At 31.2% G+C, this 72,089-nt stretch overlaps 3 protein-coding genes across 5 annotated transcripts; 1 reads left to right on the forward strand and 2 right to left on the reverse strand.

Annotated features, from left to right (window-relative positions):
- The first annotated feature begins 22,380 nt into the window (after nt 1-22,380).
- On the forward strand, nt 22,381-24,398 carry LOC112291723 (uncharacterized). Of its 3 annotated transcripts, none has more exons than XM_024539544.3 (4): nt 22,381-22,552; nt 22,840-23,009; nt 23,295-23,394; nt 23,989-24,398. In XM_024539544.3, exons 1-4 carry the CDS (start codon nt 22,425-22,427, stop codon nt 23,990-23,992), a joined length of 402 nt encoding a protein of 133 aa, XP_024395312.1. In that variant the 5' UTR covers nt 22,381-22,424; the 3' UTR covers nt 23,993-24,398. The 3 variants fall into 3 exon arrangements, with proteins under 3 accessions (XP_024395312.1, XP_024395309.1, XP_024395310.1); XM_024539541.3 differs by lacking the exon at nt 23,989-24,398 and adding an exon at nt 23,520-23,952 and having other exon boundaries at nt 22,384-22,552; XM_024539542.3 differs by lacking the exon at nt 22,381-22,552 and having other exon boundaries at nt 22,609-23,009.
- LOC112291722 (large ribosomal subunit protein eL13z) lies at nt 24,050-26,256 on the reverse strand. Its single transcript, XM_024539540.3, has 5 exons — nt 26,215-26,256; nt 25,773-25,890; nt 25,388-25,521; nt 24,872-25,030; nt 24,050-24,399 (listed from the first exon to the last, which is right to left on the reverse strand). The coding sequence occupies exons 2-5, from the start codon at nt 25,879-25,881 to the stop codon at nt 24,178-24,180; spliced, it is 624 nt and encodes a 207-aa protein (XP_024395308.1). The 5' UTR covers nt 25,882-25,890; nt 26,215-26,256; the 3' UTR covers nt 24,050-24,177.
- Nucleotides 26,257-26,698: 442 nt separating this feature from the next.
- Nucleotides 26,699-29,204, reverse strand: LOC112291431 (galactoside 2-alpha-L-fucosyltransferase). The gene is made up of 3 exons (XM_073538664.2): nt 29,132-29,204; nt 28,105-29,009; nt 26,699-27,827 (listed from the first exon to the last, which is right to left on the reverse strand). Exons 1-3 carry the CDS (start codon nt 29,202-29,204, stop codon nt 27,213-27,215), a joined length of 1,593 nt encoding a protein of 530 aa, XP_073394765.1. The 3' UTR covers nt 26,699-27,212.
- Nucleotides 29,205-72,089: the final 42,885 nt, after the last annotated feature.

Genomic DNA, 72,089 nt, shown 5'->3' on the forward strand with positions numbered 1-72,089 from the left:
TCCAACAACTAATCACTGAGTCTAATATTGCATATAAGGTAGGCACTTAATTTGCTTGACAATTGAAGGAGATTGATGCAACCATTTTTTTAGATTGCAAACAAATTTGATAGACAGATAAATTAGAAAGAAAAATGACTAGTTTTGCTACAAGATACATATGGGTGATGATATTGAGATTGTAATTGGTCACTATAAAAAACTTTGATTAAATTCATAATGAATAAACCACTCCGACTAAATAAGTGTACAAAAGAAAAAACTAAGCATTTATGTCAAGATTTTATAATCTATTGTTATGAAGTTTTAGGCAATAATATTGAATTATAGTATAAGTTTGTGTGTTTTTAATTAGTTTTGAGCTTGTAGTTTAACCAAGGCACTTCTACTCTTTGCAAGACTAAGAACATGTCAATATCACATTCACAAGCTTAATATACATGACACATTGTCGAGTAGCCTTTTGATAATGGTGATATATTTATAAATATTTTAATAAAATTTAATATTAGACACTACTTAATTTTACATAATCGATTCACATATCCTCCAAATGACATGTTCATAAACTAGACAAGTATATGCTTGATGGAATCTTGGATACTTGCTATTAAAAATAGTCACAAAAAATAATCAAAATATAATGAGCAAAGTGATTGAAATATCACACCTTATGAAAGAGGTGTGATCTAATTAGCCAGATTTTTTCAATAGAATAAAACCATATTTATATATTTTATAAATTAATTAGAAAAAAACTACATTTCTATCTAAAGTTTTCTATTTATTTATTTCTAATATAATATCAAAGTAAAGTTTTGAAAAAATTTTATGATAAAAATTTAAAAAAACTTAGTAAAAATCAAAGACAAAAAGAGGCTTTGTAAAAGATGTTCTTTACACAAAGTTGGAATACCAATATGTGAGTGTAAATTTCACTCTTCACCCCAATTACAAGATGGCTTCAATTAAGAGTTGCTTGTAATTGGTGGTATGAAGTGAAGTAAGCAATTGGCAAAAGACCAAGGAAGAACAACCACAATACAAGTAAAAGAGATGAAATCAAGTAATCACAACATCCAAAACGAAGTCACAGTCCGTTCACTAGATTTTTATCCAGTAAAAAGTAAAAGTAAAAATAAAAATATTTTTAGATAGATAATTTTTTTATCTTTCCAATGACATAAAAATCATATAATTCCAAGTTACTATGAATAAGTTATGATAGATTAAAGATAGAATATAAATAATAGAAAAGTTTAGTGAATAATTTTTACCTCAAGGATAACTTGTTTAAGAAATCAGGAGTTCGAGCCTCACCAAGGCTCACAAGTAGTGTATATCCCCCCCCCTCAAGAGGCCTTGAGGCCTTAGTCTTATCTTCCTACCTATACCCAAGGTGCTACAACCCGTATGGGAATTGTGCACCTCTCTTCCTACAAGGACTACACTAGTTACTGGTCCTCTTATTTTCTACTAGTAAAACTACTTTTTTTGCATTTTTGACTACACCATGGTATTCAAAAATACCCAATTAGCCCGGAAACCTTGCATAGTCTTCAAATCTTGCTTCATTTCTTCATAATGGCTCTCAAGGTGATAAAACTCAATTTTACCAAAGTCTTGAAATTTTCTCTAAAAATTCATAAAAAATTCTAAATAAATTATAAATAAAATTTAAAAAACCCTATAATATTTCTATAATAAAAAATCCATATGAGGCTATATTTTTCTAACTTGGTGATTTTTTATAGTAATAAAATCAATTTAAATCTACTAAAAATTCTATTTTTTATATAATTAACTAAAAAGACATGAAGCTCTTTTTCATGCTTCTTCTAACTACTAACTAATCATTGATAGGATTTTATAAGTAATACATGTAGATAAGAGCCAATGAAGATATTGGTTTCAATAACTAATTCTTAATACTTAACAATAAGAAAAATACTAAACTAACTAAGATAATTACCTCCAAGACTTACTAAGATTCCATTTTTATAACTTTTCTTCTAATAAAACTTTTGTAACTTATAAATACTTCTAAATTATAATAAATAATTAAATAATCAAAAAAAAAACTATCTATTCTTAACATTTGTATAATTGAATGATTTAAAACTATGTTTTTAACTAATCCACTAATTAAGATCAATTTTTGGGACTCACACAATAGATCTTTCTTTTGTCTTCAAAGAAACATGGCTTCAAGCAGCCTTGCTACAAAAATAAAGCCTAAGTTTAATGGCTTATGGTATTCCATCCGGAAGAAAAAGATTTAGATGAAGTTTGAAATAAAAAACTTGTGGGATATAGTTTCAAGAAAAAAAACACAAAAAAAACCAATTCAAGATGTGAATGCAATATCAATTTCACCACCAACCAATCAAATTGAATTCCTTACTTGAAAAAAGAAGGATCATGTTGCTTTACCAATAAATCGAGATTGTATATTTTTTTATTTTTTTATTTTTTATTTTTTATATCTCAGAGCATTTAACATAGCTAATGAAGCATGGTTGGCCCTTAAAATATATATTCTACTAGTGACATAGTTACTCAAGTCCACTTACGAGAAAAATTCATCATACAAAAGATAAAATCCAAAGAATCAATAACTCAACATATACACAATTTTAGAAATCTACTTCAATAATTCAATTATGTAGAAATTATCATCTTTTTACAAATAGAACTCCTCACTCTCATGAGGTTTATGCCATCCCAATATAACATTGTGATCCAAATACTTTACACAATATGGATTACAACTTTTCTTTAATTTATTTTAATTCTTTTATAAGAAGACATAACCATGAAAGACTCTTCTTTTGATTTATATGCTCTCTTTGTAGGATGTAAAAGAAAGATTAAATGGCAACTTCACAAATCCACTTCAAAAAACCATAAACTTTCAAAACCTCAAAACAAATCTATAATTCCTTGTGCACATTGCAAAAAAATTGAGCATTGGAATTTTGAGTGTTTCAAAAACAAAACAAGAATTGTTGCAAATTTAACAGTAATAAATCATAACAACAACAAAAAAAAAAGAATATGGAAGTAAAAACAAATAGAAGAATTACTTCTCACTTTCTATACCATTTTTTATATCACACAAGCTTTTTTCTTAGAAAAATTACCTAAGCCTAGAACTTCTAAAGACATATAATTACTAATTAATACTACTGTTATCCACTGCTTGGTACATGATAAACAACTGATCATCAACTTCAAACTATTTCTACAAGGTGACCATAAGATCTACCTTGATAATGATACAATCTTATCCATCTATGACAAAAGAAAAGTAGAAATTTCAATGATAAATAAAAAGATACTTTGTTTCTTTAATATCTTGTATATACCAATTTTACAAAAAAATCATTGTGGCATTGAAGACTTAGTTATCCTACCAATATTTGCCTCAAGCAATTATTAAACAACTCCCATGTCATTAGAATTTATCTCAAAATAATTTCCAACTAAGTATATTTTATATACATCTATACCAAATATGTGGCTATAACATTTCTTAAACAAGCCACTACACAAGTCATTCAACCTCTCAAATTAATCTACTCTAAGTTAAGTGGCTATATAGCTTTTGTCACATTTTTTGGTTATGAATATTATATTATATTTATAGAAAATTTCTCTAAATATACCATTATTAGACTCCTACAATACAAAAGTAAATATCTACATATATTCAAAATCTTCTATAACTGGTTTGAAAATCAAACTAGCTACAAAATTAAAAAAAAAAAATATATTATTAAAGAAGAAAGTACTTATCTTCAAATTTACTCAATATTTGAAAACATATAGAATTCAATGCCAACTCATGAGAGCTTATATCTCACATCAAAATGATATGGCTAAATAAAAGAATTATACTTTTTTTGACATAACAAGATACATGCTCTATGAAGCTCAACTTTTTAGAATGTACTAGGATCAAGTAGTCACCATGGTTTTCATATTCCATTTCTTGAGAATATTTTGAATAATTTGAATTGACATAAGATTATTGATAATATTTTTAAGATTTTTAGCAACCTCAATAGCATTTTCAGCCTTCCTAGTGTTGATTTGGTAAATGATTGCTCTTTCATCTACTACAATGAACTTCTTTGATATGCCTAATTTAAGATTTTCTTTATTAAAAGTGATATTTTTTACTAGCTTAGAAATAGTAGCTTTAATATAGCCAAGTTTAGAAGTAATTTGGCTATAAGATTTTTGAGAATATAAAAAACAAAGGTGATATTGTATTGGAGATAGTAAGAAATGGATCTCATAATTGTTCAAGAAATTTTCAAGGACATAAGAATTTGACAAAGAAATTTTTAAAGATTAAAGACAAAAAATGAAATTGATAGCAAAAGTGGTTCCAAAGACTCTTATTTACATTATAATAAAATTTACAAAAATGTATGGTACTTTCTATAGAAGTTTTTAGAAGTCTAAAGAAGCTTTTAAAAGTCTATGGAATTTTCTAAAAGATTATAAAAGATTTTATAAGTATCTAAAAGGTTTTAGAAATTTGTAGAAGATTCTAGAAGGTCTTAGAATGTGTCAATTTGGAATATATCTATACCAAAATTTGTGATTTAGAATGGTACTTTTATAGCTACTAATGAGCATTAATAATTTTATTAAATTAGTAATAATATTATCTTAGTAAATTTGATGATGATAAAATACTGTAATATTGAATAATTGATAGAATCCAAAAATCAGATATCACATTTAAATTTTTTTTTCAATACTATTCCAAATTAGATTGGTCATAGCTCCACAATTATTTAATAGATTCTTTTCAACCTTGGCTCATTTGATAGCCATAAAGGAGGTCTTTATTTGCTATATAAATCACGTGTCAATATTCACTACACTTTATCTATAATATACCATTCTTTCTAAAATATTTCAACATTGAAATAATTTTTTGAGTCACTTTATGTTAAGTCTATACAACGTCCATAAAGCTTCTAGGGAGCTTCTTTAAAAAATATTATAAAATAAATTTAATTTTATTTACTTCTACTTAATTATAAAAGAAAATATTAAAATAAATATGTATATTTGTGACATTATTCTTTTTTCTAAGAATGATTTCTATAAAGAGTGATCATCATATATTGAAGAAATCTAAGATGCGGCAAATTATATTTGTTACATACTCTAATCTTTGTTTTCTTCAAAGATAGTTGATAGGTCTTTTTAACTATTAATAATATTTTATATTATGATAGAAAGATTACTTTATTATTATTTAATTATTATTGAATCTTTCATAACTTCCTTCAAATAAAACATTTAAAATATCATCAAAAGTCATTTCTACCTCTAATATAATCACCAAACATTAGAAATATCTTCAAAGATTATAATACCTAATTCATTATATCTTGCCATCTATTCAATGAAGGAAAAGTCATTCTTGAGGATCTTCATCTCAATGACATCTTCTTGAAAGTTGTGCCAATCACAATGTCTCATCTAATAAGTAAATAAGTAATAACTCTTGAATTGAATCTATTGATTATTGGTATTCTATCTCTTCAGCATCATAAATACACAAAAGTTACAAACAAGAATAGAAAGTAGAATGCTATCTTTTTTAGATCTTGTTTCTTTTATAGAAAAGATTTATTATTCTTTATCTTAGTTTTGATGGATGTCATTGATAAAAAGTTTCAATCTTCTTTGTTGCATTGGCAAGATTCTTTGCTTACTCCCATGTGCATTTACTACTATCATATCCATGCCAATGAATAAGATATTTTAGCACCACCTTGAATCTAAAACTTCTACTTCAAACTCTTAATTATTATCCACTACTATAGGAGGAAGTGGCATTTGTCTTCTTCCTAAGATATTTATTGTCTTATATGACTAAAAAAAAACATGTAAAATATGGAATAGATCTTCATAGATTTTGATAGATATAATTGATAATAATAGGATTGACTTGTTCTTAAGTAGAAAAAGATCCAAGCCTAAATAGCTCAACTCATGATAAGGATAAGTAGTCTCAATATTGTAATGGAGTAGCCATAACTTATAAGTTATGATGAATTGTGGTTGTTCCTTACGATAGGTATTTGCATTGATTTTTAGCTATTTTTGAGCTTCCTTTAAGTTCACCTTCATTATTGTATGTAGCTTTGACAAATGATTTACCAAATATTTTGCCTTAAGATTATTAATTTTAAAAAGTCAAAAATATCAAGTCATGGATGATAATCATATTTGACAAAGAAAGGTGTTTCTTGAGTAGAAAAATATATTAAATTGTTATACATAAACTTTACCAATCGCAAAAAAATTATTCAATCATCTTAATAATAATTGATGGTACACTTCAAATACTACTTCAAAAGTTGATTCATCCATTTTATTTGTCGATCAATTTAAGGATGAAAAGTCAAAAAAAGTTTTATATCCATCTATAGAATCTTAGAAAAGATTCTTCAAAATATTGATACAAATTGAGTCCTTTTATCCAATATAATATCTTTAGACATTCCATGATAGTAATAGATGATGTTAAGAAAAATCTTAGACATTTTTTTACCTATAATAGATTTTATACATAGTACAAAATGTACCATCTTGATAAAATGATCTACTATCACAAATATAGAATCATACAAGCTTGAGACTAAAAGATCTATGATAAAATATATAGAAATAAAAGACCTTGATTGTTTTAGAATAAGTTATGGCTGGAAAAGTTCATAAGATTGATGACAAGGGATTTTTGATCTTCAAAAAATATTACATGATTATACAAAGTGTTTAATGGCCTTTCATACTTGAGGCTATAAAAAATCTTTTGATATTCAAAATGTCCAATTACTGGAAAGTCATAATAAACTTAAAGAACATATAACCATGTTTTGTCTTCTAGAATATATAATCATCCTTTGCAGTAGAGTAGATTATTCTTGAACTCAAACTTAGAAGTATCATGAGACTTAAAATAATTATTCTTAATATCATAAAGAAGAGGATTAAAGGACATACTTGATTGAATTTTCTTGATAAAGGTTCAATCAACAATTAATGTTGATTTTATTGGTCAAAGATGAAATGATTTGGCTTCAAAAAATTCATTTTTTTTTTTTTTTTTTTTTTTTTTTTTAATCAAAAGCTACATTTCTTTCTTTTGATATAAGATAAAATATCTAAAAAAGAAATTTGACAAACCTTCTTATTTTTTAAATCAAGAAGTATTTTTGAAATCAAATCTTGATAAAAACATGATCCAACAAACTTGGTAATAATTCAAAATATGTATTAACATGAAGTACTTAAGGTTCTTGTAATCTATATACATGGTGACTAAACTAGAAGCTCTTTTTAGATAATGATGTCATTCTTAAAATGAATCTATCATTACAAGAAGCTCTTTGTCATGGATATCATAGATAAACTTGATTCCTGAAAATTTCTCTAAATGAAAAGCTTTCAAGTGGAGCATGTCATCTACTCCTATATGTGACAAAATAACATCCATAGTAAAGTCTAATGCATCTATTTTGAGGAAGAACACCTTCAAAAAATTGATGCAATATAAGATTGATGTAAAAATAAATGTTGTCTTCAAAGCTTCAAAAGATGTTTTAATTTCTTTATTCCATTTGAGTTTGTTTTTATATGTCAAGCATGTAAGAAGAGCCAAAACTTGAAAAAAGTTCTTAATGAAGATTTGATAATAATTGGAAAATTTCAAAAAAAATTATACATCTCTAATTATTTTGGAGATCTTCTAATTTATGATAGTTGGGACCTTCTTAGGATCCATCATAAGACTATTGTTTGAAATGATGCATCTTAGGAAGTCAACTTGAGTAGTATAAAATATACACTTTTATATTTTAGCATATAATCTTACATCTTTTAATTTTTATAATATATAATAAATATGAATTTTATATTCTTTTGTGTTCTTAGAATAGATCAAAATATCATGTAAATTACAAATTATAAAACCATCAAGAAATTCATGAAAGACATCTTTTATTAAATATTGAAAAGTAGCTGATATATTTGCAAGGCTAAAAGGCATGATATTATACTTGAAATGTCCATATCTGATTTAAAATACAATTTTTTTATTTGTCTCTTTTTTTAATAGATACAACATTCTATGCTCTTTATAGATTTATTTTTGTATAGATCTTTGCTTGATGGAGTTGATCAAGAAGTCTTTAAATCAAGGATAGAGAGTATCTATTCTTGATGGTGATTTTTTTGAATCTTCAATAGTCTACATATATCCATAGAGATTTGTCTTTTTTCTTTACAAATAAAATAGGAGCCCTAGCTAGAGATTTAGAATAGTGTATGAAGTTCTTAGATAAATTTTCATCAATATATTTCTACAATGCAGCCAATTTGTTTTGTGATAGGCTATAGATTGGTCCAAATGGTGGTTGAGTTCTTTTTTGATAATTAATGGAATAATGACAAAGATAATTTTCTGAAAAAATATTTGTATTTTTTTTTCAAAGATGTTTTGATTATATTGGATTAGCTTAGAATACTACTTGAATTTTTTCTATTAATAGTAGATGTGGCATATATAAAAAAAGTTGATTTCTTTTTTATACTATATATGAAAGTTCTTGTACCTATCAATTATAATTTGGATGTATTAGTCTTATGGGTTTTTACTTGCCAAGCAAAATCTTGGACTAAATTATGTAAGAAATCAAGATTGTAAGGAATCTATTCTATTTGAAGATTATATTTTTTTAACCCCAATAATATTAAAATAATTGAATTAAAAAAATATCTAATTACATTAAATATTATTAAACTATTAGAACTACTAATTATTACCTCTACATGAATGGTTTTATGTATAAAAATCACATAAAACATACAAATTTGATTTTTTTAACTAAGAATATATCTTGTTTTTTTAACAAAGTCTTTGCCTATAAAAACAAGCTAAGGATCTTAAATCCAACAAGGCTAAGATTTTGTGATTTTTTGGTCCTAAATAAACTTCTATTATAAAATAAAATGAGGGATCTAAAAAAAAATAAGACCTTTATTAGAAGTTATATAAGATTCTAAGTGTACAATCTCTATTATAGTTAGAGAGACTTGTTTTTTGATACATTATCTTTTTTAGAAATGATGCTCTTTATTTTGTAGCTATGTTATTTCTTTGGATAATTTTGAAGAATGTACTTGCATTCTTCATAATATAGGTATAACCTTCTTGATGACAATAAGTCTTTTCTTGTTCAATAAGAGGTTTAAAATATACCATATCAATTTACATTGGTTCTGGCTTTGATGAATAAGTTTCAAAAAACTTAAGAATTGCCGTCATTACTTGACTTGTTCTTCTTCAACTAAATCTTTGTTCTTGATGCCTTTCAAATAAACAATTGTCACATGCAATAACTTAAGCAATAAATTTTTGCAAAGATTTTACTTTTCATATTATCAATAATAAATCTTTAATGTTGTCCTTCTATCTATATCAAAATTGATTAAAAAGGGCTTTTTCATTCCAATGCACATTACAAATAAGGTTTTGAATATATACAAATTACCACATTTAGTAGATCAATATTGGATTAAAAATAGAATTGTTTGCTCCAATTGTAGAATATTTTACCTTATAGATCATTGTAGAAGATTCAATTAAGTTATTTCTTCAACTTCTTTTTCAAGAGATTATAATAAACAAATTAAAGGAAATACGTAAGAAATTAGATTTTTGGATCTTATTATTACAAAGAATCCATTAAATATATATTATGACCTTTTAAATAATGGTCAAAATCATTATCCTTCAATGATTGTTCAAATCAAATAATCTAAGAATCTTTAGCATATAACCAAAACCGTTTCCAAGTCTAAAATCAAAACCAACAATCAAAAAAAATTTAAGATATTAAACATATGATGGCTTAATCTGATGTATCTTCTATATCAAATTTACCACCTCTTCAATTCAACTTGATATAATTAGATAGAAAAAAAATCTCTTTAGAAAATGCCTATTTGTCTTCTTTGGTTATAACCAAAAGTATGAGTGTTGAAAGATCAATAGACTTAGCACAATCTGAAAAAGATGAAATATCAATAAATACTTCAAAAGAGTCACCTAAGTTTATAGAATTGTAAAAACTACTCAAAGAGTAGCTAAAGAATTAAAAGACAAACAAGCTTTTTTTTAGTTGAATGTAATTTAGAAGAGTACCAATTTGTAGACAAAGAAGGGCCTTGAATTTTTAGTATTTTTTTAAAATAACAAATAATTAATAGACCTTCAACCTTGTAGAATCTTATGATTTATGGTAAGTTTTTTGTAAACTTAGAGTCAATATTTCTTTTAGTCAATTGATTCAAGTAGCACCAACTATGAAAAAGGATCTCAAAGAAAGAGTAATATTACAAAAAAAAAAAAAAAAAAAAAAAAAAACCAAGAATATAGAAAGAATAGCTAAAGTTAAAATTAATGATTTAGAAGGAAATATCACCTTAGAAGGACAGTTAAAAATATAGACGTGTTGAAATAGATGTAGAAATAGTGGATATAATAATTCCTAAGGTCATAATAAATGATAGAAGTAGCATCAATATTATGCATAACTCCCTCATAAATAAATAAGTTTAAAAATCACTAACAAGGAAATTATGAAAATAAGCTTAGCTAATCAAAGGTATTTTTAAATTTTACATCAAATTTGTGATCTTTTTATGTAAGCAAGAGGTGTAGTTTATATAGTATTATTTTATATGCTCCATTTCTATGAAGAAGTAAATAGTTATCTTCTTTATTAAAAAGATGATGGTTGAGGTAATTAAAAAGAGTAATTAATTGAGGAGCTATTAAGTCTTACTTTACTTTTGGACTTATTGATAATTATACAAAAATTATAGTAATTGATTACTTTAGACTCCAACCTTTGGAAAGAACACCAACAACTATAGAACCTAATCAAATTAGTTTTTTTCAATATACTACAACTCCAAATATTGCTCCAATTAAATATATTAGTCTTGGATTATATAAATATGAAGATGGAGGTGATTTTTCTAAATTATTAGCAAAAACTTTCTATGAGGAAGAAGACATTCATATATGATTTGTAGAATTTGAAACCTCAACTTTATCCATTGTCATTGATAAAAGATTGTATAATTTTTAATCTTTGAAACAATAATTAGAGCATTTAAAAGGATTTAGTATGACTCAAAGATTTGTATCTTAATACATAAAAATTATTCACATAAAAAAATTAAAAAAAAAAAAAAAAACTTTTTTTTACTCTAAGGATGTAAATAATGATTTAAGATGCTAAAAAACTAGAATTTTTAGCCATGTTTGATATAATTTAGATAAGACCTTGTATTATCAAAGAAGTCTTTGATAATAATTTAATTCAACTTAAGACATTAAATGGAGAAGACTTTCCAACAAGAATTAATAGAAGTCATTGTAAAAAATATAAGATAAAAATATTAGTTCCAACACCAATTTACCTTGTCATTTTTATAATAGTTTTAAGTCTAATCTATTGATTGCTTATAACCTTAATATATTGTGATACTAGGCTGAAGGCATAGGTGGCAAGTATTGTTAACTATTTTTTTCTTTGAGTTGAGATCATTTCCTATATGGTTATTAGGACTAGATTAAGTTCTTATGGATTTAGAATCATTTAATCTCTAATTCAAATCTAGATAGATTTTTAAGTACTATCTATATTTAATTAGTAACAAAGAAAAAAAATATTATATATGGAGACATGTTGAGTCCAATATATATAGTTGTTCTTAATTTTTGTTCTTAGGTCAAAGTCTAATTATTTTTTTATATATTTTTCTTTTTTAATAGATAATAATATCTTTTTTAATAAATTATTTTATTTTTATTTTTATTTTTTATAAACCTTGATAAAAATAAGAGTTGGAATTTTTCTATTCTCAAAAATATTGCTTATTGAAAAATCTATAAATATTATTTAGTATTTAGAAGAAGTACAAAAAAGAACTTTATGTCTTTTTAATTCTTTATGTTAATAATATAATTTTTAATTGATTTAAATTAGTTTTATTACTATAAAAATTTAATAAAGTAGAAATTTATGTATTTAATTTTATACTAATATTATAAAAATATTATAAAAGTTTTTAGAATTTATCTAGAATTTATTTAGGATTTTTAAGGAATTTTTAGAGAAAATTTTAAGACTTTGATAAAATTGAGTTTTATCACCTTAGAAGCTATTATAAAGAAGTAGAGTAAGATTTGAAGGTTATAAAAGTTTCTTATGCTAATTGAATATTTTTAGACACCATGAAAATTTTAAGAGAAGTTAAAATTTATTGAAGATATTTTATTTTTAATATTTTAAATGATTTCTTTATTATTATTATTATTATTATTATTATTATTATTATTATTATTATTATTATTTTTTGAAATATTTTTTTAATTTTTTTAAAGATTTATTTATAATTTGTTTATATTTCTTTTATAATTTCTTTAAAGCTTTTTTTGGATTTGATTAAGGTTTGATTAAGATTATTAAAGTTTAATTAGAATCTTTGACTATATCTTAGAACACAATCATAGTTTGCAACTTTTGTACATATTATTTGATTACAAACTAAGCTAAAGTGGACAAGCACTACTCTACCTTGAGCTACATTTTTTTGTTTTACAATGTGCCATTAGTTGGTGTTTTACATAGCAAAGTTTGACTATCCTTTCTAATATGGAGGCAAAGTTTATGGCCATGGCCACCGCCACCTCCAAAATAATCTAGCTGCGCCATCTTTGGATGATACAACCAAGTTCTACTAACAAACAAAATACATTGCTATTTTTTATCATTTTATTTGGCAACTTGCTACACAACAAAAAAAAATCAAGGTTGATAAACCAAAGTGTAAACATAAAATAATAATAATAATAATTATTATTATTATTATTCACAAACTAAACTTATCTTTATCTCAAACCTAATTAATAAGTTCCAATAAAAAGAGCAGAGACAATCTTGTCAAACTCACAGATAATCTCGTTCGAGATACATGCGTCTGTGGGTCCGAGATTGATTCCTCCTGTCCAATGCTTGGCAACGCGGTGCTCTAATCTCCTGCCAAGGTTTCGCGGACAAATCCGATCAGCTGGTCGAGTCCTTTTGACTTTTGTTATGTCCATTTTGACTTCATCGAGAATCTTGATACCGAACCTCGAGTATTCTGCCCCTTCGCTTGCTTTGACCAACTTCGGCACCTTTGAATGTTACCTGCATGTTGCTACAGCAGCTAATGACTGCATATAAGGTAGGCGCATGATCGGCTCGACAGTCGGTGGAGATCGATGTAACCATTCGTCCTGATCGCGAACAAGTTTGATAGCCGGGTCAATTGGAGAGAAAGATGACCAGCTTTGCTACAAGATGCACATGGGTGATGATGCTGGGATTGTTACTGCTTGCTGCAGACAGCTTCGGCTCAGTTCATGGTGAGCAAAACGCTCCGCCTGAATAAGTGCACAGAAGGCGAAACTAAGCGTTTCCTTCGAGGTTTTACAGTCCATCGTTTAAAAGTTTAAGGCGATGATGTGGAGAAGTGCAAGTTTGCGCGTTTCTAGATGGCACTGAGCTTGTAGTTTAACCAAGGCACTTCCACTCTTCGCAGGACTCAGAACGCGTCAGTACCACATTCACAAGCTTCATGCAGACGACACGTTGCTGAGTAGCCTCGTGGTAACGGTGAGTCATCGGCAAACACTCCGATGAAAAGATACTGCTTAGTTCCACTTAGTCGATTCACGTATCCTCCAAATGCCGTGTTCGTAGACCTTGCTAGTATAAGCTTAATGGAATCTTGGACAATCGCTTGGTTAACCTTTCAAAGAGTATCGTCATGTGGCAGGGTGATATGCACGGCGAGTCACGAGGTCACACCGAAATGGAATGGAAATTGAATTCAGGTCGAAAACTGGTACAGCGGCCGACACCACCGAGTGACCCTGGAGATAATGACATCCAGCGAGGTTAGGCATTTACAACGATCACGCAGATTTGGATAGGATATCTAGTTCGTTGTAGGCATGCCATAAACATAAGAGTCCTGAGTTGTCATTTCTTCGGTGCAACAGAGAGTTAGTTCCCACATCTATTTTACTTAGTGAACTTGAGAAAATTCCTGTCTTCAGAAGAGTGTTTTTTTGAATACGAAACAAAAAAATATCGGTTTCTGTCAGCCTTGCTTGACTTCTGCTTCTTCATTCTCCCACAAGTACCGCAACGATCTCGGAAACGGAGCGCCGCTGCTCAAGTTGTGGATAAGCGCCGCAGCGCATCACACGTGTGCTGGTATGACGGCTTCTGTGGAATCAGCGATTCCCACATCGATCCTTTTCTTTCAGGTGTACAGTTGTGTGCCCAGAATTGGTCACGAACGCTCCAAAACCAGTCGGTACCATTAGTTTCAAGAATGACACCCGAAGTGTGGCTCTTGCCGATTCATCTTCTCTGAATAGAAAAAGAATAAGTTAAATGTTTCTACACATGTCGAAAACAGAAAACATGGCATTTGACCAGAAGCATCTATACCATACATATTTCGACATAATATTTTTCCATTGCTTTTCAGTATTATATAGGTATATTCTCGGTGCATTTTTCAAATTTACAGATAGATTTAATTTGTGTTTTTCCCCTCTCTTCTATCGTGTAACCATTCCACAAGATGTGATTGATATGCACAATGTTTTATTTTCATTTTGTTCCTTCAATTACCATTATCATAGAACTGAAAGATGAACAATAGATATAGCGCTACTTGATGCAAAGAACACATCTACTGTAGTATCTTTCTGCATGAAAATCCACATTTATCTGCTTACAAAGCAATTCCTGAGTCAAACACTCAGAGTGACTTCCTCAATTGTAAATGCTGCTGCAGAAAGTGATGAAGCTAGCTATTGAAGTTTTTAAAATGATCACTGCTGCAGATGATTTGAGCTTGGCTTAGCGCTCACAAACGGCCATTCGGTAACACCTAATTCACCATGACAGATTTGCCAGCACCATTGCAATTGAAAACTGTTTAGATGCAGGTATTTAATAAGAGTGAGTGATGTGGAGTAACAGTTTTTCAGATCTGGCTGCTTTTCATTTGCTCCGTCAGTGGATGATTCCATTCTTCAGATACTGAAAGGACCAGTAATTGCCGAACATAAGCAGATGGCGCTTATTGCAGACGGAAATATGTTCTCAATCAACAATCGGCTCTTTGAATGAAGTGACCTGCAGCCATATCTAGTAGCCTACGTCGAGAAACGCACACCCGCTCTGATGTAAAACTGAAACAAGATTTATCATACTTTGTAGCTAATCAAACGGCACACCAACAGAATACTCGATCAACTGTGGAGTGCTAATCTGCTCAAGCGGCAGCTCCTTAAGTATTCCTTGACCTTCTAGCTTTCGGCGACTTTTCTTGATGTTGGTTCAGTAGCACTAGCTTTCAAGTTTGTTTTAGCAGTAATTCGCACTCAGGTACGATCTCCGTTGCCGGATATCTGTGTGAAACCGCTCAAATTTAATATCTTCGCGAGTACAGGATCCTAAAGCTGGCAAATGCAACTCTGTGTTTCAGCAGAGAGTACCAAGTTTATTTTGCCCTCAACATCATTCTGCCTCCGCTAGTGCTGATAAATGAGTGCAACGGACAGGATCACACAGACGATGGCGAGAGCCCCATCCCTAGTGATGACATCGGCGTCGCTGGTTTCCGTGGGGACATCGTTCACCCTCTTCAGCGTGGCCTTGGCCTTGTTGATGCTGGGGGTCAGAGCTGAGGCAGTCCCGTTGTATACTAGCGTCTTGGTAGCATCTACCAAGACGCTACCAAGACGCTAGTATTGAATTGAGTATTCTCTTCCTTGATTGGAATGGAGAATTCTGATTTTGTAGCCACTTAGATTTTCAACCCATGTATGAAAAAATTTGAAAACATGTAGATATTTACTTTTTTGTCATAGGAATTTGAGCATTATATATCTTTAGAAATTTTCTATAAATATAACATAGTATTCATAGCCAAAAAATTAGAGTGGATTAATTTGAGAGGTTGAATTGCTCTTGTAGTAGCTTGCTAGGAAAATTTTGTAGCCTTATGCTTGCCATGGAGGTATGTTGAGCAAACTTGATTGGATATAGTCTTGAGATAGAGTCAAGTAATTGAAGGGATCTTGATTAATTAATTGAGGTGGTCAATGCTAGCATGAGCAACCCATCGATGCCATAAAGTTTGTTGCAAGTTGAGCAGAGAGGCAACAATTGCAAAATGGATTTGTGGAAGAGACATCATGGCACATGAAATACAAGGTGTCGCTATTTGGGCGAGAAAATCTAAAGCAACAAACTACAGATTTGGCTAAAAAAGGATATCATGTGGATCATGGTGCTTGTGCAAAGAGAGATGGTGGAAATATAAGGCCATGTTGGAAGAGATCACAAGCGTCAATACAGTATGACAATCTAGAGTTAGTTTATCATCAAGGTAAGGTAGTCAAGAACTATAGTTGATCAATATAAAAGAGAGATCCATAGCTATTGTCTAGACAATATTTTTTCTTACAATGGTAGGAAGCGCTTCTTATATATTCATAGTAGAAAGAGGCATTGTAAATGTCTTTACATCGATAGAAGGCATAATTGGAGAGAACTATAGAAGCCATCATATATTATCATAGATAGGGAACATTATTGAAGGAGGTGCCAATAACTAGTAGATATGATCAAAAATGGAAAATGCCTCTAAAAAAGGCTCTTCTAAGAAGTCATTTTAATCAACACTAATGGTTAAGAATTGATAAGAAGTAGACTACTGCATTGTTGAGGATCAAAATGAGGTTGTTGTGTCTTAGGAAGAAAAGTCAATAGCAATAGGTGGAATTTTCTTAATAATAAAATGTGAAGTTGACTAGTGAAGTACTCATGGCAAAGATGATTTTCTTAACCAAGCAAGGTTGTTTACCTCTACATATTGGTTGTGTAGTTTTGTTGAGCCTAGTGGATATAGATTATCATGAAGAAGGTAAATAATAAATATAGTGTTGTCTCTTGCTAAGAAATGATATATATGATTTTTAATTAAAATGCCACCACCTTCAAGATTATAATCATATATTGAGAATAAATTTTTGTGTAAATCTTATATATATATATATATATATATATTGGAGAGACAAAGTGTCTTGCCATTGGTCATTGAAATCTCTACTTTTCATTGGCTATATATGGATAAGGTTGTATCATTGCTAAAGTAGACTTTGTTGTGACCATTTAGAAATGGTTTGTATTTCATAAATTGTCATTTTTCATGTGCTAAGTGGTAGATGGTACCAATATCAATGAGCCATTATATGCCTTTGGTGGTTCCAAGCTTAGACAATTTCTTTGAAAAAAAAGCTCGTGTGATATAAACATGGGCATAGAAAGCAAGAGGTAATTCCTCCATTTATTCTTACTTCCATGGTTGTTTATTTTTGTTGTTGTTATGATTTATTGCTCCTAAATTTGCAACAACTCTTGTTTTGTTTTTGAATAATCAAAATTCTAATGTCCAATTTTCTTGCAATATAAATAAGGAATTGTAGGTTTGTTTTGAGGTTCTGAAAGTTTGTGGTTTTGAAGTGGGTTTGTAAAGTTGCTATTTAGTCTTTCCTTTGCATTCTATAATGAGAGTATGTGAATTAAAAGATGAGCCTTTCATGGTTGTTTCTTCTTGTAAGAGAATTGAAATAAGTTTAGAGAGTCTTACAGTCCGTATTGTACAAAGCATTTGAATCGTAGTGTTATATTGGGATGGCATTGACCTCATGAAAGTGATGAGTTCTATTTAAAGAGAGATGATAACTCCTACAAAATTATATTATTAAAGTAGATTTTTGAAGTTACGTACATGATTACCAATGCTTTGAATTTTATCTTTTGTGTGATGAATTTTTCTTGTAGATGGACTTAAGTGACTATATGACTAGTAGGGTATATATTTAAAAAGGCCAACCGTGCTTTATTAGTTGTTTTGAATCCTTCGATGAGAAAAAATTAGATTTTATGTACAATCCCAAATTGTTTTGGATGCTCCAAAAAGAAAAAATTAGATTTTCTATACAATTCCAAATTCCTACTAAAGCAACATGATTCTTCCAAGTAAGGATTTTAGTTTGATTGATTGATAAGTACTAGCCGCAACGTCAATGAAGCTGCAATAGAAAACCCCGAACTGCGCCTCGCCAGCATTGATCTTCTTCATGCAATGATCATGGCTTGCTCCCACTATGCTGTAGTAGAAAATTCACAGAAGAAAGCTCAAATTTTTAAAAAAATGCACATCTATTTCGCAGTATTAATTGCAGACCCTATAACGCTACATGAATAATACGGAAAGCCTGGTCTGTTGAAATCTATCGGCTCGCACAGGACCTGATGGGAGTATGCGCAAGCTACACCCCTAATCTATCTAGTATTTCAATACAACATACTCTTCTATGGCCTACCAGAGATAGTCAGGCCGAGCTGGTAATTTGAAACACTATTTGCACAAACCACTTTAGGAGCAAGCTTGCACCAAACAATGCAGATTTTACGAAGAAATTAAACGAGATTTGACTGGCATATTCAGATAATGGCATTGGGTTCCATCGTGCATCCCACAGTTGAAAGTGGATGACAGTAGTTATTAATTCAGCCTGGAGACTATATTTCAGAGGACGCATGACAGATCGCGGGGGAAAAAGCTCTACCAAGAATGCTTCTGGGCTCCTGACGTCTCAATTTCAGCCAGAAGCGTTATCATTTGATCGCAGATTCGTTTGTTGTCCTCGTCCACACTCCATGTCCAGCCTGACGAAGGCAAGTTTGCAGGATATCACATGAAAAATCATAAAGAGTTTAAACACGGCCAGAGCAATCAAATTCCAACATGATTTACAATTGTGTCATTCAAAGTGCACTAAGAACGACAGCGCTGCAAGATCAGATGTAGAGACTGGAACAGTGGCGCTTACTTGATGCTGCTGGCGGCGCGGATCCAGGCCCCTGTGCCCAAGCAGTAGACACATCAGGACACCACCAGGAAGAAACCGACCCTGACCTTCGAAATTTCCATGGTTCCAGTTACAAGGAAGACTTAACAAGGGAAGGAAAGATGCGCTCGAACGTCAGTGTTGCTCCAATGCCAAAGTCTGGAGTGATATAATCCAGAACCAGAACAGATTTTTCTTTTATACTGTACTCTACAACACGATTTTAGTATCCCCAACCGAAACACACAGTTCTGCCCCAAGTCCGATTTTGATGCTGCGCAAAGGAGCTTTTATAGGAAAGAGGGCCATTTGCTAGGTCCAACCGCGACATCAATCATCCGTCGAATTCGTCCGAGTCCGCGGAATCAGTGCACATCCACTGTTGTTCAACATAAGACAGGACATTAATCCTTCGTTAATGGATGTTTCGGAACAATCACATCCCATTCTCAATATCCAGTTGACATGCTGGATCAGCTGGCAAAGATATAGCTGGAGTCTAGTTGCTGCAGTATCGCCGATGACGGCGGCAGCAACAATCCAAATGCCAAACCCATCGAGCCCGCTTGAGTTGGTAGCAAGAGCTGTCATTAGCAGAGTAGGTCGGGAGTCCAGCCAGCGTGAGCATGCGAAGGAGGTCAGCATGGCGGGCAACTTGTCGGCACAAGCCCATGGGGTAGATGACCTCCATGTTCGACGCAATCACATCTAATCGTCTGCTTTCGCTTGTGCATTGGGGCTATGAAGCACACGACTCCTACTCTGCTGCATCGATCGCTCGTACCCGAAGACACATAATCTTGTGTGACGAAACTAATCGCATTTCGTAAGCTCTCGCTGGCACGAGGCCTTTCGTTCGTTGTTAACGGCACATGCTCGCAGTCAACGGTTCATATCTTATATTAGGAAGTTGCTGGCCCAGTATTCGCAGCTACTTGCCCATTTTGAAGTCTACACGGTCCGGCAAAGTTATCTGCATCATTACTTGCAATGGATAAAAATCTGAACCGTCGGCTTTCGGTGCAGTGGTGGAGGATCACAGATTACCAGAATAGATTCTTTTGAGCAGAATGGTAGAGTAGGATACAATGAGCAAATCATTGGGGACGTGACCAGTTACATGATCGTGAGATTTATGTAGCAGCTTGTCGAATAAAAGCAGGCGAAGTCTATGAGGACGTTGGAATTTCGAGTCATCTAGCTCTCAGTGGGAGCAATCATTATTGACTCTCGTACAGAAAGGGGGCGGGGTAGGATGGAGGGTGCCGGGGATTAAGAGGTGAGCACTAAATTTATGACCATCTTCAGCTTGAAGTTAGTGGATTCTTCAATATCTAAAATCGTAGACTGACTCGGTAGAGGCTTGATTAGCTGAATGAGTCTCATTCCAACCTTGCTATCAGAAAAGCACAGTGGGGTGATCTGGTCCCAGCAGTTGAGATGAGCCTTACTTGCAGAAATAGGTGTGAGACACTGTCGCAGTTTGCAATGACGCAAGCATCCATAGTCCGAATCGAGGTTCTCACACCCTCGACGGTTTGCAAGCTGGGAATGGAGCGTGTAAGGAGCGGATTCTGAATAGGATACTCCACCGCAGCGTATCCAAACGTTATTAACACTGATGTACGAATCATCACTCCTCTGATGACTTGTAACTCGCAGCCTGGTTCAATTCTCGGTCGGCCGAGCCTCAATTCAGTCGACCTTGAATCAAAGAACGTCAAGACAAGGCTATCGTACGAATGGCCTCAATTGAAGAGGCAAATCATGCACACCCTTTCACAAACAGGCAATCTCCTCTAGAATCAGTTAACTTGAACTCTGTTACGAAAGCCTATCACATCGATGCAGCAAATCTAGACGAGATCGTCTTCCTCCGTCGGTGCTCAAGATGCCGACTCTCTGTCTGAGATCAGTTGATTCCCTGCGTTGACGTGTCAACTGAAAATGAACCATACAACACACTTTTCATTTCACTTGTTTCAATTTTTCTATCACAATCAATATTAATAGTGGATATTTTGCATAAACCCCGACATTGGGTGTGTGTATTATCAACATGGTTTTGTTGTTTTGTTATTATTTCTTTATTTTTTTGAAAACGTCCTATCATTCATCAAACAAGGTTAGGAATTATCAGCTCAAAGTTTCACCATGAATCTTAGTACCAACATTTTACTAATTAAAAGAATAATACCATATAGGTTGCATATTATGAAGCATTTCATATGTTGTTTAAAGAAGAAAAACATTTCTTAATATAGAATAATGTAATGGCTAAAGAATATGAATATTTTTGTGGTAGTTATAGAATTTGAACCTGCACTCTCTAAAATTGTAATCAAAAATCACTTTAAGACATTTAAAATCTCTTTAAAATCTCAAAATCAATTAGATAGATCATAACAATAAACACAGAAACTTGTGCTATTAAACATGTATTTGTGTCTGTATATAGTAAAAATTTAATTAGTTTTCTTTTTATTTGTAATTAGATTTTTATAGCATAACAAATCTATTTTAATTTTTTGTACCTTGGATTTTAAATTTTATTATAAATATCATTAAATTATTTTCAAAACATATACAAACTTAATTAATTAAATAAATCATACAATTTTGAACATTTTATGATTTTTCTACTTAAGTGAAACAATGAAACTATCTACATTTGTACACAACATAATTTAACAAACCAACATGTCATAAAATTAATGATTTAATTTATTTTATTAAAAATTCCTAATTCAAGATTCTGTTTTATTTTAAGAATTTTGATTAATTTAATGTGTTCAATAAAATAAAATAAATAAAATAGAAAAAAATTATCTCAAAAACAACAATTAAAAAATCTATGAAATAAGCATTTTTTGTTGACGTAAATTTCTCAATATAATGTGTTTTGTGAAAAACAAAATACGTTTTACATTCTACCCACCAATTTTTTTATTCTTTATTTTATGCACTTCTATAATTAATCAAATAATTTTAAATTACTTATTAAGTACATTATCAATTGAAAACAACACTTGAGGATGTATTTAAAACAAGCCAATAATAATAATAATAATAATAATAACAGTAAATTGATTCACTAATGAAGGGTAAACCAATATTCTAGCATTTCTAATGTTTGTTTAATCATCAAAACTTACCTTACTCGTTGAGTGCCTCCTGTAGAATATTCCACCCAAGTATTGGAAAGATTCCTTACAAGTGAAGCCACCGTGGGAACAGAGTGTAATGAACGTAACATCCAGTCTACACTATCAGTAGATGTTTATCAAGTTCGAATGTTTCGTGTAATATGTAGCAAATCGAGTACATGCCCCGTGCGATTCATGCTTCGACGAAGCTGCAACTGAAGTCCAATCCTGAAGCAAGCTATGTCGGCCGATCGAATCAGGTGGAGCTTGTCTCCAAATCCCACCAACCCGCACCGCGCCTTCTGTTGTAAGTCTTCTCGCAAATTTAACGCTGCATCTGAGCCGACACAGAGCAAATCATAAACCCAATTGGGTAAAGAACGGGATCGCGTGGCTTCTCCGCTAGATGCTTAAATTCTGAGGATTGTTGCGCTGGACGTGTGAAAATCGCGGTGGCGATTTGTAGGATTTAGAGTGGGAGACGGGAAAGTGGAGTACAATCTTTGCAAGGCTTGGTGTAGAGTGCGATTCGGTGTTGGGTCCGAAGGAAATTAAATTTTGCGCGATTTGAGTGTGTGGGGGTTTTGGAATTAGGGTTCGATGGGAGGAGTGTGTTCAAGCTGCTTTAAAAGTAAAGATCAGCAGGAAAAGGCTTTCTATCAGGCAGCACCGCAGCTTGATCAATCGCAACAGAGGAGTTCGGATGGAGATCGTGCTCGCTCTGATGAAGCCCGAGCTAACGCTGCTATTGCTGCTCAGAAACGGTAGTTCGTTTTGTCCTTTTTTTTGTTACTAGAGAGAATTGTGGTATGTTGGTAACCTATCCTGCTAGAGAATGACTTATGATTCGGGAACCTGAATTGCCTCAAACTTGAAAGAGGGTACGGACAGATTTTTTTTAATATATGCGCAGGGCACAGAGAACTAGCACACAAGCTATTTCGGAGTCTTGAGTTCGTTGAATAGTTGGTCTTCTAGTACGTGTTGTTTGTTATTTTCATGGCTTGGATTTGACTGTGGATCGTTTTGTTTGCGGGGTTGATTGACAGAGCGGAAGCATTTGAGAAATCAGCAGGAGGACGAGCTGCTAGATCAGCCATTGCTGCAGCGAAAGCCCCACCGCCCAGCAGAAATGAACCCGACCTCAAGGTATGTTACTGTTCTGATATTACTTTGCTAGTTTTCACTGTCAGTATTGCGTCATCTGCGTCAATGTTTCCATGTCTAGACTGGAGAATCATGTCGCCCTGAGTTTGTCGTATGCTGCTTCGCAGTGGACAATGGGATGATGTGGATAGAAATTCAATTCGGAGTTTTCATGCCGGCAAAATGGGATGATGTAGAAGCATGACAGGACCACGAAGTAGTGGATCAATCAGTTTGGCTGGTTCTATTGTAGCATAAGATCGCATTAATTCCTTTCTTTTGAGCTGTCATACTAGCTTAGAAATTATTATGGCAGATTGACTGATTGTGTGGATAATTTATGAAATGTCTAGTCCTTTCTTGAAGCAGTGCAATCGCTTGAAGAACATGCATCACTGATCAGTACGTGACCGAATTGTACATAATTGATTGTAAGCTCTGTTAGAACTAACAATGTAAGTTAATTAGAGTACTGAGACATGAGGGGGCGCAGCTCAGATATGAGCGATGTTGCATGACTAAAGTTGTAACGATGTGGAAACGTTGATGTTATACTGAAAAGTTATCATCTGCATGGGTGGCTTATCCCGGCTGCAGATAACACACCAAAACACACCAAAACACATAAAAGCACTCATCGGGAACACAGCACATGAGATTATCCACATAGCCATAAGAAGTGGCACTCCTCGAACTTTACTACAGAAAGATGATCCAAGTACAGAAAACAGTAGACAGTTAAAGGTAGTTGGAAAACCATTAAAAACGCCTCCTGCCATTTAAAATTTACTTCTTCTCATCTTTCTCGGCCTGCTCGGCCTTTTTCTTCCGAACACCAACTAGCCTCTCGTTCATCCTCTCCTGGCGGAGTTTGTAATATCCCTTCTGAGATTTCATCTCGTCGGTAATAGATACGATATCAACAGTGGGTCGAGGCTTGACGATAGGTAATACTGGTCCGATCACCTGGGTGAAGCTCGATAACTCCTCAGCACTCGAGTCCCCGGCCTTAGAAAACCAAGTATTATGTCAGAAACAAGTCAGATAGTAGGTACCAACAAAGATCAGTAAGCTCTAAGGCCGACACAACACAAGCACTTGAAGGCGTGAAAATCCTTTCATATGGACAGGGCTTTAGGTAAAGAGAACGACGCTGCTCCTAAACCATTACGGATATTTCAGTTCATGGATTGAACCGAGCACTAAATTCTCAAGACAATCACGCGACTAAAACCAAAACACTCGCAGATGAGCACTTCAATCCGACAAGTTGGATAATTAAAAATACAGTGCATCCGGTAATGTGCTGAAAACAATTATCATAGAAAACAAAGACATTTAGTAGGATAATGGGAAGATAGTAGACCCGGCATTCTGTGAGTATATTTCATTTTAACAAAACTTATGTTTCACGATCTTCACTTCGACGATGTTTCATAGCAGATAAAAATCAAAACTAGAAGAGAGATGTCACGCATACCTTGGTCTTCTTTGAGCGTCTAGGGAACACAACCAACTTAGCCCTGTAGGTGTTAAGACGGTTAACGTTCTCTTGAAGGCTCTCCAAGCACCGATTCTTACGGCGATGATCAACGGCGATGCCGATGGTGGGTGCAAGCTTCTTTGGGATGCCAGCAGCCTGGTGGAACGCAATTCAATTTATCATCAGGAAACTCATGAAGAGTCGAGAGCGGCTTCGCCCAAAGGATGCATATCCCTTCAATTGTAACGCAGATCACTTAAGCCAAGGTCAGGCTACCACATAGAAATAGATAACCCAAGGTAATCCTAAACCCGTAAAAGTTCCATTTTCTCTTCTTGAAAAGAGTCATTAACTATAGAAATCAATACTATTTACGTTTATTAGTAGATTAGGCAGCGTCAATCCATAAGGTTACATAAGTTATTCTATTAAACAGGTGAAATCAGTGCTAATTAGGGCTGACGTTAGGTTTCATAAGCTTTTATAAAAGATCCAGTGACGGGAAAAAAACACCTTTAACTCCTCCAAGGTGAACCCCCTTCCAGAACGGATCTTAGAATTGTACTTCAAGGTCTGAGAATGCACAACTGGTCGGAGTGGTCCAGCAGTAGGGCGTGGGAACACAGCCACGGCCTTCTTTTGACGCGCTGCAAAACCGATCCATCGCTAGAAACTCAATGTAGGATGCACATCCGACGCAATAGCGCCAAACTCCTAACGCCGCTTCAATGCTTTGCAGAGTCAAGCACTTCCAAAAGCTGAAAAAATGACGACCTCTTCTTCTAACTTTACTAAACCCACCAAAGGTCCTAGGGTTACCGCTGTCACACATATCATAGAGTCTCAAATAACGGACAGTTTGTAACCAAATTCACCAATACAGCGGTGGGATGCTAACCCGTTCTTCTTCTTTTCTTGCGGGCGGGCTGGTTAAACCAGGTCCTCACATAGTTTTGCCAGTCCTTCTTGAAGTGGCCATTGGGGATAACATTGTTATGCTTCACCATGTTTCAACTCTTCACATACACATCACAAAAATTGCGACATCAACAATCCGACCCTAATTATTGCTTCACGAATTACAACAACAACACAAAAATACGCCACTCCATCACAATCATACACTGAAACAGATGCAGCAGTTGGATCCTCCCAACACCCTTAGGGATTCTGAGCTCAATAGGGTGACACAACCGAGTGCAGTTTCCATGACAACACTAATCCTATAATCAAGTCAAGCATGTAGAGGGGAAAAAAGAAAATTTTGAAAAAGCCCGTGGACAACATTAATCAGCACTAAAAGCAATCTTCCTGAGGGAGCTTCACAGCAGAAGAGGTACCTTCAGGAGCATGCAAAGCAGCGGCACGAAGGGTGAGGAAACCTGGAGAGTAAGAAGCGATGACGCGCCCGTCGTTCCTCTATGAGCAACCTCAGCCCTAACGGTGACGGCCAGGATGAACCCGGATCCAACGGTAATGAATGAACAGTAAGCTTTAGGGTATATTTGGAGGAAAATAGATGAACGTTGAAAATTTTGATGAATCCATCCAGAATTTTCGTTCATTTAGTGTATTGATTTTCTCTGTTGCTAGGTGAAGTGGGTCTATTGGTTTTCCTTTACATGTTTTGACAAGCAAAAAAATTATGAGATTTATTAGTATTTCAAAATGATTTAATTCTTCAAAAAAATTAAAAATAATCACTTCAGAAATATTCAAAAAAAACCTAAACCTAAACCTAAACCTGGTCAGTCTTTACTCTGAAGAAAAAATGAGAGTTGAAGCGCACGAGTGTGCGATTCGGAATAATTTGGATTCCACAACAGTTAAAACTGAAAAATATGAGGGAATCCTGCACGTACTTCCATGGTTTATAAATGGTACAAAGTGAGGATTAATTGTAACTCTAGGCTCTAGGTGTGTTGTTGAACTGCTCTGTAAGAGTGTTGTGGGAAGAATCCTAAGCCTGTCGAGGACAATATGATCCTCTCACATCCGCCACAGTCGAGCGCGAGCATGGAAACTCTAGAAAAGTAATCTCAAATCAACTCTCCGCTTGTGTTGGGTTTCGAGCCGTCCAAGCACTAAAGTTTAAAACAGGAAACAAAAATATTCAGGCGTGGACGAGTGTGTTGAAGTTAACTCAAGATTTAGGCTTTCAATGATCTTGTGGGGAAGAGAATGGCTCGAATGGAATGGGCTGGTGGCGAGGATTTCTTGTCAGTACCGCAATCCACTTTCACAGCCATGTCCAGTGAGGATCGATGCCGACAGACCGGCGGAATCGCCCAAGAAAACATGGAAAAGATTATGGTGATTAGGGTTCAGTGCTGGCAAGCTAGGTCTTTCTCTCAGACCGCGATTCTGTCTTTCCTTCAGCAGTAATGTCGTTTGCATAACTCGGCATGATTTTGATGCCACCGATGACATCCTCGCATGGTTTGATGAAGGAGAAAATATTGCTGGAATTAAGGCCGTTGCCGTAGCCCTCACAGTCCAACGCTGGAGGGGCATGGAAACAGGGTTCTAAGGAAACGCCCCGATTGCACGGTCCATGGGCTTGGAACGTTTCGTTGGCTGTTTCCAAGGAATCTATCTTGGTCAAAAACCAGGGAATGACTCCAGCAAGGGCTTGTGCAACATAGCCGAAAGTGGACCGAGGGCTCGTCACTAGAGTGTTGCTCAGAGACAGGAGGTACATGTCTGCCCATGCTTTCTTATCATGGTCGGATCCATATTGCTGATACAGTTCTTCGCTAGGGCTGTAAACCCCGATGTAGTCCGTTCCCTCGACAGGATGTTCCAAATAATAATTTCGCAGAGTTTCGTAGTAAGCCGAGTCCAGCGATGTTACTAGTACGGACGTAGAGCGTGTTTTTGAGCTCAGGAGCATGTCTTCTGCACTGGATGATCCTTTCGGCAGAATCTCCTTCTCCAAGACGCAGGCTAGGAGCTGAAAGTCACGGAACGAAGGAATTAGGGTTTCATACGAACTCGATCTGTGTTTGAGCAAATCCGGAGGCCGTGCTCTCTGCAATCATCTTTCGCATCGTTTGTTCATTTTCTACAAACTAGAACAAAATAAGGAGTCCACATTATGCTTTCTTCCGATCAGAAGATAGTCGGATTTTTCCTAGTCAAAAAGAATCAAGAAATTCAATTGAATTTTGGATATTTGATTTCCAGCGACAGATATTTAAAACTGAGGAAGGGATGAATTGAGTGTATACCTGATCTGCAACGATAGGGATGGTTACATTCGATTCGAGAATGCGAACCTGAAGCCCGACTTGTCGACGTGCCCCATCAAGGTACGGCTGCCGGAATCTCAAAATCATCCCCCACATGGAATTCGACGGCCGGAATAAATACCGTGCCATATGATGAAAAGCAGTAGCTCTCTCTGGAAACATGAGGTCCAGCTTACAGTGAAAGGAATGATCGAAGTGGAGGCCCGGCACAACATAGTTGTTGGACCTCCAGTAAAGAAGTGAAACCTTTTTCAGCTGCTTTTGTATCCTGCTGCAGAAGAACCGTCTGTCGTGTTCGTCATAATCGTGCATGAGGTTCAGGAAGATGTAATCGTTTGGCACAGGAGACGGTATTGTGATATTTCCGAAACCACTCATTTGAAGAAGGCGTCCAAGCCGGTTGGTATTCTCCCATGTCACTGTATTCATCCAGTTGTAGTCATAATTCTCAGGCAAGAGCCATGAGGTTCCAGGGAATGGCTCACAAAACAAACCATCAATATCTGTTGAGGTGTTGTCCAGCAGAAGCACGCGATCTGTAAGAAGTGCATACACGAAAGCAGAGAGGATAGTAATCATTCGGTTGCCAAGCCCACTATTACCAATCCATATCACAAACTGGCAATCTCCAAGCTCCTTACGTGAATTGGTGCCGTTCTTGCTCAGTTTCACAGCCTTCGGTGCGCACTTCCTGTGTCTATTCTCGTACAGCCGAAGCTTGGCGACTAAGTAAGGCGATGGGGTGAACCGACTTGGAATCCGGATCGGACCTTCTTCAGTTCTGCTGATGCATTGTCCAGGCTCATACTCCTTCAGTGCTGGCAGCAAGCCACCTAGGGTTGGATCTTGAAGACTCAAAGCAACAAGTTTGGAAATTTTGGCATCTGCACACAGCTAAGCACCAGTAATTTTAAGTCAGCAGCTCACGTGGCAGCATCTCAGCATATTCTTGGTGCTTTCAACGTATTGTACCTCTTTTTACACCTCCTGGTCGAGAGATTAGGACCTGTCAAAGGGCCCATCAGGCAGCTCGAACTATTACCCATTATTGTAGCGGAGTAATGGTTCAGTGCACTCATGAGTACTTTGAAAGCTACTGCTTCACCAGAAAGCTAGAATTTCACAATAATCAGGAGTGATATGGCATCTATAATTCCTAATATATATATATATATATATATATATATATTTCCAGTAACACTATTTTCTACAGAAATCTCTGCTTACGTTAACAGTAAAAGAATCGGCCTCAATCTCCGTTAATTCGACGTAAAGGTGGAGACCAGGTTCATGTTACGAGATTTCATTCACAGATTCTAGCTTCCTAGTATCTGAGGGTCTCTAGATCGACAACCAAATTCCTATAAGTTCGCGCCGAAATTCAGCACGAAAACTCAGCCCAAGTTGGGAAACTGCACAAGAGGAACGCGTTCTCAGGAACAGCTCAAAATAGCTACATCCTGCGTACTACAAGCCTCAAAGACAGAGAGTTGCAAACGCTTGTGTACCTTGGCAATTCTGTAGGCCTACACAAGTGGTGATGAAAACACAAAGAAGGTTTCACAAACTGTTAGGGAAGTGGGGCGTGGAATACCTGAAGTGAAATCAAGGGGCTCTTCCACTGAAAGATGCCGCGCTCGCACGATAGAATAGAGCGTCAACCAGAGGGAAGAAACAAGACAAAATCCCAAGAAAATGGTCATGATTCCCACCGCTCGGGGCTTACGCGTGAGTCCGTGCCTTCCACCCATCACCATGTTGATTACTGCAGGTTCCAGGTGATGGATCCAATGTAAAACCGACTTGATCTCGTCCGACGATCGCCACCAGATTAACCTGACGACAAACTGCAGGTATTTCCCCCTGAAGTCGACAATCTTTGTATGACTTCACAGGCAAATTCGACTACCAAACTACAAACCCAACCCTCCCACAGTAACTTAGCTGATTTCTATCGCTATGACGTCTTCGCTAGAGCATTGACCTTCAAATCTCGGAAGGTAAAGCATCTCCTCGGGCAGGAGGCGGAGTCTTTGGAGTTTCAAGACAAGATGAAAGATCTGCAGGCAACGACGCAGACCTAAAGAGGAGCTCCGAGCGTGGTGTCGGTGTCATATAAGCACTGCAGGAATTCTGTATACCAAACAACCACACGTGGGTCTAAATCTCATCAAACCCTGGATGGAGGGTACTCGAAATCTAATGGCAGGATCTCAAACCCTCTGCTCTACTAACGTAAAAGCACGTGATAATTTAAACCACATTGCGCATACATTGTAATCTGAAAGTTTCACGAAAGTGTTCGAACACGGATCCCCGCACGCGCTGAGCAACAAAACAATCCGCAATGCAGTAGCTGCAGTCGCGATCTAAATGTCTGGTTCTTAGCAGCAAGAGTTCCACAAAAAAACGGCTCTCGCAGGCTTTGGAGTGAGTGCACTCACGTCGAAAGCGCAGCCGCGTGAGAGAGAGACCCAGACCACCTCGTTCCATTGTCTCAAGCAAGCGAGAGAGCGTCACCTGCGCACAGAAGCCAGCCCCCGCAGGGGGAAGCCTTATGGCCGTGGGGCGGTAGTGGGCAACTGGCACCGACGCAGCCCTATTGCCGCTTCTTGCCGACGGCGACCATCCCACACGGTTGCGACCGCCGGTTCCGTCGAGGTCGACTACTACTGCGACACCAACACGTGGTTGCTAGTAACGAAGGATTCTTTACTCGACTCATGAATCCCTTCAGGTGCCCGAATCGCGGGCGGACATTACTTGCTCCGTTGTGGGATCCTGGTCTTCTTCTACGATTGGCCGCAGCCAGACATTGCTCGAATCCACCCCATTCTAGTTTACTTTATCCTGTTGTACAAAATCCCTCTTCTGTTCAAGTGGGATTAGAAAAATCCGAATGGGAATGGGACGTTGCAAACGGCTCTCCGGTCGAGACTAGGGTGAGAGAGGTGATTCTCTGTAAGTGAGAGACGAAGGTCAGAGTTCGAAACCTGCAATCTTCGACCTGTGAGGGACTGCGATTTATTAAGGCAAGTTTTAAAAGCCTCACAAATCATCCTGATCCATGTGAAGAAAAAGCGAGTATTCAAAATTATGCAATCAAATGAGATTCTGTTTTCTTCAGAATTAGGAACCTATTTTAGAAATATATTACTTTTCCCGTAGTTTATGTAAATAAGTTAATGTTTGTCTTCTTTGTAGGCTGCTTGAGATCATGGATATATGTTCCAATCTTTAACTAATCCAAAACTTAAATCTATATTTGTAATTTTTTTGTTAGAATATATATATATATATATATATATATATATATTTAAATAATGATTAATTTTTTACATGATTTTATTATCAAATCATCCAACAAAGTATCTGTTGGAGATTGCTTTGGCAGTTCCACAGTCTAATTTTATCCTCAGACCAAGTGGCTATGTAGTTTGTGGGCCATACATGTCTCTGTCTCCGCCTACACTATATATACATGCGTATGTTAAATAGTCATTATATATACAAGAATTACAACAAGTTTGGCCCATTGCAATATATAAAAAACACTATATTTGTTTATACTTTCTACCATTTGGACCATTGCAAACTACTTAGCTCTTGTTACTAAGTCAAGACAATTTTTAGGCCTTTGCCTTGAAAAGAGGATACTTGAAATCTCTAGCTATTTGAATTTGCAATAATTGTTTGAAATATATTTAGATGTTTTAAGTATTAAATAATGATTATAGAATCTTAAAAGATCTCAAAAAAATTACTTATATTGATAATATAAAGCAAAAAAAGAATTATCTTTTACTTTAGATTTTACATGTTAATAGCTTGATTTTTCACATCTCCAAAAATATATGTTAGTCTTTGATATACATCTACATGTAACCTATCTTGATTCATACTAAAGTATTTCAATCAATTCTATTCTATTGCTTGATAAGCATCTATAACAAATATTTGTAGCAACTTTCTACTTTGTAAGATAATTAAATTTTTATTATATTATAGAAATAATTAATACAAATAATGCTCTATTTGAGTAACATAAGTAATTCTTGTATTTTTGTTTCTATCTTTCTTAACATTCATAATTCTATATCTCATTTGGTTATACCATTTAAGTTTTTTGAATGGAAAAAAAATATCATAATAGAGTAAGAAGTATGTAAAATGTCTTTTATTAATTTATTGCAATACACCTCTTTTCTATCAAACAATCATATCTTTCACCTCTTTTGCCTTTGTTCTATTATTACACATTATAATAACAACTTCATTAGAAATTACAAGATTATAATATCTTTTATTGGAATATTTTTAAAAAATAAAGGTTTATATATATATATATATATATATATATATATATTTTCATATTTTTTTTAATTTTAGATAATATTTCATGAGCTTATTAACAAAGTGGAAAAAACAAATGATGTTCTTTTAGACATTCATAAAACTTCCACATTATTTAGAGTAATAAATTGGCATTACATGCCATACTCGCTTTATATGCACTATCGGAATCATTAACATAAAGTTGCATATTACTTGCTTCTATACCTTATTTTGATAAAGGAGTATTTATTTAATTCCAAAACTCTCCAAACACACAAAGGCTATATGGACTATATTCTTGCAAGAAAGTATTATAGACTTTTACATCCAAAGATCTAAATGTATGTGTTGTATTATATTATTAAATAGTCTTTTCAAACTCCTTGCATTGTTCATCTTGTCTATCAATTAGTTTTTTTAATTAATAACACAAAATCTTCAAGAAGTCGAAGCTTAACCTTACTATAAAGACAATATGTACTAAATCATAGATTTAATTTGTTGATGGCATGGTTTTTTCATCCATCTAATAGAATACCAAATAATATGGGATTTAAATATCCATATTTTTGACATTATGACAACCTCCAAATATTTTTCCTTTATTACAATATACATGAAAAAATCGCTCTACTTGTTTATCAAAATTTCCAACTCTATTATGTTTCCTTTTTTTTTCTTCCCTCTATGTACATAGAATTGCTTCTTTTTGTGCCTTTTGTCTTTATTGTCCATTTTTTTAAGGATTCATAGATTAAATAATTTTTCTACTGAAAACATCATTTCTATTAATTATAATATTATATCCTTCTACTTCATATTTATTCCATTATTTATATTCTTTAATACATAATATTTATATTCTTTAATATCTTAAAATATAAGATTAATCATAACTCATCTTTTAATAATATCTTTTGATAAAAATAACTTTTGGTAATAATAATAACTTTTATTTATAAATATTTTATATAATAATAATAAATAATATATATTTTTATTTATTTTTTAATTTATTTTTAATACCTGCATAATTGTAATTATTTTTTAAAATTAATACAATAATAAATACATAAATTCCTCTACTAAATCTCTTAAATTTTTGTTTACATTTGTATTTTCTAAAAGAATATTTTTATGATCTCTTCAATCAAAATTATATCAATAAAATAAATTTTTATTATAAAAAACATCTTTTTGAATCCTCTTATATTATAGATGAAAAAGATGAATGTAAGAAGATATGGCTTAAAATTATTTATGGAAAAAACACCAATTCAAGAATAATGTCTCAAATGTTATATATACTTGCTTAGGATAGATATATTCATATAATTTATTTTTTAATTATAAAATATAGGTTTTTTAATTGAACATAATATAAAATTAAGAAGTTTTAAAAACCACACTTTAATTTTGTTAAAACCACATCATATCTTGCCATCTCATCACCTATTTTACACCCATCTATTATTTCTAACTTTTATTTTTATCCTTGTTTCTCTCATCTCCTTTCTCTATGTTCTTCTTAAATATAGATTTCATATATTTTTTTAATTTTAATATAATTTAAAATTTTAATTATAAAAATAAAATTCTTTGTATTATTTTTATTTAATAAAGATGACATGCTATAAGTAATAGTATTATTTTTATAATGTTAAATATTATATAATATTATTAAATTTCTACATTATGATAAATATTATTAAATTTCTACATTAAAGTTAATAAAGTAAATAAGTAAATTAAAATAGAAGTAGAATAAGCTATCTTTTAGAAGAAATTATCTTAGGTAAGTTATTAATGGTCAAAAGATTTTTTCTTGATATATAAGAAGGCTAAGAAATAAAATAGATGAAGGGACAAAGGATCTTAAGGATATAGAGGATATGCTAAAGGCATATCTTTATAGTACATAAGATATCAATGAATAGTCTTAGTAGAATGTTTGATGGATGTATTTATTATAGGATAAAAATTGTCCATTTGGATAGCAACCACTACTTACAAGTAATGGATAATAGAAGTAAAAATAATCTTACTCCATATTCTCTTTATGTAAAACTTTGTTAATGCTATATATTATAACTTCAAAGTTCTATTTCTTTAATAAGTTATGAGCTCACTCACCTTTAGTTGTGAGTTTTGAAGTTCTTTGAAGTCTTTTTTACTATAAAAAATAAATCTTATGATTGTTTCTGATATTAGGATATGATATCTTCTAAATCTCTTTTTTCATCTAGTTGTTGATATAGCTTTGCTCTTATTTTTTGTCATGTGCATTCATGGTCTTGGAAGTTATGAAACACCTTTGATATTTTATAATACCAGTGTTATATTTCTTTATTGCATTATTGTTATAGACATAAACATTTATTCCAATAGTTACTTATATGATAAGGTAGAAGTAGATAAATATAGATTAATTTCATAATATCTTCTAGAAAAATTTCCTAGAAGCTTCATAGACGTTGTTTTAACTTTATACATGTTTGTAGTTGATTGATAGATTAAAAACTTGGTCAACAAGTTAACAACATACCATAAATATTGGTAGCTTATAGAACGAGCTAATTATGTGGTGTACATATAGATAACTTACTTTGTAAGTTAAGACATGTGTCTAACAAAGTCAACATATGTTGGAGGTTTTATAGAAGATCACTACGTAGCTTCTAGTTAGAGAGTATATATGGAGGCAAGAGAGAATTTTTCTTCACTCTTATCAATGCCTTTCTAGTTCTTAGTCTTATTTTAAGACTTTCTAATCTTCTTGTCTTTAATAATAGACATTCTACTTCAACATATTACCATCTTTGAGTGATTTTTTAGTCTTTTTGAATAATACAAGAGCATATTGAGAATTTTTTATTTATTTTTAAATTCATATCTTTGAAAATTTAATAAGAGTGTTAATTCATTATTTTTATCTTATCTTAGAAATGAGTGAATTATCTCACTTCTATTGTTGTATTTTGCAGGTTATAGATAATCTACCTTTAAAAAAATTATTTAATATTCTAATATTGTTTTTTTATTTTTTCTTTTAAGAGAGCAGATTACTCTTTTTTGTAGAAATTTTCATTTGATATTAAAGATTACAAATTACTCTCATTTAATTTAACTTTAGAAATTTGTTTGAATTGTTTATGGAAAAAAAGATTATGGATGCTACTCTCAACAAAATTGAGAATAGATTTGCAAATATTGTAAATCTTTATGAGCTTATCAATATTCTAAGAATAAAAATCTTATACATTTTTAGCATGAATCATAGAGGTACTATTTCTATACATATAAAAGAAGTTTACAGTCTATGTCAAAAAATTATACAATTGAAGGAAGTAAGTAGATTAGCCTTACAATAAATTTAAGAAGTCTTACTTTTATAAGTAGAAGAAAGGCAAGGATTACTATGCCCAATAAGTTTGATGGAACAAGATCAAATTTTCAAAGATTTTTACAAAAAATTAAGCTCTATTTAAGATGGTTTTTTTTTTCAATATCTCAATGGATTATTTTAAGTAAGATTTATAGGCACATTTCTATCAAAAAGTGTTTTTTTTTGGTTTGCATCTTTGATGAAAAAAGATTCACGACTATTCAATAATTTAAATTTATTCTTTAAATTATTTATAGTATATTTGGAAAAAATAATTGAAAAAAAGTAATAGAGCAAATTTATATTATTATGACAAGGATCACGTTCTGTCACAATATATATTGCTAAATTCCAAAATCTTGCTTACAACATAGATTGAAATGACAAAGCTTTTATCAATCAATTTTGATATAGATTAAAAGATAATATCAAAGATTTATTGTTGAGAATGTCTAGAGTAGGTTTATTACAATAATTTATTGCTCAAGCCATTGCATGTGACAATCGATTCTTCAAAAGACACGAAGAATGAAGATTTGGTTGAAAAAATACAAATTAAGCCATAGCAACACTTTTTAAGTTTTTAAAAGCTTACTTATTTAAGTCGAAGCTTATGCAAATTGACACAATACATTTTAAATTTCTTATTAAACAAAAAAGAATTTATTGTTGTTAAGAAGGTTTATGTCTATATTATAGAAAATCCAAGCACATTGCTGAATATTGTCTAAAGAAGCAACACAATCACAAAACAAAGAACATGGTTACTAAAAAGAATGATATGTCAAAAAATAAGTTTTTCCAACTACAAAAAAGATTGTGCAACTGAAATCTTACATAATACCTAGTAAAGGTCCTATTCTCTTCTCAGATCCCTCACCTTGTTTCACAATAGAAGTTTATCAAGGACCAAAAAATCACAAAGTCTTAGCCTTATTAGATTTAGGAGCCTCAGCTTCTTTTATAGATAAAGACTTTATTTAAAAACAAGATATATTGTTAGTCAAGAAAACTAAATCCATACATTAGAAGTCATAGACAATTGTTTGTTGACTTTTGTAGATGCTATTGATGAGATTGTTCTTTTAGATGTATTAATTAAAGATCATAATAGCATAGTAATATTTAATGTGATAAGATCTTCCTTCAATTCAATTATTTTAAAATTATTATAGTTAAAAAAGTATAATCTTCAAATAGATTAGATTTTTCTTAATCTTAATTTTTCTTGTAGTTTGATTTAAAATTCTATTAGTCAAGTAAAAATATATAAATTTAGTAATTCCAAATTTTTATTAGTAGGTACAAAAGCTTTTATTATTAAGATAAAAGAAAGATCATCTTTTATTATATATACCACTTTTATTTTTAAAAATAAAAAGACATCAAGCGATATTCATCGCTAGTATTAAGATTTTTAGAATGTTTTTGAAAAGAAGAATGGAAATATTCTTCTAAAGTATTAATCTTATGATAATTCAATTGATTTGTAAGAAAGAGCTCATCTATTATTTGGACCAATCTACAGCTTGTTACAAAATGAGTCGGCTATACTTAAGGAGTATATTAATAAGAATTTGGCTAAAAACTTCATATATCCTTTGAAATTTGTAGTAAGAATTCCTATCTTATTTGTGAAGAAAAATAATATATTTCTATAGATATGTGTAAACTCTTGGGAGCTTAACAAGATCTCCATCAAAAATAGGTATTCCTTATCTTTGATTTTAAAACTTTTTGACCATCTCAATCAAGTAAAGATCTATACAAAAATAGATCTATAAAGAATATTTAATTTAGTTTGCATCAAAGAAAGAAATGAATAAAAGACTACTTTTTGATCTAGGTATGGATATTTTAAATATAATGTCATACTTTCTAGACTTACAAACATACTAGTTACTTTTTAACATCTCATGAATGGTATTTTTTATGAGTTTCTTGATGATTTTGTTATTTTTTATTTTGACGAAATTCTAATCTATTTTAAGAATATAAAAAAATATAAACTTCATATTTATTATGTATTACAAAAACTTAAAGATATAGGATTGTATGCGAAGATAAAAAAGTGTGTATTCAATACTATGCAAGTTGACTTCTTAGGATACATCATTTTCAACAAAGAGCTAATGGTGGATCCAAAGAAGGTCTAAACTATCATGAATTGGAAGATTCCAAAAATAATAAAAAGTATATAATTTTTTAAAGATTTATTAATTATTATATGATCTTATTAAGAATTTTTTTCAAATTATGGCTCTTCTTACATATTTGACATATAAAGATAAACTTGAATAAAATATAGAAATTGAAGCATCTTTTAAATCTTTAAAGATAATATTTATTTTCGTACCAATTTTATATTGCATCAAATTTTTTAAGGCATTCTTCATGGAAATTGACATATTAGACTTTGCTATAGGTATTATTTTTTGACAAATAGAAGTAGATGATAAGTTTCACTTAATAGTTTTTCATTCTAAGAAATTTTTAATATTTGAGATTAACTATGAGATCCACAATAATGAGGTTCTTGTAATTATAGATTCATTTCAAAAATAGTATCATTATCTAGAAGATGCTTCTAGTCTACTCATCATGTATACAGATCATAAGAACCTTGAGTGATTCATATTGGCACGTGATTTGAATTATTGCCAAGTGTCTTGCACTATGTCTTTATCAAGATTTAATTTTAAGATCACTTATTGACTCGAAAAAAAACAAAGTTTGTCAAATATTTTTTTAAAATATTTTTATTTTATACCAAAAAAAAAAGATGTAACTTTTTATTAATAAAGAATAATTCTCATGAAGCCAGAGCATTTAGCAATGCAAGCTAAAAAGTCCTTCCTATCCACTTTAAGAAGAAAATTAACTACACAATAAGTTTAGAAGATAATAGAGACTACTTGTGTGATTACTTTAATGATTAGTTAATCAATCAAATGGTTGTAGTTCCAACTCTCTAAATTATATCTTCCAAGCAATAATTACCATTTGATGTAACTTAAAGTAAGTGAAAAAAAATAAAATAAAAAAGAAAAGAATGAAATAAAAATAATAAAATAGAAATAGCCATATGAAAAAAAAAAAAAACTAGATGAAACAACACAGTTGGATGATAATAATACTATTAGGCAAAGATAGCGTCATTGGATGAAATAATATTATTGAATGAAAAAAAAACTATTGAATAAAAATAATGTTGCTAGATGAAATAATATAGTTGGATGACCACAACACTATTGGATGAAAATAGAGCTGCTAAATGAAATAGGTGCAATTGCATGGAAACAATGCTGCTAGATGAAAATACACACAACTAGATGGAATCATCACTATTAGATGAAAATATGTGCAATTAAAAGGAAACAACACTATTAGATAAAAATAAGCATAATTAGATGAAAAAAATAATATATAGTAGAGCAGCAGCAGCAACAAACCTTCAAGGCATAGTAATAGCACCAAAAAACCTCTCAACTTCAAATCCTTATAACTTTCTAATTCAATTCCAAATTTGATGATTTTTTTTTCCAACCTTATTGATTCTTCTTCCCTACACAATAAACATATCTAATAAAAAAATCCTATTAATAGTAAGTTTTAAGAAAATCAAAAAAGATATAAAATAAATAATTTATAATATAAGTTTATAATAAATAAAAATACTACAACTTTTTGATGCCTCAATGGGCTATCCTTATTAAGGGCTCAAACCAAAAGTAGAAGAGAGAAAAATAAAGAATAAGGCTTTGAAAGGACCTTATATATCCAAACCTTCAAGTCATTTATCAAGATTTATCTTACTAGTAATTTCTAAGTAACAACCAATTTGAGAGCCTTCTCATTAAACAATCCATGCTAGTAATATAACTTGCATGTCACTTTATCTTATTCTAAATAATTCTAACTACCAAGTAATTTTTTAGTACCATTAATTATTAAGAGGTCAACTTATATCCTCCATGTTTTTCAACTAATGCTATTTATTGAAAAAATTAATAATTGGCATTCATTTATCATAAGTAGATGATAAATCACCATTGATATCAATCAATAGATAAATTTTAGTTTCTAATAACTTATTTAATTAAAACTTATATAAAACAACTTATTAACTTTTAGGAGTGATTTGTTAGGAGCCGACTTGATTTATTGTCATCATGACTTTTTAATAGCTAGACATTTTTGATACAATAAGACTTTGGAGTTAATATCAAGAAATTTTTGGTGGCCTCAAATGTGGAAGGAAATTAAAGACTTTGTAAAATCATGTGATATTTGTTGAAGATCAAAAATTCCTTATCATCAATATTATAAACTTCTTCAGCCATTACTTATTATGAATCAACTATGATCTTTTATTTCTATAGATTTTATTATAGATCTTCTAGTTTTAGGTTTGTATGATTCTATATTCATGATAGTAGATCATTTTATAAAGATGGCATATTTTATATCATATATAAAATCTATCACATGAGAAGAAATGGCTAAGCTTTTTTTTAACAACAACTATTGCTATCAAAGATTGCTTAGAGATATTATATTAGATATGAATATTCAATTTGTATCAAGTTTTTAAAAAATCTTCTTAAAGATTCTAAATATAAATTTAAAGCTTTTTTGATATTTCATCTTCAAATTGATGGACAAACAAAATGGGTGAATCAAGTTTTAGAACAATATTTGAGGTATACCATCAATTATCATTAAGATGATTGAACAATTCTTTTACCATTGACAAAGTTTATATATAATATTTTGGTACATTCTTCTATTCAATAATTTGATTTTTTTTTACCAATTATGCTTATCATCCATAACTTAATACTTTTAATTTTTTAAAAGTTGATAATCTTGCAATAATAGATTTAGTGAATTATTTGTCAGAGTTATATGAAATAAGATACAGTTAAAAGAAGTTCAAGAATGAAAAAAGATCAATGTGGATTCCTATTGCAAAGAACAACCACAATTCAATGTAGGTGACAAGATATGGTTATTTCATCATAATATTAAGACTACTGATCTTTTAGACAAGTTGAACCATCATAAATTTGAACATTTTTTTTTGTAAAGAAGTCAATCTTGTTGCTTATTGATTACATCTACCAAAGTCTATGAAGATCCATCTTGTATTCTACATGTTTCTTTTTGATCATATAAGATAGAAAATATGTTGGAAAGAAGACAAATGCTACTTCTTCCTATAGAAGTAGATAATAATCAAGAGTTTGAAGTAGAAGTCTTAGATTGAAAGAAGTGCTAAAATAGGTTGAAATATCTTATTTATTTAGATGGATATGATATTAATGAACATATATAAGAGAAAAAAAAAATCTTGCAAATGCAACAAAGAGGATTGAGGATTTTTATTGACAATATTGATCAAAATCAAGATGAAAAATTATAAGATCCATGAAAGATGATGATCACTTTTCATGAAATTCATCCTTAAAAAAATGGATAATATCACAAATATAAATATATATATATATAAATATATATATATATATATATATTTATATAATTAAATAGAAATAGATAAATTTAAATTAATTTTATTATATCTTCTAGAAAAGTTTTTTGGAAGCTGTATAGACATTTTTTTTGATTTTACATGTATTTGTAATTAATTGATTTTAATTTTACATTTTTTTGTAAAATCTAAAAAAAATTTAATTTTACATTTGGATGCTTAATTAGGAGTTTGAGACTAAGTTTAGGAGTCAATTTTGGCCTATCAAAGGAAAAAAGATAGCATATAATTAGTTGGCTAATCTTACATAATTTAAGTTAGTGTAAGTTTATGTTTCTTGATTTAAGTCCTTATGTCTTCAAATTGACAATATTTTAGAAGCAGAGATGATGGATCAATTTATAATTAAGCAAGAAGTGGAACTAAGAGATCTATGAACATTTGAAGACATAATTAGGATTGCAAATAAGGTTGATGCTATAGATTTCAAAAATCATGGAGCCCGATCTATAACACAAAGTTTTTTGCTGCTAACTAATATTATGATATAAGAAATAATATTGATGGAAATTGATATCTTATAAAGATCACTTATACTACACAGACAACAAATATTGGCATAGAAGCAATTATATTTTTATTATTAATAGCTAGGTCACTAAACTGAAGGTTGTTCAAAACATCAAAATTTAGGTTTCAAGAAATCAAGGTGGTTTCACAATTTCAAGACTCATCGAGTCAATAATAAAATGAAGCAGGAAAATAAGGCTTCCTAGTAAAGGCACTAATGGCCAAGACTATGAATAGCTATTACTTCTTAAATATAAAGGGTATGGCCTTGGACAATGATCAAAAGAATTAACTAGTTTATCTAATAGTTTGATTAAGAAGACAGCCATATAAAGTACTTGTAGATTGCGGCTCCACAAAAAATTACATTTCAATTAGAATTACTGATCGATTTAGGATTAAAATCAATAAGATCAAATAAAAGAATATATACCTAGCAGATGATTGAAAGAATATATTGAATGAGATATGTAAAGAAAAAACCTTGAGATTAAGTGATATCTATGCCTTTAAAAAAAATTCAAGGTGACAAAGCTAAGATATGAAATTATCATTACTATGTCATGGCTAAAGGTAGAAAATAAAGAAGTTGATTGATTAGTATAGAATAATTAGTTATTTTTAGAATGTAGATACCTAGTGTATAACATAAATAAGGATAGATAACTGCTGAAAAGGTGGTTCAGTAAGCAGAATGGATGAATAGTCAGAAAAAGTAGTTATCATCTGTAGTATAGGAATTGGTAACTTGGGGTAGTATAAGGACGATGGGAGAGGGGAAGAAAATGCCAAACTATGATAGTACTGAGCTGGAGATAAGCTTGGTGCTATCTCTTCTTCTTGAGTTTTTTTGTTTCTTTTGTATTAGTGTTGATTCTAGTGAAGAGGATCGATTTAATGAATCAATGTTTGATTTACGAAGTTATTTATGGATCACTGTTTATCAATTGTTGTGAAAGATTGAGGACGTATGGAAGTTTCCAGTCACTGTTTATCGCAAGATTGTAAGTTCAGTAGAGAGGAATTGTAATCGAAGGAATTGTCTTGATCAGATTCTGTAGATTGAAAGTTGTTTGTTCCAGGGTTTGGATTATGCTTGTATGTTCATGAATTATACAAGGTACTGAAATCGATGTCGTAGATGTTATTGTATTGATATGAGAGAGTGGACAGTAGAAAGAAAAGTTAAGTATTCTTCGGTATGGTAAGCATTCAGCAGTAGCAGTTAATTGCATGACCCTAACAATTGGAGCTCATATACATGGTCTTTCTCTATGTTCGAATTCCTCTATATGGATTTATTCTGGGAGGTTTCTTCTGGAATAAGTAAAACAGCAATCACATTTTGGTGCCGCTGCCGGGGAGTGATAATAGCTTTGAGTATTAGGAATTAATTACCAAACATGTCAAAAAATTGGCAATGGAAGACGATTTCAGTAGTGTTTGAAGTAAGATTATGGTTATTAAGAATAAAAATTTAACAGCAAAGAGAATAAAGCAATCAAAGGAAAGAACAGAGAGATCGCAAGCAAGAAATTTGTTGCTTAACAAGCGAGATCGTAAATTAAAAAAGAAGCATCGACAAAGTTGGATTAAGCCATGGTTGCATGCTTGTCGACATATTTGATCGTACCTAGAAGACGATCGACCTCTAATATTTCAGAAGTACATACCATTAAAAAAATTGCCAAGAGCACTTGCGGGGAGCATTGCTAATAGTCCAACTTACATGTCGAAGGCATTAACAGAAAGCGAGGAAGGCACAGAGGAAATAGATACCCCATTGGATATTTTTCCAATTGGAGATACGTCCAATTCTAACAAGACTAGTTCTGAAGATCGGTGTAAATCACTTGTCAATAAAAACCAATTCAGAGTATATCAAAACCTATTTTTTTCACCTCATATTCAATCAATAAAATTATTTGGGAATAATAATAGTCAATCGGGATGGCTTGGAAGTTTGAAAAAGACTTTTGCGAGAGATAATTTTTATTTTAATAAGAAATTGAGCAGAACACCGGCATCTTTAATGGTGTCCGGAGGACCAACAGTTCTGATTGCAGTTCAAATGGATGCAATGGACGATTGAACAACTAGTGTCGTGCCACTACCTACTTTTTGGGGATTTCCGGGTGCGGATCCCGATCAACATTTGTCTCAGTTTCTTACAGCATATGTAGCTAAGAATGGCAGAACTGAAGATATTTGGTTGTGATGGCTGCCAATGATATTGAAAGACACAGCATTTGAGTGATATAACCGCCAACATGTGGGACAATTTATCAATTGGAAGGCATTGAAAAATATATTTTTAGCCAATTTTTGACTAATTGGTTTTGAAGAATGTCTTAGAGAAAAATTAATGAACAACACAATGGTACCAAGAGAAGCGGTACAGTCATATTATGGTTGCATAGCAGATATACTTCAAAAATGGCCAAATAACCAAATGTCGGAATCGTTTGTGTTGTCCATATTGATTAATGGACTACATCCACCAAAATTGAAGATGTTTGTAAAGGAGGCCCAATCAACCACCATTGCATCATTTCTTGAGCGAGCAAAAGTATGGGAGGAATGTCACTATGACCAAAACTTAACAATTGGAGCCACGATGATTCCATTATAAGGAGGTTATCAAATGAAAAATTGGAATGACCCATTGGAAGGTTATCTGGGAAGGAATGATTATGGTACAATTCCACAAGGAATCATAGATGTCGTTCCATTGTAGGTTGTACCACTATCATCATCATATCCGTATGCGTCTTATTCTGCATATCAAAAACCAATACCTATGAAGGAATTGTCAAATGCATTGGTATCAAGGGATTCCAATGAATCATTGCTGTTAATATTGACAAAAAAAATAGATGAATTGGCTGTGAATCTGACCAGGGATAAAGAAAAAAAGCATAAACCAACCAATATGCGTCCCAATTTCTGGTGCAGCAATTGTAAGGAGCAAGGTCATTTAGTAATAGAATGTCCTTCACTACTCCAAATGACTGTACAATGTACCTTTTGAAGGGGCAAGCATATTATCACCAACTGTTCAAATTTACAGAAGCAACAACAACTCAGTAACTAGATAATGACTCAACCAACTTCGTGGGATGTTAATTAAGTACAAACGAATAATAGGTTTGGTTGGAATGGAAATCTAGCGAATAAACAAAACAAGAATTATTTTAATTTCCTAGACTCTAAATTTTACCAAAAAGATGTATCCAATACTCATGGATTGGCGATGAACCAATCAGGATACCATCAATATCCATCCATGATAAAGCCAATGCCAGAGTCTATAGTAACAATGGATCAACCAGGATCCTTTACTCATCCGACATGGAACAGACCTAGCCGTTATATACCAGTAGGGACATCCATTATCCCTCAAGGAGTTGGCAGGAGACCACTTCGTTGCTATCATTATAGACAAATCAGACATTATGCGAGTGAATGTCCTAATCCAAGGGCCACTGATGACTATGCTCTAATATGTAGAAATTGTAAGCAGTCTGGTTACACTTATCAGCAGTGCAATGCGTACTTTAATTATAATAACCGAGACCAGCAAATGCAAACAAACCAACCGGTGGAGGATAAAGGCCCTGTTCATCGAGACTCACCAATACATCGTGTCGAGGTGGTGAACGTAGTGCTTATTAGAGGCCAACTTAAAGACAAGAATCCAATTCAAGACCTGGATGAACCTATCGCAGGAGAGCAAGTAGCGCCGTCTATAGGGCTAAATGAACTAATATCAGTATTGGGACATATGCCAATATTGAGACCTCAACAGACTAAGGAACCCAATTTGGTTCCACGTACCAATTTGCCGGGACCATCGAGAATGATCCCAACTGACCAACTACCAATACCTGTACAACCCAATAAAAGATCTTACGCATTAAAGGAACCTTTAGTGGTAGAAAAGTTGGTGAAGTTACCAACGGCAATTTCAATCGCCAAGAAGGAATTGCTGCCGAACGAAGTAAAATTGAAACCAATGAAATGCAAAAGAGCATTAGAAATTACTCTCAATATGGAACCCTACGACATTTTGAAGGATTTGGATGTTATTCAGCCTTCAATTACAATGAAGCAACTTTTGGCTGTAGCACCGGAATGTCGATCTACATTGAATTCAGCACTAATACGACAAAGATTCCATACTAAAAAAATTCATGAAGTTAGCTTAAACCCAAATCTAGGAGCACCAACAATCGAGGTATCAATCGATGGCATTTTAATTCCAGGGGTACAAGTTGATGGTGGCTCCAGTGTGAATTTAATGAATGCGGATACAATGGAGGACTTGGATCTAAAGCAATTACTACCTACGACATTGGTCTTACAAATGGTAGATCATAGTCGAGTAAAGCCAATGGGAATCTTATGTAATATTGCCATTGTAATCATGGGATTGACATACAAAATCGATTATATTGTATTTCGATTATAGAGTTCTACGTTATTGTATTCCATTTTATTGAGAAGACCTTGGCTTTATCAAGCCAAAGCTAAGAACGATTGGGGTCGAGGCACATTGACAATTAGAAAAGGCCGTGATCAGATTGTTCTACAGATGTATCCGATACAATATCATGGAGAATCTCAATTATCAGAATCAGAATTTATATCGGACAACGAGAGTCAATTGATTGAGGAAGATGCTGATGCTATAGGTTCATCGCAATTTGGGGTAGGACAAAATACTTCAACAGCAAAGGCACGAGTCTATCAATGTAGAAGTCTTGGCAAATATTTATTGCATCAGGAAGATGTGACTAACTCAGATCATGCTATTGCCAAATGGATGAACAATTCCGTAGTTAATAGAGTCAGGACATTGGAACCAGATTTTGGTGGTTCCCATATGTCGGATAATACAAGATATTCAGATCAAGAGAAGACAATTAAATCAGAGGTTGTTGAAGACCTTGTGTGTTAATCTATTAATTTGGGCACCAACAAAAAGCTACAGCTAATTAAAATATATGTCGATATTATCGGTACAGAATTGGATGCTTGGAAATAATTTTTTGTCTATGACAAATCTGCCTTCGCGTGGTCATATGCAGATTTGAAAGGGATTCCAATTGACGTGTGTGAACACCAGATTATTTTGGAGGAGGGTGTTACGCCAGTTCGTCAAAGACAACACCGACTTAATTCAAAATATTTCCTTTTAGTGAAAGAGGAATTGGATAAACTTCTTGACGTGGATTTTATTTATCATGTTCCGCATAGTGCATGGATGTCACCAATCGTGATGGTACCAAAGAAGAATGGAAAAATCAGGATATGTCAAGATTTTCAAAAGTTAAATATGACTACTAAGAAGGACTATTTTTCATTACCATTTATAGACAGTATTTTGGACGCAGTGGTCAGACATGAATGTTACTCATTTTTGGACGGATTTTTAGGGTATAATCAAATTAAAATTACCAAAGAAGACCAGTTGAAGACTATGTTTACCACAGATTGGGGTACATTTGCCTATAAAGTAATGCCATTTGGGTTACGTAATGCCCCGACTACTTTTCAACGGATAATAACACAAGCATTTCAAGATTACCTACGTTTATCAATGGAGATATTTCTGGACGATTTTTGTACCTTTAGCTTAAAGGCTGAACATCTAGCATGCCTGGATAACTGTTTGAATCAATGTGACAAGTATGGGATATCTCTAAATTCAAAGAAGTGTCAATTTGGCATACCATCGAGAAAGCTATTGGAAAATATTGTCTCTGTTGAAGGTATCGCTATAGACCCCGATAAAGTCACTCATATATTAGGTTTACCAAAGCCAGATACGGTATCGGCCATGCGTGGTTTCATCGGCCATGTCAACTACTATCAACGTTTTATTGAATCTTTTGTGATTATTTGTCAACCGTTAATCCACTTGTTAAAGAAACCCCCGTCAGATGCATCTAGCCCAATATGGACTGAAGACTGTACTTTTGCATTCGACGAATTGAAACGAAAATTGGTATCTGCTCCAATTCTTGTAACTTGTTGGACAAAACCGTTTTATATCTGTGTAGAGGCGTCCAACGTTGCTATTGGATCTATTCTCAGTCAAAAGGATGAAAAAAGATTAGATCATTCCATATATTATGCGAGCCGATAATTCGTTGCTGCAGAACAAAATTATAATATTATCGAGCGAGAGGCCCTCGAAATAATCTACTCTGTACAAAAATTTCGCCATTATCTACTTAGATACCCATTTGTATTCCACGTTGATCATGATGTGCTTAAATACATGATAAATAAACCTCAATTGATTGGACGAATTGCTCGATGGGTGTTACTTCTCCAGGAATTCAACTTTACGATTAACGTTCGACTTAGCAAAAAATATGCCAATGCAGATCACTTATCCCATTTATCTAATATACTCGATAATGAGCCGATACATGATGCTCTTTTGGATGCACAACTATTCGCTGTGGATGTCATTATACCTGAATATGGTGAATTGATCCAATATCTAATGTTTCAGACTTTTTCAATTTCTTATAATGAAAAATTAAAGAAGCGTCTGATTTTAAAAAGTGCGCCATATACCATGATTGGCGATGCCTTGTACAAACAAGGACGGGATAGAATTTTACGCCATTGCATCTTTCTAAGTGAAGTTTGTACAATATTGGAAGGATGTCATTTGGACAGTTGTGGAGGACATTTTGCGCATGATAGCATCGCAAATAAGGTTTTAATGGCCGGATATTGGTGGCCTATAATGTTTTCTGATGCGCACCAATATGTTCGTTGTTGTGATCCTTGTCAACAAATTGGTCGATCCATAGGTACTTCAACGATGTCGTTAGTACCAATCTTTGCACAGGCACCATTTGAGAAATGAAGAATTGATTTTGTTGGATCCATTGCACCAGCATCGAGACATCGATAAATACATTATATTCTAGTAGCCATGGATTATGTCACCAAATGGGCGGAGGCCATGGCAACAAAAACTGATAATACCAATACCGTAGCAACATTTTTATATGAGAACATTATCACTCATTTTGGTTGTCCGAAAGAATTGGTTAGTGATCACGGCACATATTTTATTAATGCAATAATTAAAGCATTAATAGCAAAGTATGAGATCAAGCACCGCAAAACTACACCTTATCATCCACAAGCCAATGGACAGACTAAAAAGACCAACGGTATCCTATGTAAGATCTTAACAAAGACTATTTCAAGAACGGGAACCAATTAGGACACTAAATTGTTTACAGCTTTATGGACGTACCATACTATGTATAAAATAACTACAAATTCTACCCCATTTCAATTGGTATATGGTCAGGAGGCAATTCTACCAATTGAATTGGAAGTCCAAAGTTTATGAATTGCATTGGATGAATGTCTGGGAGACAAAGAATCTCTTCAATATAAGTTAGTCCAATTGGAGAAATTGGATGAAGCTAGGACTACGGCTCTCTTGATTATGGAAGCTACACAGCGCCGTAGAAAGAGTTATTACGATAGTAAGTTACGGCCAAAATATTTTATGCCCAATGATCTAGGGCTACTTTATGATAGCCGCTTTAACAACTTTCCCAGTAAATTTCAAGTAGGATGGTATGGGCCATATCGGGTGGTGGAAGATTTTTCTAATGGTCCCGTTCAATTGGAAGATTTTCTGAGAACCTACTTTACAACACACATTAATGGGAACCGGTTACATCTGTATTATTCGTAAACCTGGGACGTATTTACTCAGTGGAGGGAGGGAGTCTCTGTAATAATGATTATCGATAAGATTGGAAAGGTTGTGATAGTTAGGAAATAATTAATGGTTAATTTTGGATACTGAAACTGACTAGTTAGGAAATTAGATATTCTTGATTAGACGTGAGATTAAAGTACACTGGATTAGATGTTCTTCATTCGGACCCCGAGTAAGCAATTAGGAGCGGGGCACTCATAGAAGGTTTCATTGTTGCAAATTTCTGACATTGTGCTTTGAATTGTAAGCTTTACGATAGTAATCAACAATAGTATTAGCGCAAGGAAGTATTGAGAGTTTGATTTTCACAATATTGATGGAAAGAGTGAAGAGAGCACCGAAACAATCAAAAAGTCATCGCAATGTGAGATCTAAGTGCGATGTGGGATCGCCGTCTCTTGTAGTTATTACCAATATGGAACCGATGAAGGTAGATATATATTGGTCATTGAAAAGGCAAAAAGATTTTAAAAATGCTTAATTATTTCTATTTTTGCGAGGATCGGATAAACTACCACCAATTGATGTAGAACGAGTGGTAGAATATATAGAAAATTATGATCCAGAGGATGGCTCGAGTGTGGCAAGAAGAGTCCTGATTGAGATAGATGAGAATATCTTACACAAGGTCTTGCATTTACCAACCGGAGAGCTTGAGGTGAGAGGAGATGATTTCAGGCCAAGAAGCTACTTCAAAGGAGGAATGTCATCTCTTGAGCAAAATCAAGGATAGAAGAGCAACAAAACGGGAAGGAAGACCAATATCTACACCAGAGCGAGTTTAAATTTGGTCGACAATAGAGATGACAACACCAATATCAGTTCCAAGGAAAAGCAACCAATTAGGATTTCAACGGGGTGTAACGGAAGGGTGGAATCTTAAGGAAGTTATATTGGATCAAATTTCCTAGCTGCAACTTATGGTGAGTAAGCTCGAAGATGAGGGTAGCTTAAAAAGGCAAGTAGAAGCGAGCAAGAAAATAATATTGGAGCAAAATTATAAAATTAGGAAATATGAACAAGTCATCAAGGTAGAATCAGAATCCAAGATACGAGAGAAGCGTGAATTGGAGGAGAAAGTGGAAAATTGGTCAAAGGAGAAACAGAGGATTTAGCATATCCTGAAAAATCAAAGGTAAGAATTACTACAAACTTATAAATTATATAGATTGAAACAGGAGAAGATGAACGCTCAGTTGAAGATGGAACAAGAGAAAAAGGAGGCATTGGAGCTTGAAAAGAAATAATTGGGTGACCAAAATCGAAACAAAATGGATGAGCTACAAGCAGAAATTGTTGTTTTGAAGGAAACAGTAACAAAATTGGAGAGTGATTTAATCAATATTGGTCAGTTACAAACATTTGCCTCAACGGGAGTAAGAAGTGGAAAATTGGAGGAGAAATTGCAACAACAGCAGTGATAACTAGAAGTTAAAGATGCCAGAATCTTCTAATAGGAAGCTCAGGTTCGAGAATTGGGAGCGTATAATGAAGATTTAATAGCTTAATTCAGGGCAGAGATTCAAGATAAGTCGAAGGAAGAAGATATAGTGTTGGAACAAGACCAAATGGAGCCAGCGCCAGAAATCAAAGAGATTAAATAATCCAGTTAAAAAAAAAATGGATTGGTTTTTGTTTATCAATACTGTATTTGCGGGGACGCTGCACAGTTAGGAGTGGGGCTATGTAGAATAAGTAGTTATTTTCAGAATGTAGATACCTAGTGTATAGTGTAAATAAGGATAGATAACTGTTGAAAAGGTGGTTCAGCAAGTAGAATGGATGAATAGTCAGGAAAAGTAGTTATCATCTGTAGTATAGGAGTTGGTATCTTGGGGTAGTATAAGGAGGATGGAAGAGGGGAAGAAAATACCAAGCTACGATAGTACTGAGCCGGAGATAAGCTTGGTGCTATTTCTTCTTCTTAAGTTTTCTTGTTTCTTTTGTGTTAGTGTTGATTCTAGTGAAGAAGATTGATTTAATGAATCAATGTTTGATTTACGAAGTTATTTATGGATCACTGTTTATCAATTGTTGTGAAAGATTGAGGACATATGGAAGTTTCCAGTCATTGTTTATTGCAAGGTTGTAAGTTCAGTGGAGAGGAATTGTAATCGAAGGAATTATCTTGATTAGATTCTATGGATTGGAAGTTGTTCGTTCCAGGGTTTGGATTATGCTTGTGCATTCATGAATTATACAGGGTACTGAAATTGATATCGTGGATGTTATTGTATTGATATGAGAGAGTGGATAGTAGGAAGAAAAGTTAAGTATTCTTCGGTATGATAAGCATTCAGCAATAGCGGTTAATTGCATGACCCTAACAATTGGAGTTCATATACATGGTCTTTCTATGTGTTCGAATTCTTCTATATGGATTTATTCTGGGAGGTTTCTTCTGGAATAAGTAAAACGACAATCACAATTAATAAGGATGATTTTTTTCAAAGATGGTAGATGTAGGATGATTTTTTATACCTTGACATTGAATGAGGTAGAAAAATAATCTGTAGCTAAAAGCTTACTTATTGGCATGACCTTTATAAAGAAGCAAATATAACATAAGCAACCAGTATATATGGTGGTTCCAAATCATGTATTAATGGTGGAAAAGACAACTAGAATAGAATGAGCAGAGCAAGTCATACATGAATATGATAATATCTTTTCAAGTGACTTATTTAGTAGCGTGCCACTTGATTGAGGTGTCGCCTTTCAAATAAAACTATTGTTTAGAGCTAAATTAATAAGTCGACTAATTTATTGTCTAATATCAAATGAACTTGAAGAATTGTAAAAGACATTGGACAAATGCTTGGAGAAGACCTTATTTAAGAAAGCACATCATGATAGAGAGTACTTATATTCTTTGCATTCAAAAAGAATGATGGATTTTAATTTTGCATCAACTATCAAAACTTCAATAAGCAAATTGTAAAGAATGCATATCAATTTCATGCATAGATGATCTTCTTGACCAATTTTGAAGTATAACTATCTTTAATAAATTGGATCTTTAAAGTGGCTATTTGCAAATACCTATTGCAAAAAAAGATATAGAAAAGATGGTCTTTTGTATGTGCTTTGGACATTTTGAATTTTTTTTTTTTTTTTTTTTTTTTTTTTCTTTAATTTTTAGCCTCACTAATATTCTAGCCTCTTTCATGAATGATATGAATAGATTGTTTTGGAACCTTCTGAATAAGTATGTAGTTTTTTTCATCAATGATATTTTAATCTATAATAAAATCTTTAGGTAGCATGAACAATATCTATAAGAAGTATTGTGATGGCTACAAAATAATTGTTTTTAATATAAAGAAACAAAGTATAAATTTTAGAAGTTAGAAGTCACCTTTGTGAGGCATATTATGTCTTTCAAAGACATATATATAGAACAAGATAAGGTAAAAGCAATAGAAGACTAGCCAATCCTTAAAGATGCTTTTGAAGTTTGCTCATTCTTAGGCCTTAATAGATATTATTACTATTTTATTCAAAAATTTGTACACATTGCTATCTCATTGAGAAGCTTATTGAAGAAAGGTGCTCTATTTGAATGGAAATTGGAACAAGAAAGTACCTTTTATAAGTTGAAGAAGCTTTTATTATTCCTTTAACATTATAATTTTATGATTTCAACCTTCTTTGTATATTTGAAATTAATACTTTTGACTTTGCTATTGATATAAACCTTCAACAAGATTTTGGTAGGAACCTTATAGTATATGGATCACACAAGGTCAAAAGGACAAAGTGTAATTACTTTGTATGTTGTTGTGATGTAACATGACTAATAGGTAAAAGAAGTGAAGAAAGTATTATATTATAAAATATCTTACTTCAAATATTGTAGAAAATTATCTTAAAAAATAGACAATAGTCCAAAAGAAAGTAAAATTAAAGATATAAGTGCTACTTTTTTACAAAGTAGATTCTAATTACTTTGTAAGACCATAAATAAGGCAAAATAAGATACATTAGAAAAATAAAGGATATAAGCATATATAAGAAGAAGTTAAGAATTGATTTTAATAAAAATTAATCCAAAAAGATAAAAATTAATGCTCAAAGAGGGTCAGTTATCAACTTAGGTCGAAATCGGATCTTAAGGCATAAAACCAAGTACCTAGGCAACTTGACGGTTCTTTTATTGATCAGAGAGTGGAATTTGAGAGGAGCCTTGATGAGATTTTTTTGAGCATTGATTTTGAGTGATTTAAGTGTATAATGACTTTGTATGAGCTTTATTTATTTATTAAGTTTTAAATAGATTGAGGTTTCAAAAATTAGACTTTAAAAGGCAGTTAGGATTTTTAAGATCTTAAATATTTTTTCAATTAGATTGAAGTGAAATTTGTATATTAAAATAATAAACTTAATTACCTATACAAATATGAAATTTGAAAATAATTGAATGATTTAAAAAGGAGATATTGGCATTAGAAGTTCAACATTCAGATTGGAGTAGGAGGCTTGCAAACATCCAAGCAAATTTTAGGATTTTTTTTCTATTTGGTAAGTGCAATTATCATCAAATTTTGTATGCTTTTTTTTAATTTAATTATTGAGAAGTGTATAAAATTTTAAGCAAGATCAATAGTTTAATCAATAGATATTGAAGTTCTAAATTGTGCTAGGATTAGGTTGAATTAGTTAGATTTTAATTAGGATTTGATTTAGAATTAAGATTGAGTTAGGATTTAAGATTTGATTAAGATTTGGTTAGAATTTAGGATTGGACTAGGTTTTTGGATTTGATTTAAGGTTTTTTTAGGATTTAAGATTTGGCCTAAGTTTAATTCAAGTTCATTAGAGTTTTAATTAGGATTAAATTAGAATTTAGTTAAGATTTATTTAAAATATATTTTTTATTATTCTAATATTTCTTTAGGATTTCTTACGGATTCTTTTAAGGTTTATTATGGATTTCTTTTGAATATTCTTAAGATTTTTTATTGTTTCTTTTTTAGTTTCTTAAAGTTTTTTTCTTAGTTTGATTAAAGCTTGCTTAACATTGTTAAGGTTTAATTAGAATTTATTTAATATTCTATTAGAATTATAAATTTTTTATTACAATTTCCATTCTATCTTCTACAATCAAGTGCTGTGTACATTCTTGAGCAAGACTTTAATTAATATGACAATATGATCAAGAGGAACTAGAAATTAGACATGCCATAAATGTATGGCGACACTATCCATTAAAGAAGCCGATAACTATATGGACTAACTATAGGCTCTTGCTACATGATTTCCATTTGAAAAATATGAAATCATGACATTATTGTTGGAAAGAATAATTCCAATTCTTTGATATTTAGCTTGAATACAAACAAAGACAAAAATATACCATACCAAATATCTTATTGTATAGATCAGACTTGATGTCCAAATCAAAGAATAAGATAGAAGTTGTTGCCATTAATAATATTATTTTAAACCTAACTATAAGAGTAGAATAAAAAGAAGCTAAGCATTGGGATATTGATTTTAAGATGATTATCAATCGGCTGAAGATAGATGATGTACAATATGAAGATTATTGTCTTAGTAATGACTTGCTCTATTCAAAAAAAAAATTATATACCTAATGATGTTATACTTTAAATTTTCATACTTCAAGACAAACATAATATTCCAATATCTAGAAATCTAAGGCCTGAAAAGACTCTAAAATAGATCTCAAGGATATGATTTTGGATAAATTTACATTATGATGTTTAAGCTTTTGTGTACTCTTATGAATCATGCCAATATAAAAAAGTATGCAACACATCATCTCTTAGATTATTGTAGCCAATTCTACTACCTACAATATGTTAAAAGTAGGTGACTATGGATCTCATTACGTGTTTGCTGCAAACATTCCACAATAACATTCTACTTGTTGTCTTTGTAGACCGACTCTCAAAGCAACTTCACTTAGCTGCAATGTGCTATGATATTGATAACCTAGTGCTTATACAAGTCCTCTTTAATACCATTAAAAAAAAAAAAAAAAAAAAAAAAAACATCTTATTTGTAAGTTGAAGAAATCCTTATATAAGATCAAAAAATCACCAAGGGCATGGTACTAATATATTGTACATTTTTTAGAAATGAAGGATTTAAAAAAAATAAGCCTGATTATTTCACATATGTGATGCAATCAAATGAGTTCATATTTATTATCATCTTCTATATTGATGATTTGATCATTTTACTAAAATCTTGAAGATAATAGATTAATTAAAAGAAAAGATAAAAAATGAATATAAGATGAGTGATTTAGGAGAGCTTGACTATTTTTTAGGAGTAGAGTTTGTAAGAGATTGTGCTAAAAAGACCATTACAATGAGCCAAAGCAAGTACAATGAAGACATATAGAAACAATTTAATATAAAAGAGTGTAAGTCTATTAGAATATCTTTAGAAGCTAATTTAAAGTTGATGAATCTCATAATGTCATAATACATATTGTTTTGTTTGGGAATGCATCTTGGCTATAGAAGGTGAAGTTGTGCTTTACAAATATCTAAAAAATCCTAATAGGTTTCATCCATATAAAAAAAATGAAATTCGAATTTTAATTCAATAGTACTTAAAATCAATACAAAGTGCTCAAAAACACCCTTTTCAGCAATCTAAATTATATATAAATCTCAATTGCCTTATTACTTTTATAATTAGATAATTTTGATTTCTCCTTGTAAGTCCTAATTTTAATTAGTGAGATTTTGAAAGCTATAATTTCTATATTGACCATCTATTTGATACAAAACTTTGCACATATATGCCAATATAAGCCCTTTATATATAAAAAAAATTCAATTCAATCCATCTTATAGATTGTAAAAAAATCCAAAAATCACATTGATGTTACTTACCTGCCAACTTGAAAGTTGATGCAAATATTTTAGTAGCAATTTCTCCTTTTTTAATTATTAAATTCAATTCAAAATCAATAAAAAGCTTAATATTAAAGTCTTCTAATACCATAGCAAATTTAACCTTGATACAATTAATAGATCTTTAAATATTATAGAAATCCTATTTAACTCCAAATTTCCAACTTCTAATATCTTCTTGTACCAAAATCTAGATATCTTTCAATTATACCATTAAATTAATATAAAATTTTATATACACTTAGTACACTTAATTAACCAAATATTATCAAATATTGAACTATAGATGTGACACCAATTGTACAAACTAACTAAGAGTGCTAGCTCTAATTGTATTGCATAAATCTCAAATCATTGATATAAATCCTAATTTAAAATAACAATTGCAAAGTCATTCCAAATCCTTTGAAAACAAGCCTTACACTTGTAAAATTTGCTTGAAGCTAGTCTCCAAATTCCAATTGCCAAACTTCAAATGCTCCTGTATTTTACCTTAGGCACTCATTTTAGTAGCTAAAGATTTGTTTTCGATCCTATTCCACAAATGGTCGACCTCCAGATATCAATCTTACCTATCTTAGAGGTTTTTTTGACCAATTCTATCTTCAACTTAATTTTAATATCAATCATGTTAACTATTTACCTATTCTAACTTATTTTTAATAATTTATAGCCTTTCTAAAGTAGTGGAACAATTTTTACAGCCTAGAAGGAAAACTTATTAACCAACCTTTAATCTATTAGCTATTAAGACAAAAAAAATAAACATAGACACTTTTATAAAATCCATCTTTAAATATCTTAAATTATTATTGAACTAAGATGATTAGATATTAATCAAAAATTTATTTTTGATTATATTTTTACCATATAGTTGTGTTATAATACAAAAAAAATGAAGAGTTTGCTGAAATTAAAGGGCAAATAAAAGGTATTCCATATAAAGCAATAATAGATTCATTTATATATACAATGGTTGGCACAATGATAGATCTTGTATATGCGGTGAATATTATGAACCAACACCTATCAAAGGTTGGATCAATCCATTAGGCAACTATCTAAAGAATCATGAGGTACTTAAAAAGTAATTTGTATTTAAATTATATATTGGAGGTGATAACATTACTTTGTATGATTATTATGATGCAAATTAGGTTCAAGATGCTAATGATAGGTCAATAATAAGGTATGTATTTTTTATTGAAATGGAAGCTATTTCATGGAATTATAAGAAATAACCAACAATTATAAGATTATTAATAGAGGTTGAGTATATGAAAGCAAGCTATAGTGCAATCAAGGCAATATAGCTAAAACAATTTTAGAATGACATTGAAATAGTACAAATGGAAGCAATTTCAATGGAATGTGTCAATCAAAGATGTCTAGTATTTGCAAAGAATTCAAAGTATCATTCAAGGACCAATCACATTGACATTCAATATCACTTTATAAGAAAGAAGATTAAAATAGGAGTGATTGATATGAAGTATTGTACAACAAAAGATGTGTTTATTCATTTGTTGACAAATGCATTAGTAAAGGATAGACATTACACATTGACAAAGGCATTAGGATTAAAAGCCTTCGACTAATGTAAATTATGTGTTTTAATTTTTTTTAGATATTGTAGATTAATATTTTTAATATCTATGTAAAGAACTACAAAAATTCTTTGATTTATTTATATACAATATATTTTATTTAAAAATATTATAAATTCTTTTGATTGTAATTTATAATTGTAATTATAAAATTCTTTTAAATATTCTTAAGCATATTTCTTTGAAAATATCTTCAATTTCAACTAATATTCATATTGATATAATTAAATAATCTTAATTCAATGATATATTATATAAAAAATTGTACAAAACTTAGAATATTTGAATTATAAATTAAAATTTTAAGATTTATTTTTTATGTAAGAAACAAAAAATAATCTATAATTTTTAATTTTATAAATAAGATAATTAAAAATAATAATTCTTAATAGAAATATAAATCTTAAATTATATAAGATTTATTAGCTTAATAATATTTTATTTTTATTTTATAAATTATTTGATTATAAAAATAAAATTATAATTGACTTTAAAATGGTTCTTTTTATTATTTAAATTATCTCTCTCTTTCTCTCTCTCTCTCTCTCTCTCTCTCTCTCTCTCTCTCTCTCTCTCTATATATATATATATATATATATATATATATATATATAATTTTTATTTTTAATATTAATAAATTATTTTGTATTAATATTTATATTTTTTAATTAAATTTTTTTTATAGTTATATCAAAAGAGTATACAAAGTAATATAAAATTGATTTTCTAAAAAGAGAATTCAAATAAAATTACTAAATAGTACTTCATGGCTTTGTATTATTTGGCTTTTATATATATTTTTTTTAAAGATAATATTTATATTTTTCTTAGGATTTATTCAACCTTATTCATGGCTCTTGCTTCATTTTAATCAATTTGACTTATATTCATCTTTATTCACACAATGATGAGGAGTTGAGACAAAAGTGGTTGAGACAATAGTTGAGAACAAGGGTTGGAAATGGAGTTAGAGACAAGGATTAGGTACAAAGTAGATTATGAAGTGGCATAAAAGGATGCAACTTTAAGAAAATTAAAGTATGGCTTTAACAACTCCCTAAATTTATTATCAACTTCTAATCAATCAATATATTTTTTAAAACAATGTGAAACTTTCAACACTAAAATAAATAGCTTATATCTTACGTCTTGATTATATACAATGTATATGTTTATTTACTTATATCATATATCATATATCTTAACTACTCTCTTTATATGCCCTCATCTGCTTATTTGTAGATTATAATCCAAGTAAATCTTCTAACTTTCAATGCACCTTTATACTATTGCAATAAATAGAAATTATTCTTGCAAGTGGTTTCAAAAAAATATTATAGAGGAGTTTTCAATTAAATAATGTAGTACAAAAAATGTCTCTAGTAGTAAAGGCATGCCTCTATTCAAATTTGAAAGTCAAATTGGAATCAAATAGTAACAAAGAACTAGGCAACAAAAAAAAAATCATTAATATATACAATTATTCAAAATATGTTTCTCTTAAGCATTATCAAAAAAAATAGTTTGAACTTTGGAGAGTATAAATTTATATATTTTTTAATTTATTTTTTTATAATAGAATATTTTTTTATAAGTATAAAAATAGTTTTAAGTTCCAATAATTCAAAGTTTAGAATTAAAATACCAAAAATAAATAAATTCCAGATTAAAAAAAAATAAGAATCATTTTGAGAATTACTTAAAATATCATGCATCTTTTATTATTATATCTATTGATGCTAGGCATTTACAACTCTAATTGTGTCTTTAGTGATTAAAGCTTAAACACACTAATATTTGGATTAAATATCTTAAATTTTTATGATCAAAGAAAAAAAATTAAATTAATAATATTAAAAAATCTCATGAGATTTAAAAAAATAATACATTATTCTAAATGAACTTAGTATGCTATATAAACTTGATTGTTTCAAAGTCTCTTGAGAAGCATTGTATATATACATTTTTAAAATAAATAAATTTAATATAATTTAATTTAATTTAAAAAAATATACTTTGATATAAGTAGTAATAAAGTTTCTCAACTCCTCACATTTCAGTGTGTTGAATGTATCATTTCTATCTTTTTTAAGCATTTTTTGTCCTTCATTTGTAAGCTTGGTAGTAAAGCCTTTACTTAAAATCTTAAACTACACATATTTACCATTCAATATATATATATATATATATATATATATATATATATATTTTTTAATTAAATATTCAAATATAACACCATTAATCTTGATTATATCCTATTTAATCCTAATGTATTGCTTATCAATGATATTAAGAATACCAAGATTTATACCAATCTTTGAGATGCTCAATTTATTGCTATTATCTTTGCTATAGCATCTTTGGACTACACTAATATACTAATTGTGGTAACAAAGTTCATATGGCCTTTAATTTGTGATGCTATACAAATAGGTCTAAATATATCAAATGTTCAAATCTATAATAATAATTTTATAAGGCTTATTTTTACATATTTATCTAAGGGCATTCTTATAAAATCTAGTGTAGTAACTTCAACCTATATTTTTTCTTCTTTAATAAGAATCAATATAAGACACAAATACTCTTCCTACATTCACTTCTATCTTATTTATTTTTCAAAAAAATATCTATAATTTGATAAAAATATATATAGTTAAATAAATATAAAATAAAATGATATCATATTATGTTATTGTAAGGGTAATATTCATCTCTCAATACAAATTATAAGATGGCCTAAATTAAGATTTTTTTATAGTTGATAATGTGAAGTGAAAGTAGCAAGAATAAGAATAAAAGAAGAACAATGAAAAATAAGTGAAACAAGTGCAATCAAGCAATTGTACACTACAAAATTAGTGATAGTTTGTTTATTAGACTTTTATCCAATAAAAAATAAAAAATAAAAAATATACTTTTAAATAGATAATTTTTTATCTTTTCAATGACATAAAAAACATATAAAACTAAGTTACTATGAATAAGTTGTAATAGATTAAAGATAGAAGGTAAATAGTAGAAAAAATAAATGAATAATTTTTATCTCAAAGATAAGTTGCTTAAAACATCAAGAGTTTGAACCTCACGAAGGCTCACAAGTAGTATATATAGATTGTTAAGAGAGGCCACAAGACTTTAGTCTTATCTTCCTACCTATATCAAAGGTGCTACAATCCATATAGAACTTGTAAACCTCCTTTTCTACAAGGACTAGACTAGCTACTCGTCTTTCTATTTCTTACTATTAAAACTAATATTTTTACATTTTTGACTTCACTTTGGTATTCAAAAATATCCAATTAGCTTAGATTCCTTGTATAGCTTTCAAATCTTGCTTTATTTCTTCATAATGGCTTCCAAGGTGGTAAAACTCAATTTTACCAAGGTCTTGAAATCTTCTATAAAAATTCTTAAAAACATCTAAATAAAATCTAAATAAAATTTGAAAAATAATTTAATATTTTTATAATTTTAATATCTATTTAAAGTTATATTTTTCTACCTTATTTATTTTTTATAGTAATAAAATCAATATACATCCATTAAAAATCTTATTTTTTATATAATTAATTAAAAAGACATGAAATTTTCTTTATGCCTCTTTTAACTATTAACTAATTTTTGATAGGATTTTTATAAGTAATAATTATAGATAAGAGGCCAATGAAAAAATTGGTCTCAATAATTAATCTTTAATATTTATCAATAAGTAAAAATATTAAATTAATTAAGATAATTACTTTCGAGGCTTACTAAGACTCCATTTTTATGACTTTTCTTCTAATAAGACTTTTGTAACTTATGAATACTTTTAAATTCTAATAAATAAATAAATAATAAAAAATATTTTAATCTTAATATTTCTATAATTGAATGACTTAAAACTATATTTTTAGCTAATCCACCAATTAAGATGCATTGATAGAACTCATAGCCATGAATGCTAAGATTTCTTTAAGGTTGAGACTAAATGTTGATTCAAAATTTAGAATCATTTATTTTCCTTATATTTGCTAAATATCATAATTAAAAAATAAAATCTTGATTTGATATGATTTATGGATCTAAATCTAATATTTTATTTTTATGAATTAATTGGCATGTTATTGCTCTACTAGTCCCTCATTCTCTAATTCTTTCCAAATTTTGATGCAATTGTAAAGCTTTTATTTTTTAGCTCCTAATATTTTTCAATCTCTATCAAAAATTTTAATACATTACACAATCTGCTTGTAGATGTGACAAAAGTTCTTTCCTATGGAATGCAGCTTCGTTCTATTCCACTTTCTTTCTTATTGCAAATACTTTCACTTTACTTGTAGTATTATAGTTTTTTTTTTTTTTTTTCATCATGTAATAGATGGCTTACAAAGAAAGATTGATGTTGTTGTCCGCATTAAATTTTTTTTCCAAAAGTAATAATTCAATTGCAATAAAAATAAAGCCTCTATATTCTCTATGATTTTTTTCTTCTATATTCTTCATATTTTTTTTAATTCATGGTGCACTATACATCACTATAATAAAAACATGTCAAAGCACTAATTTTAAATATATCCAATTTTAATTGAATTAATTTATAATTATGAACAAAATAAAATAAAATTAACTTCTTTGTAAAACTTAAGCTAGATCTTATCTAAAAAGGTATAGATAAGTTATTTGTATTATTGACACATAAGGATAGATAGTTGGAACCATGCTTGAAAAGACATAGAAGTTTCTAGAATTAGGATTAGGTTAGTCGATCATATGGGATCTACCATGGAACATTTTAGAAAAAGCTTAGGACAGTTATTTAGGTGGAGCCTATTATATAATTTTCTTAAAGGAATTTAGGGTGGTCATATAAATAAGATCTATTATCTAGAAATATTTTAGAAAGTCTAGGCTAGTAGAAAAAATTATAAATAGGACTGATTAGGGCCTTCTAGGCATTTGGTCAAGTATGGCTTTGGATCTTCTTTTAGTAAAGTTTGATTTTGCATCTTCTTGTTCAATTTTATTTTGTTTTATTTTTATTTGGACAATTTTGTCTTTTATGTCCTATTTTTTTTTAATTTTATTCAATTTTGTTCTGATCCATTTTGTCCTAATTTGTGATGAGGTTTTATGTGGTTTTAGATTAGAAAAGTCTTAGACTGTCAATATAGACTAGTCTTGTTTCATTGGTATCAAAGCAAGTCTTAGACTATTCTTTGGTAGTATACTAATAGCTATCATTTAGTTCCAAGTCAATTGTTGTGGTTACATTAGATACTATGTTGAGGCTATCATTAGATATTTTTAAAAAATCAATCAAAAAGTGAGAAGTCATTATAATTGTAGAATCCAACAAAAAAATTACAGCATAGGAGATATGGCAAAGCAATTTTAAATGGTTAGCCATGTCAAAAGCTTGTGAATTGTGACTCTATAAAAAATTACATCTTGATTGAAATTTTCAATTGATTCGAGATTAAAGTTAAGAAAATCAAAGAAGAAAGTAGATATCTTATAGGTGATCAAGAAAACATATTAAGTGAGACATATGAAGAAAAAACCTTGAGATTGATTGACACCTATATCCTAAGAGAGAGGTTTAAGATAACAAAGCTAAGATATGATGTTATCTTTGGTATGCTATGGCTAGAGGTAAAAAATAAAGAAGTTGAATAGATAGTAAAGACAATCTCTTTCAAAGATGATGTGTGAGTCATCAAATTGATTTGCTAGTTATTTTAAGATAAAAAAATGTATGTAGAATGTCAAAATTACAATTTTTAGATGAAGATGTACTTAGAAGATGTTAAATGAAAGAAAATAGTAATAGTAGAGAAGAAATAGAATCTTAGTAAGTCTTGGAGGTAATTATCTTAGTTGATTTAGTATTTATTATTTATTATTGAATATTAAAGAATATTTATTATGATTAATATTTATATTGGCCTTCTATCTATACATATTATTTATGAAAAAAAACCATAAATGTTAGTTAGTATTTAGAAGAAGCATGAAAAAGAACCTCATGTCTTTTTAGTTAGTTATATAAAAAGTAAGATATTTTAGTAGATTTAAATTGATTTTATTCCTATAAAAATCATTAAGATAGGAAATTATATTTTTAAACTGATATTAGTATTATAGAATCATTATAGGAATTTTATAATTTATTTAGAATTTATTTAGAGTTTTTTAGGAAATTTTAGAGTAATTTCTAAGACTTTGGTAAAAATGAGTTTTACCACCTTGGGAGCCATTATGAAGAAATGAAGGAAGATTCGAAAGCCATACAAGGTTCTTAGGCTAACATGGTGTTTTTAAAGACCATGATAAAGTCGAAAATGCAAAAAAAAGAGTTTTAATAGTAGAAAATAGGAGGACCAATAGTTAGTCTAGTCCTTGTAGGAAGGAAGGTAAACAAATCCCATTTGGATTGTAGCACCTTGAATATAGGTAGAAAGATAAGACTAAGACCTCAAAGCCTCTTTAAGCAACCAATCTACAATAATTGTGAGCCTTGGTGAGGCTCAAATTCTTAATCTCTTAAGCAAGTTATCCTTGAGGTAAAATTATTTACTTAACTTTTCATTCATTTACTTGTTATTTTTCAAATCTTTGTAACTTATTCATAGTAACTCGGATTTATATGTTTCTTATACCATTGAAAAGATTAAAAAATTAAATTTTTGAAAATATATTTTTTATTTTTATTTTTTATTTTTTACTAGGTAAAAATTCCATGAACAGACTATGACTAGTTTTATAGTGTACAATTGTTTGATTGCACTTGTTCTACTTGTTTTATGTTTTGCTTCTTTTTTTCTTGTTCTTGCTACTTTCACTTCATACCACCCATTATAAGTAACTCTTAATTGAAACCATCTTTTAATTGAGCTAAGAAGTGAATTTTATACTCACATAGTTAATGCAAGGTAGTTCTTTATACCTCCATATTAAGTGAAGAAGAAAACAAATATGCAACTAAAGACTTATTCATAGGAATGACCTTTATGAAGAAGAAAATATAGCATAAGCAATCAATGTATATGGTGGTTCCAAATCTTGCATCATTGGTAGAAAAGATAGTTAAAGCAATAGAACTGGCAAAGAAATTCATATGAAAATATTAAGATGTCTTCCCAATTGATCTATCTAGTGGCATGCTTCCTGATCAAGGTGCTTTCTTTCAAATAGAACTATTATTTGGAGCCAAACTAGCAAGTCAGCCAATTTATTGCCTAGCACTAAATGAACTTAAAGATTTGTGGAAAATATTGAATGAACTCTTGGAGAAAGGCCCCATTCAAGAAAACACATCACCGTAGAGAGTACCTGTACTCTTTGCATCCAACAACGATAGTGGACTTTGGCTTTGCATTAACTATCAATGCATGAATAAGTAGTTTATTAAAAATGCATATCCACTTCTACGCATGGATGATCTACTTGATCAACTTCAACGTGTGATTATCTTTAGCAAATTGAATCTTTATAGTGAATATTATCAAATACATATTACAAGAAAGGATATTGAAAAGATGGTATTTTGTACATGCTTTGGGTATTTTAAATGGCTTGTTTTTATCTTTTGACCTCACAATTGCTCCAGCTTCTTTTAAAGGTCACATAAACAGATGTCAAGGACATGAATCTCAAAGATTGAGAATCTTCAATATACTCTTTTATCACTGAAGAAAACTAGAAAGTCATTCAAAAAGTGATGTAATATTAACTAAAATAGCTATTGCCAAAAACAAGAAGACTTGAAAGGCTTGAAACAAGACTAAAACTAGAAAAGTATTGACAAGAGTAAAGAAGGCTTCACTCTTGCTTCCATATATACTATCTAACTAAGAGCTACATGGCAATGTCCTATAGGACCTCCAACATGTGTTGACTTTATTAACTATATGTCTTAACTTGTAAGGTAAGTTATCTATGTATGTGCCACGTGGTTGACTTCTTCCACAAGCTATTATACTGAGATAACTTATTCCATAAGCTACCAATATATGGTTAACTTTTTGGTCAAGTTTCTAACCTACAAACATATCTAAAGTCAAAATCATATTTATGAAGCTTCTAAGAAGTTTATCTAGAAGATTTTATAAAATTATTCTATATTTATCTACTTCTACTTAATCATATAAGTAACTATTGAGGTAAATATATATGTTTGTGACATTAACCTCCCTTCTAGAGACGAGTTCTACGAGAAGTGGTCTTCATATATTGAAGAAGTCTAAGATGCAACGAATTATATTTGCTACATACTCCAATCTTTACTCTTTTTGAAGATAGTTGATAGGTCGTCTCAACCATCTATAGTGTCTCATACCAGGGCAAGAAGACCACCATGTTATTTGGACATTGTTGAGGCCTTCATAACTTCCTTCAAATAAAACATTTCGAACACCATCAAAAATTATTCCTACTTCTAATAAAATCACTAAACATCACAAATCTCTTCGAAGGTCGTGATACCAAACACATTGTATCTTACCATCTATTCAAGTAAAGAAATATCATTCTTGAGGATCTTCATCTCAATTTCGTCATCTTGAAGGTTGTGACAATCACAATGTCTTGTCTGATAAGTCTGTAAATGAAAGCTCTTGATCTGAATCTGCTAATTGTTGGTGCTCCATCTCATCACAAATATACAGAAGCTATAATGAAAGATGGAAGGTAGAATGTTATTTTTCTTTGATCTTGTTTCTTTTATAGCAAAGGTTTACTATTCTTCATCTTGGTTTGATAGATGTCATTGATGAAAGACTTCAACTTTCTTTGCTGCATTTGCAAGATTCTTTGATGGCTCCCATGTGCATTCTTTAATATCATATCCGTGCCAATGAACAAGATATTCCAACCTATTTTGGCACCACCTTAAGTCTAAGACTTCTTCCACCTCAAATTCTTGGTTATTATCTACTTCTATAGGAGGAGGTGGCATTTGTCTTCTTCTCAAGATATTCACTCTCTTATATGGCTCTAAAAGATACATGTGAAATACAGAGTGGATCTTCATAGACTCCAGTAGATGTAATCGATAGACAATAGGATTGATTTGTTCACAAATAGGAAAAGGTCCCAACCTACAATAATCTAATTTATCACAAGGACGAGTAGTCTTAATATTACGATGAAGTAACTATACCTTGTCATCTATATTATATTGTGGTTGCTCCTTGCAATAGGCATCCACTTTGATCTTTTGTCGTTCTTGAGCTTCCTTAAATTTTATCTTCATTGTTATATGTAGCTCTGACAAGCAATTTGTTAAATCTTTTCCCACAAGATTATCAACTTTTGAAAAGTCAAAAATATCAAGACATGGATGATAACCATAATTGGTAAAAAAGGTATTTGTTAAATGGAAGAATTTGCTGAATTATTATATGCAAACTCTGCTAATGATAAAAGAGTTGTCCAATCATCTTATTGATAGTTGATGGTACATTTCAAATACTACTCCAGAACTTGATTTACCTGTTCCATTTGTCCATCAATTTGAGGATGAAAAGTTGAAAAAAGCTTTATATCCACCTTTAGAATCTTGAATAGGATTTTCTAAAATCTTGATACAAATTGAGTCCTCCTATCTGATATAATATCCTTTGGCAATCAATGATAGCGATAGATATTGTCAATAAAAAGCTTAGCTGTTTCTTTACTTGTGATAGATTTTGTACATGGTACAAAATGTGCCATCTTGGTAAAACAATCTACTATCACAAATATAAAGTTATAAGAACCTGAGATTGGAAGATCCGTGATGAAATCTATAGAAACAAAAGACCATGGTTGTTCTGGAATGGGTAACGACTGAAGAAGTCCATAAGGTCGATGATGAGGAATTTTTGATCTTGAATAAACACCACAAGATTTTACAAAATCTTTGATTGCTTTCCACATTTGCAGCCACCAAAAATCTTTGGATATTAATTCCAAAGTTTTATTGTATCCAAAATGTCCTGCTGTTGAAAAGTCATGATGAGCTTGAAGAACATGTAATCGAGCTTTACCTTCTGGAACATATAGGCATCCTTAAAAATATAATAGATTATTCTTGAATTAAAACTTTAAAATATCATGAGATTTAGAGGAAGTATCTTTAATATCTTGAACAAAAAGATCAGAGGACATGCTTGATTGAATTTGCTTCACAAATATTGAATCAATAGTCAATGTTGATTTTATAGCTCAAAGATGAAAATACTCAAGCTTCAAGAGAACTAATCTTTGCTGATTAAAAGATACATCTCCTTCTTTTGGTGGAAGATAAAAATGTCTAGAAAGAGCGTCTGATAGACCTTGTTATTTTTTGGATCGATGAGTGATCTTAAAATTGAATCTAGATAAAGACATGCTCCAATGCACTTGACGATGATTCAAGATACATGCTGACATGAAGTATTCAAGATTCTTATGGTTTGTATACAAGGTAACTGGACTTAAGTGCGTTTTAGATAATGATGCCATTCTTAAAATGAATCCACGATTGCAAGGAGATCTTTATCATGGATCTCTTAATTAATATTGCCTATTAAAAATTTCTTCCAGCTGTAAGCTATTTGATGGAGTTTGTCATCTATTCCCATTTGTGACAACACAACACCTACAGTAAAATTTGACGCGTTGTCGTGATGTAATATGACTATATAGTGAAATTATAATCAAAATTGAATTTCTAATTAATATCTAATTATCTTAGTATAATTATAATTTGAGGTATCTAAACATGGCTTTTATAAAAGCCTCTTAGGTTATTTTCGTATTTTAATAATTAGTAGGTTGAAGGTTAGTTAATAATTTTACCTTCTAGGTTATAAAGACTCTTCTACTACCTTAGAAAGACCATAAATTGATGAAATCAGATTAAAAGAGATAAAAAATTAGTATAGTTGGTACTAGGGTTAAGTTGAGAGTAGAATTGGGCTAAAAAAATCCTTGGGATATGATAGATTGATACCCAAGGGTTGACCGTTTGTGAGGCAAGGTCGAAATCAAACCTCTGGCCACTAAAACAATGGCCTAAGGCAAAATAGGGTTTCATTCAAAGATCGGAGGTTAAGGTTTGAGAGCTAACTTGAAGTTCATTCTAGAGACATAAGAATTTTTTTGAGAGGATTTTGAGAGACTTAGCAATTGTTGTTCAAAGTCAAGGTTTGTATCAGTTATTTGGATTTTATATAATATAATTAGGGCTAGCAATTTTGGCTATTTTGTGCAATTGGCATATCATCTACAGTTGAAAATTTGATATTATTTGGATTATTGGGTGTGCTAAGTATATACAATTTTTTTTCATAATCTAATAATGTGGTTTAGAGATATCTAGTTTTTAGCACAAGAGGGTTTCAAAAGGTGGTAATTTGAGGTTGGGTAGGATTTCTATGATATCTAAAGATCTATTAGTTGAATTAAGGTGGAAATTGGCATGGTATTGGAGGACTTAAAGATCAAGCTACACACCAATTTTGAAACAAAGTTAACGATTGGAGAAAGAGAAATCATTGTTGGGATTTCTACTTCACTTTTAAAGTTGGCGGCTCAGTGAAATTGGTGCAATTTTTGGAGGTTTTTTCACAATCTATTATATTCTTCTCGCATGGGTGAAACCTATTAGGATTTCTTGGCTACTTGTGAAACATAATTTCACCTTCCACAGCTAAGTGCCTAGTACATTTGTAAGCAAAACAACACGTAATATGATATAAGTGGTGAACCCAACGTGAAAGTTTGGGGTGGAAGGTATCGGATTATATTTGTAGTTATTTGAAATTGATGGCGTAAGAAGGCAAAAAGATTGAATTTGGACTGTTTGATGGAGCTTTGGGTGGAGCTTCAAGTGAAATTTCTACTGGTGAATAAGATATGTACCTTGACCCAAACACTGCAAAAATATTTTAAGCATTTACATTATTTATGCAACAGCAACAATGCAATGATCGCAAAGAGGCTTTGGCAACCAAAGTATTACAAGCAGTGGTTAATAAGGTTGACCAATTTGATGAGAGGAATATTTCCAAATATTTAAGATGTTATGTGTGGAAAATAGAATTGAATAGCGTTTCTGAGAAGGAGATAATTCAATTATTTGAGCTTGCTATGGTACCAGAGATAAGAGAGCATATAAGGTCTATTATGGGATAATTTGGAAGTTCATGGGTGGTATTTTTACATGCATTGAAGGATGAGTATTTTTTGGAGGATATTGATCGAGTTACTAAGAAATCATTCTCGGAATGGATTGAGCGACCTAACAAAAATTTACAAGCTACAAAATTATTAAGAGAATTTGGAAGGTAATTTTCCCAATTATCAAAAATGGAAAAGTTAATATTGGATCAAAATAAGGTTGAATTGTTTCTCCAAGCTGCTAATGAAAAATTACAAGAGAAGTTAGAGGTTCTTCTTGAAGATAAGGAAGAAGAAGAAGGATTGACAACAAAGTGCAGAGTTGTTGAAGATGCTATTACATTACTTACAAAAAAAAGAAAGGAGAAAGAATAGGTTTAGTACTCAAAGAGTGGTACAAGTACCAAAGACTCCAATGCCTACTACAAGATTGATTGTGCCTATTATCCAACCTCTATTAGCTACATCAAAGAAAGAAGATATGGGACTTGAGGAGATTGTACGAGGGATGCGAGATCTTCAAATCAAACTTGCAAGGCTTGAAAAAAAGACTTCTACAATACGTTCAAAGACTACTTTTAAACAAAGGTATGTGCAAAGATGTATTTGGTGTGATGATGATTCTCATTCTCAAAAAGATTGTGGTGAATTTGATGAGATGGTTCAATAAGTCATTGTTTATTGGAAAGATGGGAAGGTTGCATTGAAAGATACTGGTGATCTTTTCCAAACCAACTTTGGTAAAAGAAGCATGAAAGCATTCGTTAAAGATTATTTGACAATATATGGAATTGCAGCAATAGAAGCTACAAGTTATGGAACTAGGGTGGATAATGATGGCAAATAAAATTTTTTTGGAAATGTTCAATGAAGTGGACTTTGGTCTTTTGCTATTTCTACAATGCAAAAAGAGAAGATACCACAAGAAGCTTTATTGAGAACTGCTGCAACAATTCGTGGTGCTGCGGGTTGGAAGGATCCTATAGAAGCTTTATTAGTACATGCATATATTACTAAAAGCCAACATGAAGCTTTAATGGAAGAAAAGAGGAGAAGAAATTTTGATGATTTAAGAAAAGAAAATTCTTCTAAAAGGCAAACTCGAGGAGATAAGGCTCATACATCAGCTTCACAAGAATTATCCACAAAAGATACTTCAACAATATCGGAAGAAAAAGCAAAGGAAATAAAAAATAAAGGTAAATTAACAACTTATAAATTACTCTCTGATATTGAAGTGGCAACAAATTTAAAGGGAGTGCTGAAAGAACGTGTGTTCAATGCTAAGGTTGAGTTTACATTGAAAGAAATTTTAGAAATTGCCAAGAAAGAATTTCATGATATCATTATTGACAATATTAAATAAAAGAGGCAATTAATGGAAGAAGTTGGATTAAATCATACTATTGATGCACACATATATGAAGGTGAAGAAGATGTATTTGATAATTATTACAAAAAATCAACAAGTGAAGGGAGGAGTCACAATCAAAGGGTATATTTTGATGACCAAGGTAATAAAGATAGAGAGATTTTAAGTCATTATATTCGAAAGCATTGGACTATAGTAACTACAGAGACATTAATGAAGATTGGAGATATGGATGAACCGGTTGTTGCTTTGATTGACCATGGTTCAGAGATAAACCTTATGTCTAAAGATCTTTATATGAAGCAAAAGTGGTCAATTGACATAGAGCATGGATGGACAATATGGACAGCCAATAATATATGTGCTTCCTCGGATGTAAAAATTTGGATTAGTGATGTTGCAATAGAGCAAAAA

Source organism: Physcomitrium patens, chromosome 14 (genome assembly GCF_059467195.1).
Source record: "Physcomitrium patens ecotype Gransden chromosome 14, ASM5946719v1, whole genome shotgun sequence".
Lineage (NCBI taxonomy): Eukaryota > Viridiplantae > Streptophyta > Bryopsida > Funariales > Funariaceae > Physcomitrium > Physcomitrium patens.

Bases quoted from the DNA above. Each gene is read 5' to 3' on its own strand.
- LOC112291722 (XM_024539540.3), bottom strand. From the start codon at position 25,881: ATGGTGAAGCATAACAATGTTATCCCCAATGGCCACTTCAAGAAGGAC. The intron at 25,522-25,772 runs GTTAGCATCCCA...TCGGTTTTGCAG, and splicing joins CAAGAAAAGAAGAAGAACGG to CGCGTCAAAAGAAGGCCGTG. The intron at 25,031-25,387 runs GTGTTTTTTTCC...GCGTTCCACCAG, and splicing joins TCACCTTGGAGGAGTTAAAG to GCTGCTGGCATCCCAAAGAA.
- LOC112291431 (XM_073538664.2), bottom strand. From the start codon at position 29,204: ATGAGTGCACTGAACCATTACTCCGCTACAATAATGGGTAATAGTTCG. The intron at 29,010-29,131 runs GTCCTAATCTCT...AGCTGTGTGCAG, and splicing joins CCTGATGGGCCCTTTGACAG to ATGCCAAAATTTCCAAACTT. The intron at 27,828-28,104 runs GTATACACTCAA...CGTGACTTTCAG, and splicing joins TCCCTATCGTTGCAGATCAG to CTCCTAGCCTGCGTCTTGGA.
- LOC112291723 (XM_024539541.3), top strand. From the start codon at position 22,425: ATGCCCCGTGCGATTCATGCTTCGACGAAGCTGCAACTGAAGTCCAAT. The intron at 23,010-23,294 runs GTAGTTCGTTTT...GTTGATTGACAG, and splicing joins GCTATTGCTGCTCAGAAACG to AGCGGAAGCATTTGAGAAAT. The intron at 23,395-23,519 runs GTATGTTACTGT...GCTGCTTCGCAG, and splicing joins GAAATGAACCCGACCTCAAG to TGGACAATGGGATGATGTGG.